We start from the raw sequence: 72,089 nt of genomic DNA on the forward strand, positions 1-72,089 counted from the left end.
TGGCTGTGGGTTTGTCATATATGGCCTTTATTATGTTGAGGAAAGTTCCCTCTATGCCTACTTTCTGCAGGGTTTTTATCATAAATGGGTGCTGAATTTTGTCGAAAGCTTTCTCTGCATCTATTGAGATGATCATATGGTTTTTCTCCTTCAATCTGTTAATATGGTATATCACGTTGATTGATTTGCATATATTGAAGAATCCTTGCATTCCTGGAATAAACCCCACTTGATCATGGTGTATGATCCTTTTAATGTGCTGTTGGATTCTGTTTGCTAGTATTTTGTTGAGGATTTTTGCATCTATGTTCATCAGTGATATTGGCCTGTAGTTTTCTTTCTTTGTGACATCCTTGCCTGGTTTTGGTATCAAGGTGATGGTGGCCTCGTAGAATGAGTTTGTGAGTGTTCCTCCCTCTGCTATATTTAGGAAGAGTTTCAGAAGGATAGGTGTTAGCTCTTCTCTAAATGCTTGATAGAATTCGCCTGTGAAGCCATCTGGTCCTGGGCTTTTGTTTGTTGGAAGATTTTTTATCACAGTTTCAATTTCAGTGCTTGTGATTGGTCTGTTCATATTTTCTATTTCTTCCTGGTTCAGTCTCGGCAGGTTGTGCATTTCTAAGAATTTGTCCATTTCTTCCAGGTTGTCCATTTTATTGGCTTAGAGTTGCTTATAGTAATCTCTCATGATCTTTTGTATTTCTGCAGTGTCAGTTGTTACTTTTCCTTTTTCATTTCTAATTCTATTGATTTGAGTCTTCTCCCTTTTTTTTTTTGATGAGTCTGGCTAATGGTTTGTCAATTTTGTTTATCTTCTCAAAGAACCAGCTTTTAGTTTGGTTGATCTTTGCTATCGTTTCCTTCATTTCTTTTTCATTTATTTCTGATCTGATTTTTATGATTTCTTTCCTTCTGCTAACTTTGGGATGTTTTTGTTCTTCTTTCTCTAATTGCTTTAGGTGCAAGGTTAGGTTGTTTATTCGAGATGTTTCCTGTTTCATAAGGTGGGATTGTATTGCTATAAACTTCCCTCTTAGAACTGCTTTTGCTGCATCCCATAGGTTTTGGGTCGTCGTGTCTCCATTGTCATTTGTTTCTAGTTATTTTTTTTATTTCCTCTTTGATTTCTTCAGTGATCACTTCGTTATTAAGTAGTGTATTGTTTAGCCTCCATGTGTTTGTATTTTTTACAGCTCTTTTCCTGTAATTGATATCTAGTCTCATAGCATTGTGGTCGGAAAAGATACGTGATACAATTTCAATTTTCTTCAATTTACCAAGGCTTGATTTGTGACCCAAGATATGATCTATCCTGGAGAATGTTCCATGAGCACTTGAGAAAAATGTGTATTCTGTTGTTTTTGGATGGAATGTCCTATAAATATCAATTAAGTCCATCTTGTTTAATGTATCATTTAAAGCTTGTGTTTCCTTATTTATTTTCATTTTGGATGATCTGTCCATTGGTGAAAGTGGGGTGTTAAAGTCCCCTACTATGAGTGTGTTACTGTCGATTTCTCCTTTTATGGCTGTTAGTATTTGCCTTATGTATTGAGGTGCTCCTATGTTGGGTGCATAAATATTTACAATTGTTATATCTTCTTCTTGGATGGATCCCTTGATCATTATGTAGTGTCCTTCTTTGTCTCTTCTAGTAGTCTTTATTTTAAAGTCTATTTTGTCTGATATGAGAATTGCTACTCCAGCTTTCTTTTGGTTTCCATTTGCATGGAATATCTTTTTCCATCCCCTTACTTTCAGTCTGTATGTGTCTCTAGGTCTGAAGTGGGTCTCTTGTAGACAGCATATATATGGGTCTTGTTTTTGTATCCATTCAGCCAATCTGTATCTTTTGGTGGGAGCATTTAGTCCATTTACATTTAAGGTAATTATCGATATGTATGTTCCTGTTCCCATTTTCTTAATTGTTTTGGGTTCGTTATTGTAGGTCTTTTCCTTCTGTTGTGTTTCTTGCCTAGAGAAGTTCCTTTAGCATTTGTTGTAAAGCTGGTTTGGTGGTGCTGAACTCTCTCAGCTTTTGCTTGTCTGTAAAGGTTTTAATTTCTCCATCAAATCTTAATGAGATCCTTGCTGGGTAGAGTAATCTTGGTTGCAGGTTTTTCTCCTTCTTCACTTGAATTATGTCCTGCCACTCCCTTCTGGCATGTAGAGTTTCTGCTGAGAGATCAGCTGTTATCCTGATGGGGATTCCCTTGTGTGTTATTTGTTGTTTTTGCCTTGCTGCTTTTAATATGATTTCTTTGTGTTTAATTTTTGACAGTTAATCAATGAATTTGGTAAAGTTGCAGGATACAAAATTAATGCACAGAAATCTCTGGCATTCCTATATACTAATGATGAAAAATCTGAAAGTGAAATCAAGGAAACACTCCCATTTACCATTGCAACAAAAAGAATAAAATATCTAGGAATAAGCCTACCTAAGGAGACAAAAGACCTGTATTTAGAAAATTATAAGACACTGATGAAAGAAATTAAAGATGATACAAATAGATGGAGAGATGTATCATGTTCTTGGATTGGAAGAATCAACATTGTGAAAATGACTCTACTACCCAAAGCAATCTACAGATTCAATGCAATGCCTATCAAACTACCACTGGCATTTTTCACAGAACTAGAACAAAAAAATTCACAATTTGTATGGAAACACAAAAGACCCCGAATAGCCAAAGCAATCTTGAGAACGAAAAATGGAGCTGGAGGAATCAGGCTCCCTGACTTCAGACTATACTACAAAGCTACAGTAATCAAGACAGTGTGGTACTGGCACAAAAACAGAAAGATAGATCAATGGAACAAGATAGAAAGCCCAGAGTTAAACCCACGGACATATGGTCACCTTATCTTTGATAAATGAGGCAGGAATGTACAGTGGAGAAAGGACAGTCTCTTCAATAAGTGGTGCTGGGAAAACTGGATAGGGACATGTAAAAGTATGAGATTAGATCACTCCCTAACACCATACACAAAAATAAGCTCAAAATGGATTAAAGACCTAAATATAAGGGCAGACACTATCAAACTCTTAGAGGAAAACATAGGCAGAACACTCTATGACATAAATCACAGCAAGATCCTTTTTAACCCACCTCCTAGAGAAATGGAAATAAAGACAAAAATAAACACATGGGACCTAATGAAACTTAAAAGCTTTTTCACAGCAAAGGAAACCATAAACAAGACCAAAAGACAACCCTCAGAATGGGAGAAAATATTTGCAAATGAAGCAACTGACAAAGGATTAATCTCCAAAATTTATAAGCAGCTCATGCAGCTCAATAACAAAAAAACAAACAACCCCATCCAAAAATGGGCAGAAGACCTAAATAGACATTTCTCCACAGAAGATATACAGACTGCCAACAAACACATGAAAGGATGCTCAACATCTTTACTCATTAGAGAAATGCATATCAAAACTACAATGAGATATCATCTTACACCAGTCAGAATGGCCATCATCAAAAAATCTAGAAACAATAAATGCTGGAGAGGGTGTGGAGAAAAGGGAACACTCTTGCACTGCTGGTGGGAATGTGAATTGGTACAGCCACTATGGAGAACGGTATGGAGGTTCCTTAAAAAACTACAAATAGAACTACCATATGACCCAGCAATCCCACTACTGGGCATATACCCTGAGAAGACCACAATTCAAAAAGAGACATGTACCAAAATGTTCATTGCAGCTCTATTCACAATAGCCCGGAGCTGGAAACAACCTAAGTGTCCATCATCGGATGAATGGATAAAGAAGATGTGGCACATATATACAATGGAATATTACTCAGCGATATAAAGAAATGAAATTGAGCTATTTGTAATGAGGTGGATAGACCTAGAGTCTGTCATACAGAGTGAAGTAAGTCAGAAAGAGAAAGACAAATACTGTATGCTAACACATATATATGGAATTTAAGGAAAAAATGTCATGAAGAACATAGGGGTAAGACAGGAATAAAGACACAGACCTACTAGAGAATGGACTTGAGGATATGGGGAGGGTGAAGGGTAAGCTGTGACAAAGTGAAAGCGCGGCATGGACATATATACACTACCAAACATAAGGTAGATAGCTAGTGGGAAGCAGCCGCATAGCACAGGGAGATCAGCTCGGTGCTTTGTGACCGCCTGGAGGGGTGGGATAGGGAGGGTGGGAGGGAGATGCAAAAGGGAGGGGATATGGAAACATATGTATATGTATAACTGATTAAATTTGTTATTAAAAAAAACTGATGAATTACTAGAAACAACCATTTCAGAACTCTGGAAATTAACGAAAGGTATACAAGTTGAGAAACATTTATTGAAGAAAAACTACTGTGCCTCGGTAAGAACAATAGGTTCTTTGACATTTTAACTTGGAACTTGTTCCATCCTCACTTTCCCCGACTCAGCAACATGGTATTATAGGCCTTGCTGGTGCCAGAAGGGATTGATATGATTTGGAGTTCCAAGGAAAAGCTCCATGTCCACAGCTCTGTTCAAAACAATAGTGCTTGGTAGCAAACAGTCAAAGGCCAACATGGAAGCTGCCTAAGGCTGTAATAACAATTGAGGCAAGCAAGAGACCAGCCAAACGTTTAAAATGGAGGGAATAAGACAGTTGAAATAAGGATATGAAAACTCTGACTTTTTCCTGCTGATTTGGAACGCTGTGCACATGGGTAGGCCCTACATTTACACACAGGAAACACCAGAGAGGACCCCAGTCTACTGTTCATATCTGACTGACATTTAGACCCTGTGCAAGCAAGAAGTGAAAGCCCAGGCAGACTTGTTAACTCCCTGAATTTTGAATGCATTTCCTAACCCATACATAGATCACCTTTGCACTGAATGGAAGCCTAACCAACTCAAAGTGATAGAGTAGGGTAATTAAATGGTTAATTTGAATATCCCACTGGAGGATTGAAGACAGAGAGAGAATTTTAAGGGAGTCTGCAAGACTGTTGTAAGCTAATGACCATGCAAGAAAAGAATCCAGTAACCTAGCAACAATCTACACTCCTTGAAGGAAGACCAGGCACATTCAAGCACCAGGCACATTCAAGCCACAAGTCCTGATAATTAAAATGCAAGACAGTAGATATGGGTTCTGAATCTTGTTACATGAATTCAGGGAGTTAATGGTTCTTGAAGAGTAGCATTTCTGCATGTGGCCAAGGCAGGAATATAGGTGAAAGGGGAAAAAAAACTAGGTGAAAGGGGACATTATACTGAAACCTGATATGAAGTACCATATTTTAGTATATGTCACCACCCCTCTGCTAATATACATATGTTTAACTAGTACCATGACAGTCCCATTTAGACCATATAGGGCCAAAGGAGGAACTAATGATGTAAGCCTTGATAGCTACCACAAAATGAGGAAGAAGGTGGTCTTCTCCCCTCCCCACTTTTTCTTTGATTATAAAAACATAGCCTGCTTTGTTCTTGGGGCTGCTGTGCTCCCTTGCCTGCCCATTTGTCAAGCATCCTATGCTAATAAGCTCACTCTTTGCCAAACATTTTGCCTCACACTGAATTCTTTCTGCATTGAGAAAAAAGAACCTGAGCTTCAATAAGTCCTGACACCAGGTGAGCAGTTTCAATTAAAAGACAGTGGGTTTGAGTCCTCTCCTCATGGGTTCAAGTCCCTATCTGAGTTTTGGTTGAGTTCAAGTCACATTCAAGAAGGAGTGTGGTTTCAGCAGCATTCAATCTGACTGACTACTAAGCTATGCTGACCCAAGGTAATCCCTAGGAAGCCAGAAATGACAACAACCCCAGGAGGTGGTATCAGAACAATATATTATCTAAAATGTCCAGTTTTCAACAACAAAAATAAGACGTGCAGATAAACTGGAAAGTGTGGCTATACACAGGATAAAAAGGCAGTCAATAGAAACTGTCCCTAAGGAAGCCCAGATATTGGGTACAATTCATAGAGACATCAAATAAGTATTAGAAATATGTTTAAGTGAAACCATATTTAAAGAGTTAAATGAAAGCTTGACAAAAAATTCACACACACACACACGACCAAATAGAGATTCTGGAGTTGAGAAGTAAAATAACTGAAATGAAAATTTTACTAGAGGGGCTCAACAGCACAATTGAGGCTGCAGAAGAAAGGATCAGCTGAATTTGGTGTAGATCAATGTAGATTATTCAGTCTAAAGAACAGAAAGTTAAGGGATGAAAAAAAAATAATGAATGGAGTCTCAGAGACTTGTAGGATACCATTCAGCATATCAACCAACGTGTAATGAAAGTCCCAGAGGAGAAGCAAGAGAAAAATGGGCAGAAAAAATATTTGAAGAAATAATGGTTGAAATTTCTCAATCTGATGAAAAACATTAATCTACACACCCAAGAGTCAATGAAATTCAAATAGGATATAATCAATGTTACAACACTTTGACACATCACTGTCAGACTGCCAAAGGACAAAGAGAGAATCTTGAAAGTATGTGGAGTATCTTTTTTTTTTTTTTTTTTTTTTTTTTGCGGTACGCGGGCCTCTCACTGCTGTGGCCTCTCCCGTTGCGGAGCACAGGCTCCGGACACGCAGGTCCAGCGGCCATGGCTCACAGGCCCAGCCGCTCCACGGCATGTGGGATCCTCCCGGACTGGGGCACGAACCCGTGTCCCCTGCCTTGGCAGGAGGACCCCCAACCACTGTGCTACCAGGGAAGCCCTGTGGAGTATCTTTTGATGTGCTTCTCAGTCATTTGTATATCTTCCTTGGAAAAAATGTCTATTCAGATCCTTCACCCATTTTTTAATTGGGTTATTTGCCTTTTTATTATTGAGTTGTAAGAGTTCTTTACATATTCTATATACAATGCCCTTATCAGATACATGATCTACCAATATCTTCTTCCATTCTGAGATTGCCTTTTCACTTTCTTGATAGTGTCCTTTGAAGCACAAATGCTTTTAGGTTTGATGAAGCCCAATTTATTTTCTTTTATTGCTTATTCTTTTGATATCATGTCTAAGGACATATTGCCAAATCTGAGATCCTGAAGATATACCCCCATGTTTTCTTTTAAGAGTGTTATAGATTTAGCTCTTAGCATTTAGGTCTTTGATACATTTTGTGTTAATTTTTGTATAAGTTATGAGGTAAAGGTCCAATTTTATTCTTTTACATGTGGTAATCTAGTTGTTCCAACATCACTTATTGAAAAAATTACTCTTTCTCTATTGAATGGCCTTGATGCCCTTGTCAAAAATCAGTTGAGTATGGACCTATGAGTTTCTGAATGCTCAGTTCTATTCTACTGTTTTAGATATCTACCTGTATGCCTTTACCCTTCCCCCATCTTCATTACCATTGCTTTGTAGTAAGTTTTCTATGGAGAAATATGGATCCTCCAACTTTTTTTTCAGGCTTGTTTTGGCTATTCAAGGTCCCTTGCAATTCTACATGAATTATAGGATCAGCCTGTCAGTTTCTACAAAGAAGCCAGCTGGGATTTTGATGCGGATTCCATTGCATCATTAGATTAATTTGGGGAGTACTGTCATCTTAACAATACTGTTCATCTTCTGATGAACATGGGATATTTTTCCATTTATTTAGACCCTCTAATTTCTTTCAATGATATTTTGTTATTTTCAGTATACAAGTCTTCCACAAAAACTGTGCAATTTGCACCTAAGAATTTGATTCCTTTCAATGTTATCATAAATTGAATTGTTTTCTTATTTTCATTGTTAGATTATTCATTTAAGGTGCATAGAAATACAATTGATTTTTATTTATTGATCTTGTATCCTATGACCTTGCTGGACTCATTTATTAGTTTTAATAATGCTTTATTGGATTCCTTGAGATTTTCTGTACATAATTTCATGTCATCTGTGAATGGATATAGTTCTACTTCTTCTTGTTCAATACAGATGCCTTTTATAACTTTTCCCTGTCTAAATTGCCCTGACTAGAACATTCAGTACAATGCTGAAGGAAAATGATGTGCACAGACATCCTTGTCTTGTTCCTGACATTAGGTAGAAATCATCCAGTCATTTACCATTCAGGATCATGTTAACCATGAATTTTCATAGGTGCTCTTTATCAGGCTGAGGATGTTTCCCTGTATTCGTAGTTTCCTTCTATTTATTTATTTATTTATTTATTTATTTATGGCTGCATTTGTTCTTCATTGCTGCTCATGGGCTTTCTCTAGTTGTGGCGAGTAAGGGCTACTCTTCGCTGTGGTGTGCAGGCTTCTCATTGCGGTGTCTTCTCTTGTTGTGGAGCATGGGCTCTAGGCACATGATCTTCAGTAGTTGTGGCTCACGGGCTCTAGAACGCAGGCTCAATAGTTATGGTGCATGAGCTTAGTTGCTCCACAGCATGTGGGATCTTCCTGGACCAGGACTGGAACCCATATCTCCTGCATTGGCAGGCAGATTTTTAACCACTGCACCACAACGGAAGCTGTATTCATAGATTCTTGAGTGCTTTTATCACATTGAATTTTGTCAAATGCCTGTGTCTACTGAAATGATTAAGTGGTTTTTATCCTTTATTCTATTGATATGATGCATACCCTTTTCTCCTCAAATAATTTTAAAAACAACTGCATAAAACAATAATTATAGTGCTCACTTCAGCAGCACGTATCCTGAAACGATTATAAAACATTGTTGGGCTCATAATGTTAAAGATATACTTTACATGAAAATAGCACAAAGGGGGGAGTAGGAAGAGAAACATATTTGAACAGTTTCTGTGTAATATTGGAATTAAGTTAACATTAATCTGAAATTGTTTTTTAACTTAAAATGCATATTTTATTCCTCACTTGAAAATATCTGTTTAACACAAAAGAAGAAAGTAAAAGAGGACAGAGGCACAAAAACAGATATGAGATATATCCAAAACAAATAACAGGAACACCCCACCCCCACCTCAGTCAAAGCCTCCGCCAGGCAGCACAGGTCCTGGTGACCTGAGTGCTGCCCCCGACAAAGCCTCCTTTGGCCATGCAGGCCCCAGTGGGCTGTGAGCCATCCCCCTCCAAAGCCTCCTTTGGCCATGCAGGTCCCAGTGGGTTGTGCCGTCCCCTGTGGCCATGCCCATGGGAGCCTGCACCCCAGATGGCTTAAACTAGCACACATGCTCCAGGCCAGCTTCAGGAGCAGAAGCTGGTGAGAGGAACACACGCAGAGGTGGGTCCGACAAAGCAGGTCCAGAGACCTACCTAGAGGTCTTTCAGGGCCTCCTGGGGAGTCAGGGGTTGACTGTAGCTCTCTGTGGGGGCAAGGACAATAATAGCGGAGGCACCAGGGAAATTTTTACATTTTAATTTTTTTTATCTTTTAATTTTATTTTTTAATTTTATTTTTAAAATATATTTATTTCTAATTTTTTGAACATAATCATATAACGCTTTTAATGAAGGCAAATAATATAAGACAACAGGAGCAAGATAATTCAAAGAAACATCTAGGAACAAGCTTCCCAATGTCCTTATTTGCCTGAAGACATGATTCATCATCTCTGAATGAAACTGCTGTTATTTGTGCTGATGTACATGTGCTTGTAGAAACTTGGTTTCAGGAGAGGTCAGGCAGAAGTTTCCTACAGAGTCTAGTCACCTAGTGAAGATAGGATATCTAACTGATTACCTCAAGTGAAAATTATCAATAAACAAATTAGTCATACGTTCCAATCAGGAATTCTTTTTTTTTTTTACAACTTTATTACAACTTTATTGGAGTATAATTGCTTCACAATGGTGCATTAGATTCTGCTTTATAACAAAGTGAATCAGTTATACATATACATATGTTCCCATATCCCTTCCCTCTTGCATCTCCCTCCCTCCCAACCTCCCTATCCCACCCCTCCAGGTGGTCACAAGGCACGGAGCTGATCTCCCTGTGCTATGTGGCTGCTTCCCACTAGCTATCTACCTTACGTTTGGTAGTGTATATATGTCCATGCCACTCTCTTGCTTTGTCCCAGCTTACACTTCCCCCTCCCCATATCCTCAAGTCAGTTCTCAAGTAGGTCTGTGTCTTTATTCCTGTCTTACCCCTAGGTTCTTCATGACATTTTTTTTCTTAAATTCCATATATATGTGTTAGCATACGGTATTTGTCTTTCTCTTTCTGACTTACTTCACTCTGTATGACAGACTCTAGGTCTATCCACCTCATTACAAATAGCTCAATTTCATTTCTTTTTATGGCTGAGTAATATCCCATTGTATATATGTACCACATCTTCTTTATCCATTCATTGGATGATGGACCCTTAGGTTGTTTCCATCTCTGGGCTACTGTAAATAGAGCTGCAATGAACATTTTGGTGCATGACTCTTTTTGAATTATGGTTTTCTCAGGGTATATGCCCAGTAGTGGGATTGCTGGGTCATATGGTAGTTCTACTTGTAGTTTTTTAAGGAACCTCCATACTGTTCTCCATAGTGGCTTTACCAATTCACATTCCCACCAGCAGTGCAAGAGTGTTCCCTCTTCTCCACACCCTCTCCAGCATTTATTGTTTCTAGATGTTTTGATGATGGCCATTCTGACTGGTGTGAGATGATATCTCATTGTACTTTTGACTTGCATTTCTCTAATGATTAATGATGTAGAGCATTCTTTCATGTGTTTGTTGGCAGTCTGTATATCTTCTTTGGATAAATGTCTATTTAGGTCTTCTGCCCATTTTTGGATGGGGTTGTTTGTTTTTTTGTTATTGAGCTGCATGAGCTGCTTATAAATTTTGGAGATTAATCCTTTGTCAGTTGCTTCATTTGCAAATATTTTCTCCCATTCTGAGGGTTGTCTTTTGGTCTTGTTTATGGTTTCCTTTGCTCTGCAAAAGCTTTGAAGTTCCATTAGGTCCCATTTGTTTATTTTTGTTTTTATTTCCATTTCTCTAGGAGGTGGTTCAAAAAGGATCTTGCTGTGATTTATGTCTTAGAGTGTTCTGCCTATGTTTTCCTCTACGAGTTTGATAGTTTCTGGCCTTACATTTAGAACTTTAATCCATTTTGAGCTTACTTTTGTGTATGGTGTTAGAGAGTTAAGTGTCAAGACACTTTTCAAGAGGGACCTCATAAAAATGGAAAAGGATTTCTCATTTGACGTAGGTATTTTTTATGAAATTGCCATGACTATCTTTTGAAATGGATTTTATTACTTGAAAAACTTTATTTTTTTTACCTAGAGTTTGATGAAGAGATGCTAAGTAATACTGAAGAATTTATAGATAGTATTATGCACTTCAACAAATCAAATTGGAAGGTCAATTCTCAGTTATCAATTTTATGCCAACACATGTTCAGTATAGTGGGTCATAATGCTGATTATGAGAGTCTTTTTTCACTAAAGAATAGTAGTGGACAAAAGAATGAAATAAGGGACTTCCCTGGCCGTCCAGTGGTTAAGACTTCCCCTTGCTATTCAGGGGTTGCAAGTTCAATCCTTGGTCGGGGAGCTATGATCCCACATGCCTTGCAGCCAAAAAAAAAAAAACAAAAACAGAAGCAGTATTGTAACAAATTCAATAAAGACTTTAAAAATAGTCCACATTAAAAAAACTTTAAAAAAATGAAAGGTTATGTACAATTTAAATGGAACACAGATTATAACTGCATTAAATGTCTAAGCAAATTCTACAAAACCAGGAACTGTTGAGATCCAAACCATCAGGGAAACATAATTAAAGAGATGTAATTTAGATATGTAGAGTGTGTTTCAGATAAACAATAAATTATTTTGTAGTAGAAGTATGTCCCATGTAATGTTTCTTTTATTTTAATATATGTAGTTGATTCTCGTTATTTGCAGGAATTAGGTTTTATAATGTTGCTGAAAACACTGAATTGGTGACTAGTTACTCATCACTCCTAGGAGAAATAAGGTTGGGTTTCTGTGAGCCTCTGGTTCACAATACTTTCATCAGCCAATCAGCCCATAATTTTTGAAATGTGGTTTTCTGTTGACAAATACCTCATCTAGGCCTTCCCTGGTGGCGTAGTGGTTGAGAGTCCGCCTGCCGATGCTGGGGACACGGGTTCATGCCCCGGTCCAGGAGGATCCCACATGCTGTGGAGCGGCTGGGCCCGTGAGCCGTGGCCGCTGTGTCTGCGCGTCCGGAGCCTGTGCTCTGCAACGGGAGCGGCCACAACAGTGAGAGGCCGGCGTACCGCAAACACAAACAAACAAACAAACAAACCTTATCTAATAAACCTTGTTGATTCATTAACATTCACCTCATGACCAAAAGCACTATTACTCATGTCTGAATGAAGCTTATCTAACATTCATATTTTCTCCATAAGGTGCATGATAACTTTCTTGCTTTTAGAAACACTACATAGCACTTCAGCACCACACTTAGGGGCCATTTTAAACAGGGAAGTCACCAATAAAAATCACAAATATGTACTATTAAATAGACTGTGAAAAAGGCACTTCTTTTCAGTATGAGAACTGGAAAAGAAGGCAGAGCATTGCCTTGCTTGACTTCAGCTGGGAATGTACACATTGAGAAATTTTTTGCTGCTCTGCTCATGCCCATGAATAAGCATGAAGGCACTATGAGTATTGATTTGGGGGGTTACAAATAAATTTTAATGAGTAGCTGAATCCATCAATGATGAGGATTGGTTATATATAAGTATTAATTGGTATGACCTATTTCCACAATACATTTAGAAGAAAAGTTACAACATGAAACTTAACTAAAACTTTAGAAGCATTCCCTTTACAAACAGGAATAAGGCAAGGATGTCCCTTATTGTTGCTTCTAAGAGAGAGAAGGTGGTGAAACAGAATAAAGAACATAGCCCTTTGGGTCCAGGAAAAAACCCTCACTGGTGGTGAACTGGGATGAGGTTCAGATGGAGGTGAAACATCAGCTTATGCAATAGCTGGAGGCACTTGAATAGTATGGGGACAATTGCAGTTGTAAGAGTTATTGAGTTGTCTGCCTTTGGTCAGTTGTTTTAAAAGCTCTGAAAACGGAAACTGAGAAGATCAGGTCAGCCAGCTGTCAACTTAAGGCACACTATTGACTCAGCTGTCTCCTGTAGCCACAGGGAAGACTGTGTTGAAAATTAGACCCAGGGCAACAAAGCTACAAAGTAAACTGAGTGCATAGCCTAAATGGTCTCCTAGGCTAAAGTTCAGAACTCTGAGAAGCACGTCTCTAGTGTATTTAATATATTGTCTTTCCAATCCACTCTCTAACATTTATTTAAATATATACGTATCCTCGAAAACATGTGGTGTAGTTGCAGTTTTTAAATATCTGCCTAAATGATATTGTTTTATAAATCACATTTTCTTCTTCATTCAGCATTAACTTTTTAGGTCTATTTATATTGCTATATGTCAATTTAGCATAAATTTAGCAAAATTGTTCATTGCTTTTAACTAATGTGTAGTATATATCCATTTTACTTATATCCATTCCCCTAGTTGAGTCCTAAGGAGATGAAAGCCAGTAAGAAATTATCTGTGATAAGAAATGATTGGGACCTTCAGAATTGTGAATTCTGATACAAAATTTCAGTTCTTTTTGTTTCTGTGCTGTACCCACCCTCTGGTATTCTCAAAATTTTAAGCCTATTCCTCATAAAAGGTACCTAGTCTTTGGAGAATCAAGGAGAAGACTGTGTCAATACTTGGTACAAAATGTTATGAAGCAAGGACAGCAACTGCAGATGAGATGGTATAAGGGAACTGAGGGGTAGAGCCAGGAATGGGAATTTAGAGTGAGAGGTGACAGGAAGCCACCAGAGAAGTTAACACCTCTATAGAAATCATCAGAATACTCTGAAGGATACTGTACTTCCTACAATTACATGAAATAGGAGCTTGATATTTATACATTAAAATAAAAGGTAACCCCAGAAGATTTGGAGACAAATATATATTACATGTTTTCATATGCTTATGTAGGATTCTACAATATTCATAGGAAATTTAGAACTTAGGAATTTACTTAGGCAAATATATTTTCCCTTCAGTGGTTTCACTGGATGGCTGGTAGTTGAGACTATTGGTAGCAGGTGTTGAGAAACTAATTTATTAACCTAGTTCCAAAGCCCTTTCATTAGAGGTAGGGAAAATTGACAAGGAGATTGGAAAGATCAGCTTATCCTATTCCCAAAAGAACCTCTGAATTAAATCACTCCTGGCACCCCTCCATTCCCCACCTTTGATACACTGCAAAGTGCACTGTGTATCAGGGAATGTTTCTGGCACTGTTTGATGATTAGATCCTGCTTCATGGTGTGCTGTGTGACTCTCCTCACAACCAGTCTCAGGAAATATTGGAGAAACCTGGGATGTTATCCATCTTAGGCAGCATGGGATGCATGGGAGACCCTTTGTGACTTGCTGTTGAACAGTGAATAAGGCACCTTGGGACCTTTGATGACCTTGGTGTGCTGGAGATAAACTGAGTCATTGTTTCATCATGAGGAGCCCTTGATGATATATCACCTTGAAAAGTGCTTTTTTTAAGACGAACTCCTTTGATCTTGCTGAAAGATGAACTCAGCCTGGTTTCCCTAATGACTAAGTAAAGTAAGTTGCTTTGTACTTTGCTGTATGAGTTGAAGCAGCCAGTAGAACGGGTTAACCACAAGAGCTTTGGAGCAAGTAAGTCCTGAGATTGAATCTCGGTTCTGGTACTTGATAACTTGACTGCAAGCAAGTAACCAATGATCACTTTACAGTGTTGTTTAGATTATTAAATGAGATCATGTATACAAAGTAGTTAGCACATCATGAGTATTTAATTGATAGCTAAAAACACAAAAAATCTAATTAAATACAGATTGGTAATTATCAGTAATAGCAACTTAGAAATTATAAACCCATAAAGGTTTATACCTTTGTAAAGATTTCTCCATATAGCTGACAGTCTTTTGTTAAACGTAATTTACACAACAATTTAGACTTTTACTCTGGAACTCTGCTTTCAGAGATGACTGTTTCCTATATCTGAAGTTAAACTTGTAGAATGTCTGTGCTAGAATATATGATAAGAATATTCCTCTGGTTGCTCTTCAAAGCTAAGATTTTCTTTATATATGGTTTAACTTAAGGATTTCTTAGACATACTTGTTCTTGTGTTAAGACAAAGTTACCAGATTAGACAGTTTTTAGGGTGTTAGTAGTAGATTCTGAGAAATTAGACAGACTTTTTATTAAATCCTCTGATACAAGGTATTCATTTTCCAGGTAACTGACTTAATAGAAAGGGTTAAGGTGCCAGGTAAGATTATTAAGCCAACTGGCCCAGGGATTCTGGGAGTAAATTTCAACCTTTGATTTTAATCCAACTTAACCCAACTGAGCAAAACAACCAAAAGCAGCTTCCATAAACAACCTACAAATATGTACTGGGTTGTACCACTGAGATACCAAAGATAGTATAAATCAGGTCCTTGTCTCCAGTCAAAGCACATAAGCCACAGAGAGTAAATAGGAGCACCATACATGTCGACCTCCTCCTGATCATGACACACTTTCAAATATTAGACCTTAATATTTAAGTGGCAGACAAACTTGAATATTCAAAATGACACTAAAATAAGATAGCAGCAACTACAAAGCAGACTCCACTACTGGGTAACGTTGTTTTGTGATGTCTATAAATCCCTCTGTAGGGGGCCTTTCCACTTGGCTGTCTTTTAACTTTATATTGTTGTTTGAGCAAAACTGTGCACTGTCCTGACCACATTCTCTTTTAGCCTCACAAGACAAAGATCCTTCATGTGCCAGGAAAAAAGGGGAACTTTTCTTTGCTGCCAGCTTAATTTATGCCTCTATATGCCTCAAGCTGAGTCCCACTTTACCTCGCAAGATGGCCCAGTCTACTCAGATAAACATTCCAACTGATAGATGTCCCTGAAATAGTAGGTGTAATCAACTGTAGAACCAATACATTTCACACTATGGGCAAAATTGGTCATCATATTTTGGTGGTTCCAGGCACACCAGTGTGCCTTGGCCAACTGATTAAGGACCTCATCTCTAACCAGAGTAGTCAAGAGCAGGGAGATGGGTGGGAACTCATGTAGTCAGAGATAGCATCTTAGAGACAGACCTCAAAGGATGGGTAAGATTTACAATTGTAGATGCATAAATGGTGGCTATTCCAGGTGAGGAGAATAACGTCTGTTTCATTTACAGCATAAAGGATTTTCACTTCCAATTTTCCAATTATCTTTTCAACTTCACTTCTTCACTTCTTAACATGGGGTACAATCTCCATAACAATTCAATTTATCCAAAGTAGGTGGCACAAGTTTTCTACAATATTAGATCATGAAATGACAGGGCCCTCCTTTCACCTAACAAGGTACAAGGTACAAACCCACATGCTATTGGATTTATGCCTGCAAGAGTCCAACCGTGCCCTCCCAAATCTGATTTCTGACTTTCTCTTTTATCCATTGAATGTTTGTCAGAACACAAAATCCCCTTGACACTTTTCAGGACCAACCCTACCTGACTCCTTCCCAGCATTTGTCACTGTCAGCCTTTCCCTCATTTAAACCCTTCTCTCGCTTACTCTGACACCAAACTCTTGGTTCTCCTCTCCTTCTGATCATTCCTTCTCAGGCTCTTTTCCTCTGTCCCTTAAGTGCTCCCCAGGGCTCAGATTTTGGCCTTCTTCTCTCTTCTCACTCTACACGCTCACAAAGGGAAACTGTCTGGGGATCCTTAGAACTGTGAAATACCTTATTTGAGGTAAGCAAGCCCCTTAACGGGGCTCACTAGCTCTCAGACATTACTCTGCATTGGTTAAATAAAACTGACTCACAGGAATAAATAATGGGGAAAAGTTTGTTAGGGAAACTTCCAGCTACCGAATCTGCCCAGGAGGCAGGGACCACAACAGGAAAAATTTTGTAAGGAGTCTCAACTGAAACTTATTTTTTTGTTTTTATCAGGAACACAGGCCTTAAAAAGATAAGCACCTCTGAGCTTGTTTCCTAAGACATCTTATTTATCAGAATCCATTTTTAGACAGGACGTTCCAAGCGGGCTGGACTACACAATCGCGTTCACTGAGCTAACCCCAGCACCAGCCTGGGCCTAGCACCGAGCCGGTTAGGGGTTTGTCTATTGCACGGTGGCTCTGCCTGACAGTTCAGCCGTGCTGCGGCCCACTGGGGCGGGAGAGCAGGGAACGGAGCTAAGGTTGGCTCTGCTGAGAGGTGCTGCATTCAGAATAACTCCTCGAGTAGCAGCAGACACCTGCCACAGGCTTAAGTCGTCTCCTCCTGACTTCACCCAGGTTCTCCCGCAACGAAAACAATCTAAGGAGTCGCCTCAGCCACAGCACATCTCGGGGCCGGGACTGCTCTGCCCACGCAGCAGCGCGGTGGAGGGCCGGGTGCAGCCCTGACGTCAAGCTTGACCCCGCCCCTTAGGGGTGGGGCGTGAGCGCGGGAGCTCTGTTACATAGGCGCCTTCGTCCTATATAAGTGGCGCTAGAGGCCGACGGTGGGGTTTTGGGGAGATGGTTTTGCCGCCATTTTGTAGGGTGTTTGTTGCAGCGACAGGGAGAGAAGACGGCGGTTTGGTGACAGTTTACCAAAGGGCCTTTTGCTTTTGAGGAGGTAAGGTTTCGGATAGGGTGTTCTGGGCTGGGCGGTTTCCCAGTCTTTTAGGTCTCGAAAGCTAGGTGTCAGAAAAACGACGGGATTCGGGGCCTCGGCGACCGGGGTTTCTTCGGGGCACAGCTCTGCTCGTGGCATTTGAAACCTAAAGTTGCCCCGGTGTCATGGTAGATTTAAAATCCAAGGGCGGAAAGGCCTCGGCTCTGCCATTGACTCGTCTCAGAGAGGCCAGGCCACTCATATCACGGCTCCTTAGGCCCGTGACCCGTCCCGCCGATCAGAGTGAGACCCTGCAAGAGCCTCTTGGGGCAAGTGTTGTCCTAGATCAAGCCTTACTCTGGGTCCCTGGCCTCGGCCGTTTGTAGCATTCTGGGATTTTCCGAGGTCAGACTTCTGCCTCTGAGTGCGCCAAAGGCCCTGGCCAGGTGCCCTGGTGGAGAGGCAGGGGGTGGGGACTGGGCGTCTGAGGAACTGCTACTTTGCAAGTCCAGGTGGTGGAATTTAGCTCGTGCTTGTGAGAGGTAAATACGGAGAGGCTCATCCTTTGTGCAAACTGTTTTTTTCCTAAAGTGGAGCATAGTATTGTTGCATCAGATGTGCATTTCTGATACTTTTGGATCACCCTGTCCTTGATTACTTAAGTAACCATGAAATGCTTATACTATTCTTAGGAAACAGCGCTCCAAACTGACCACGTCAACCACCTGGTCTTATTTTATAGGTATCTTTGTATGATTGTGCTCCATACATACACCCACAGGCTTCTTGTTATCCATTACATACAGTACTCTTGGAGCCATCTAATCATAACTTTAACCTATATAGATATTTTTATATAGATAACGTCAAATTGTTGGGTAATATAGGGTGTTAAAGGGCAGTAGAGAATCAGGTTTCTAAGATGGATATAAACATCTGATGTTTATTGTATCTGATGTTTTTATTGAAGGACGTCCAATGATTCTAACATGTAGGATTCTTTGTTACTAAGAAATAGTGTGATAATTCTAGATAGTTTTTCTTTTTTTTGTATGCGAAGGAACCTAATCTGTATAACCTGGATCTGGGATTCTTCTCTTGGCCCCCTGAGAAAATATCTCTGAACAGTAGTGGTGGTGGTGGGGGGACAGCTTCCTAACAGCTGAATTAAATTTAAAGTAATGAACTTGGCTAGAGAAATAAAAACCTTTGGCTCTCCCAAGATGCTTATTTTAATACTTGCATATTGATAACTGTGGTTATTTAAGAATTCTGCCTTGGTGAGCTAGTTATGGCCTACTGATAGTAGAAGGAAAAAAACAAAACTGAAGCAGGCACACGTGTTTTGCAAGAAATGCATTATAATAATCATAGTAATAAACCTCAGTCATCAGATGTTGTAATTTTGCTTGCTATGATTTAAGAATGCTTAACTAAACATTTTTAAAGAGTTCCTATGTGGTTAAAATATAATTTGGGTAATTGAAGGGTTAGAAGAATTCCACTAGAAATATAATTTTTTGATGGCTTTTCTGATGGTCTTTTGGCTCAGGTTAATTTGTAATGTCATTTATTTCAGTTTCCCATATTCAAATGACTATGTAAATTAGAATGCTCACTTATCAATTTCCAGTGAGAACCCTGACTAGAGTTTTAGGATTTTTGTTGGACCTAAGAATCAACAAGAGAAGTGAGTTAAAAGATCTAAATATTTGGTGGCTTCGGTCCCTGATGGCATGATACCTACATTTTCTTAGGGAATACCTCCCAGGAGATGCCTCATTTTAAAGTCTTTTAATTCATTTGAAATCTTTTAAATTTTTTACTTGAATTTGTTTGCTTGTTACTGAGTCATTTGGGCTAACTGAAGGAGGTTAACTAAGTTGGTTTTGCTCCATTTTACCTGTTTTCAGCTCCTTGCTGAGTTGTGAACCTCACCCTCTTCAACAGTTTGGACATCACTGTTAAAAACTTGACTGCTTTGTGAAAGAATTAAGATTTGAAGAGGCAGAATGGGATGACATTGTTAGAACACAGATCCTGATCCTGAATGGAACCTGTGAGGATGTAGTTGGAGCCAAGGAATTGTCACAATTATCTGATTTCAGTGTGACCATATTCATCCTTATAGGTTCATTTCTTTAGTCACCCCAGATCTACAACAAATATGTTTAATTTTAAGAATGGTTGCAGGATGATCTGAAAATAAACAGTCATCTCCTATATTCTATCCCTAAGTGTTTCTCTGACTTCAGTTATTTGTGTCACAGTATTTCAACAAAGCTGCATGACACTTGTGATATTTGTTTTAAATTAGTTCACATTTAAAGTTAACATCAATAACTTAATAATTTGACTATATCAATAACTTAAGAGATTAGTAATAATTTACCATAGAAAGAAGGTAATGATAAAAATAAAACCAAAAAAGTTATTAATTTCTAGCTAGATATTGTTGTCTACTGAAGGCTGTAAGCCTGAATCCTGACTCTTTTTTTAAAAATGGCAGTTAGCAAGTGTTAGTTGAAGATATGCACCAAGCTGAGAATTTATCCAGAAGAATGGAAAGAAAATGCATTAAGGTCTCACAGTGTTATCATTTAGTTCTAGGTGTGTATGCCACTTAGAATCATCTGACATACCAGTGGGATAGTGCCTCCATGCCTTGGGAACCATTACCTATGAAGATTTTAGAACCTGTATGACCCCATGTGCTGGTTTTTTTCTATTTAATTAATATTAATGTGAAATATTTTATTTACTAAATATAACCGTCTGTAAATTCCACAACTCACTTTTCATTTCCATTAACAGATGAGGCATTCCAGAAGAACTCACTGCCCTGACTGGGATAACAGAGAAAGCTGGGGACATGAAAGCTACAGTGGAAGTCACAAACGGAAAAGGAGATCCCACAGTAGTACACAAGAGAACAGACATTTTAAACCACATCACCAGCTTAAAGAATCTTATTAGTAAATTACGCTTGAACTAGTACCATTTTAACACTAATAGTTGTAATGACTTGTCATTAGCTTATATAGCTTTCATCTGTCAGATTGTTTTATAAATCAGTCAACAAATACTCATTCAGAAAATATTTACTGAGTGCCTCTTATATGCTAGACACTGCTGTGAATAGAACAGAGTTCCTACTCTCACATATCTGTGTACATTTGGGAGCTGTAGGAAACAGTTGCTGGAGTCCCAGCTGCCAGTAATATAGTTGTGGGAAATGAGACACACGAAAGTTAAGTAAGTGATTAAAGGACCAGTGAGTGCCTTTAACTTGTATGTAGTAGGGAGAGCTGTACATTGGGGCACTTATTTAGGGTTCCACAAATGAGAGCTAATGAAGGGTCGGGAGGAGTTCATCCAGATGGAAAAATAGCATGTGGTGTGTGAGAATGTTAAAGTGTGTTGGGGATTAGTTGCTTATACTGTATTCTACAGGTTATATTTGTAGATAAGGCCAGTGGATATGTTTGGGATTTTTAGAAGCTTGGCTGTTGTAAGAAGGACCTCATTAAAAATTTCCAATGGCATGTGTCCTGTTCTGTTGTATTCTTACCAGTGTAAAATTTGGAGGTACTACGTTTATATAGAATTGAAGGAATTTTTCAAGTTCCTAAATGATTAAACAAAGCCTAGGTGAATAGAGTTTCTTTCATTCTGTCCTCCGTTAATTTCCCTTTCTCATTTGTTTTTGGTGGTTCTATGTTTTCTCCTTGTTTTGTGCAGATGTTCCACTGGGACTGTTTGCCAGATTGCTTTCTAAATTAGCCAACTGGCGTTATTTAAAAAACAATATGCAATTTTTTTCCTTCTCCATGGCAAAACAGACTTGTTCTGTAGAACAGTGAGCTTGTTGTTAATCAGTGCAGACTAATCATTCTTCACACACTATCATATGGAGGGAAGAGGGAGAATCTATGCCAGGATTTCAATGACCTGAGCTAATTAATGTATTATACAAGAATATCTGTACCCTATATTATGATAACTACAAAATACTCTGTAAGCCTTAACATATAGTACTAACCATTCATGGATTTATTATGCATTGTATGTGTCGCAAGGAAGTGATATGAATGATGAACAGTTATTCATATTCACAATTAACCACATAAAGATGATACTGAGTCAGTGCAATAACCAATAGGCCAATAGTTTCTTCTTTGATATTGGCACCAGAGATGTCTGGTGGTAATTGCTCTCCATAATCTGGAGTAATCTAATAGTCTTTTTCAAGATTCAAATCTTCATAAGAGTTTTTCTTTTGTAAAATTATTGGAAAAAAAATGAAAAATACAGAAGCATATAAAGAAGGTACTCTTGGTAGGATGCTAGTCCCTCATTTGGATGTAAAGTTATTTCTTCTGAAAAATATCTTTGTATACAAATCTTTGCCTCTGAATATTTCCTGAAAATAGGTTCTAAGAAGGGACAGTTTCAAGTGAAAGGGTGTGACCTCTTATAAGGCTCTTGCTACATATTCACATATTTTTCCACATATTTTTCTAGAAAGTTTGTACCAAGTTACACTCCCTACGACATGCTGTCACTAGTCCTGTGTATTTTGAAATGCCAAGAATAGTGTTTTCTTTTCATTTGAATGTTTAAATTTCTGCTGAATTTGTCCTCTGTCATGTGCTTATTGAACACTTGAATATTTTTTTAATTGAAGTCTAGTTGATTGTGAACATTATTTTTGTATTCTTAGCCTATTTTTTCTATTAAAGCATATTTTTCTTATGATTTATCAGCGCTTTTATTGTATATCAATTATCTTACCTTTTTTCCTATATATTTCAGAGTGTCTTTTCTTTCTGATTTGTAAGTAGCCTGTGAATTGCTCCCTTCCTACAAGCTTAATCAATTAATTCTACACAGGAAGACTGATGTGGCTGTGAACACTGTGAACACATTTTATATCCTTAAATGTCTTGTTGTAACATAGAGTATCAAGCCTTAAACCAGTGATTCTCAAACTTTAGTGTGAATAGAATCACTTTGGAGGTATGTTTAAAATGCATATTACCAGATTATTCAGTGAATCTGACCTGGGGTCCAGGGATCTTCATTTTTAAAAAATCAGTATTTCGATATTGTTAATAAACAGACCACCCTTTGAGAAACACTGTTTTAAGCCCTTTAGCCTGGCATGCAAGATTTTGGATGATCTGTTCCCAGCTTATTTATTTGCCTATGTTCCCCTATGTGAAAATTGCTCTTGCTGAAATTGTCTATTTACTATTTCCTAAGTAACATGTAGACAAACTCATCTCTAAACCCTTCTGGCTAAAAGTACTCTATAAATGTAAGATGGTCATATGCCATTTTTCTTTCCTGGCACCACTTCTACTTCCTACTTTATCCAAATCCTGATGTCCCTATAAGATGCAACTCTTCCCTTCTTTTTCACGAAATCTTCCCTGACCATTTTAAGCATTATGAGTTTTTTCTCCTAAGCACTCATATCCAGGCTTTCGGCATTTCCTGCATGGTTTTGTTTTATTTTTGTGTGAGTAATCTCAAATTGAACAGTTATTTGTTGGCAGGGATTTTGCCTCATATATTTTTTATCTTCCACAGGACCTGTGTGGAAATAGAAACGAATGCCCATAGCCTCATTAGTCTTGGCTGTTTTAAAGAACTACAGTGAAATATTCACTGGACATTCAGTGACTATTTTTAGAAATTCAATCAGTCTGTTCATCCTGTTCACTCTGTCCATATAGCCTTTATAATTCTGTAGACTTTGTTTATATAATCTCTAAGGCTCGGTTGTTGTAGGCTGAAGAGGTCCTCATCTTTTTAGTTTATCCTCATAGTATTACTTCACTCCATGTTTGTTATTCTATAGATTATTTATGGATTATCAGCAGCTCTAATTTCATGCACTAGTCCAGCTAAGGATTATTAGTGTTAGAGTTTTCCGATACATTTTAGACTTTTATGGGAAGGATGCCTTACAGAATTAAACAGATGCCCTTTAGAGTATGGTAATTTCTAGTTTGACGTATTGTAGATCTCTCCCTTAACGGTTCCAAGCAACTCATCAGATCCCTGACTTAGACCCAGATTTAGACCCTAATATCCTGAGTTGGTTCTCCAATGGCTAGAACTTAAGGCTGACACTGGGGAAAGGGGGTTTCTGCATCTCCCCAGCCTGGATTTGATGCCAGCCCTGTTGAGTAGCAGTTTAAGAGATGCTTCTCCTTTATTTTTGCATAAACCAGCCTCCTGAGAAAAAAGAATGACAACATATTCTGGAAAAAGAACGAGGTTAGTGAGGGCAGTCTAGTTAACATCTGTCACTCCATTGCTTGTCAGGATTATTTTAGCTGGTGTGTCTGACTGGGCAGGTGTCCCCTCTCTCCCTCAGTGCTCCATGTGCATCCCTCTTGAATCTTCACACTGTTGAAAAGGATACTCATCCCAGGTAGAGAGGGGGACAGGAAACTGGGTCAGTTGACTCTGTCTTTTTCTTTCCATCAAATCAAGGCTACTTAACTGGAATCCATTGACTTCCTGAGGTCCATGATCTCTGAAATTCCTTGCCAAGTTTTGTTTACGCATTTGTGCATTTCTTAGGGGAGAGGGTCCATACCTCTCAATTAGATTTTCAAAGGGATCTGTAGATTCAGCAGTTAAGCACTATGGGGCTTACCTGGTGGCACAGTGGTTGACAGTCCGCCTGCTGATGCAGGGGATGCAGGTTTGTGTCCCGGTCCGGGAGGATCCCACATGCCATGGAGCGGCTAGGCCCATGAGCGATGGCTGCTGGGCATGTGCATCCGGAGCCTGTGCTCCACAATGGGAGAGGCCACAACAGTGAGAGGCCTGCGTACCGCAAAAAAAATAAATAAATAAATAAAAGAAGTTAAGCACTATGGCACCAGATGATGCTGTTTTCCCTGAATTCTTGTCTATTTCACAAGCAGGAGTGACAGGAAATTCAAAATGCAAAGGGAAGTAGGGGGTTGGGAAATCCTAAGCAAGCAATTACTAGAACCTTTTCTCATTTGAGGGGGATATATTTTAGATATTTTTGGCACATGAAGCAGCCTTCAAAAACTGTGTTGTCTATTTCTCAGAAAGATACAGGAAGCTCGAAATAGAGGAGAGGAGATGGAATAGGTGGTGTGTATAATAATACTGGCACATACAGTAGGATTTAGTATGTGCTCTACAACCATGGCAAATCGTTTTCCTTCTAGGGATCTCAGTGTAGTCATCTGTAAAATGAAAGGCCTGAAATATATTTAAGATTCCTTTTAGCTCTAATACACCTTTTGTGAAAGAACTCTGTGTGCCAGAGATACCTAACTTACATTAAGAAGTAAAGGAATCCTGTTTTGCCTGCCTCATATTGTGTGTGGCTCTGCAAAAAGGAAGAGAGCTTAGTTACAGATGCATATATCATAAGATTGATGAATTTCAGAAGAGCAGTTTTGTGAATTTTTGGTCTTAACTTTCAGCAGAAGGTAAAGGGACACTTAATCAAGTAAACACTGAATATGTTGAATGATTTGACCCAAGGTTTGTTCCTTCATAGCAGTATATATTAATAGAGATATATGTACCCATTTGCTTGTTGGTTAAAGTAAAATTATTTAAGTTTTGTGAGTTAAGTATAAATTCTAATTCATCAATTTGTATTTTTTTCTTTTATTGAGTTAGCTGTTGAAACCAGGAATTCTTGAGAGAATGTTTTATTTTAACCACGTTAAAATGTGGTTAAACGTTAAAATGTTCTAGAATGAAGAGAGTAATTTTAAATCCTGTAATGTGTTTACAGTCATTATTTAGAAGCAAGGTTCTTGAATGAGAGATATTATCGGGACCAGAGATACATTGATGAATACAGAAATGACTACTGCAAAAGATATGTTCTTAATATTGATGAATACAGAAATGACTACTGCAAAAGATATGTTCCTAACATTGATGAACACAGAAATGACTACTGCAAAAGATATGTTCCTAACATTGATGAATACAGAAATGACTACTGCAAAAGATATGTTCCTAACATTGATGAATACAGAAATGACTACTGCAAAAGATATGTTCCTAACATTGATGAATACAGAAATGACTACTGCAAAAGATATGTTCCTAGACGTTATCACAGAGACGTTGAAAGCAGTTATCGAATCCACTGCAGTAAATCTTCTGTCCGAAGCTGGAGAAGCAGTCCTAAAAAGAAGCGTAATAGACAATGTTCAAGTAATCAGTCACGTTCGGTATGATTGATTTTGTTTTTATTTTGGGTGGATACTTATTTGTGTGTAAAAGCTCTTACTGAGCCAATACGTTTGAAAAAGTTTATAATACTATATGAATATAATTGTGTTTATATTACTTGAATCCTTAAAGGAAACTTCCAAATTCTTACAACTAATCTGCATTTATTAGTTAGTCCTCATTTGCCCACATTTACTCATTTTTTGCAGACGAGATCATGAGGTTCTTGATTTTAATGTTAAAAATATTTTTATCTTTTATAACATAATCATATGAAAAGATGAAGCACCCATCTTTTCTTTCATCTTAAACATTTTTTACTTTAAAAGAAACCCCTTTCCCAGTACTTGGAGACAAATGTAGAAAGTTGCACTGGTGGATACTTACCCTGTGTATAGCACAATCTGCAATTAGTTCCATTGGAGCTCTGAAAGTGGGTGCTGAAGGGGAAATTATTGTCCAGAAAGCCTGCCTTTTTTTTACACTCATGAATCTTCACTTGTTTGCAGTAAACTATGAATTATTATTTTCCTCCCCAAGTTTTCTTCAGTAGAACTATCATTGATTAGATCAAACATTGACATTAGCCTTTATTTTCCCCTTTTATTTTAATAAGTATGTTTAAAAATATTGCTCAGTATCAATATGAACTAATCTTGACATTTTAAAACATTTTCCTGCCAAACTAGACATTTCAACTCACAGCATAGGCTATTTTATAACGAGATTAATAGATCATGACATTGCATTCTTTAAATTTCAGACTTCAATTAAGTCAGTATTTTAGAGACAATTGTGTTGTTTTTTCTATTGCCACTTTAAGTAACTTATCTGAAAATCTTGCCATGTTTTTCTTCTGTAACATAAACTGTGTCCTGTGAATTTCTGGGGACTGAATTTGAAATTGCTCCTGCCAACTGTTCGTGGCCTGGTTCTTATCTGAATGCCTGGATATCTCCCCGCTGAATGAATTGCATATTCTGCCCTGAATTCACTCTGCTATATTGATTGGCTGGACGATCTTGGTGCTGCCCACTTGCCGTTCCAGAAGAGCCACCGAAGGAAAAGATCCAGGAGTATAGAGGATGATGAGGAGGGTCATCTGATCTGTCAAAGTGGAGACGTTCTAAGAGCAAGATGTATAGAATATTTTTCAACACTTTTTAAACTTTGCAGACAGAATAATCTTTTTAAGAATAGTTTGTCAGCGGGGGGCTAAAGAACTCTTCATTGCTTTTTTGTTTTGTTTTTTGTGGGTTTGTTTGTTGTTCTTTTGTATTTCTTCTTTTCTATAGAGTTTAAATATTTCCACTCTAAAGTTCCAAAAAAATCAGTGGAATTTGAGATTAGAGCAAGAAAGATAGCTCTATCTAAATTATTTTTGTAGCAGCTGAAAATAAAATAATTTGAGTGCTGGAACCTTAATTATGCTTTAATAGAGAGCATTTGAAAAAATTCCACACTTAAGCATTCATTATTTGAATAACTGATAATTTGTACTCATGTACTTACACTTCTTTCTCCCCCCTCACTTTAGATGAAATCGTGAACACTTTGGGAGAAGGGGCCTTTGGCAGAGTTGTAGAGTGCATTGATCATGGCATGTAAGTTTGTTGTTTTTCTTTTTTGAACATTCTGATATTTTTGGTGGAGAAGGATCCATAATTTAGATGAAATGGAATTTAAGTGGTAGCTATGTGTTTTCCTGGGAGGTATAAGTATTCAAAAGTTCTTGAACTGTGTATGATTTATTTACCATAAGTATGGATTTTGACCAGGAATGCTGAAAATGTTTATCAGATGGAGTTCATTGAAATTAATGTCAGTGTTCAAGTGAAGACTTTCCCAGAACTTAGGTCCTTAGCTTTCTATAAGAGATTTGGAGTGCTTTACCCTACTTTTGAATTGCAGAGACAATAAATTAGCATGTCTAATCTTCTTGGTTCAAAAGCTTTTATTTCCAAAGGGTAATATTTGCACGTTAGGGTTAGCTTCTTAAACTATAAATAAATTATATTACTTGAAGCCTACAGAATAAAGTCCAGATTCTTTAATGAGTTATACTAAACTTTTTGTTATTTGACCCTCTCTGCTTCATTTTCATGTTTTCCTCTAGGATCTCTATTCTGCGGTTGCAAGTTTTTTTGTAAGTGAACGTCTTAAAACAGTTTAGTGGAAACTGCACATTTCTAAATTGACATCTCAACTTTGCATCATAAAATAGTTGAGGATGTAATTTCCAGCTTATTGTAAATGCTGATTTTTTTAAAAAACATATCTCTCTTTCTAAATATGTTTGGGGGAATCTAAATACAACAGCTTGATACCTCCTGTCATCCATGAACAAACTTTTCTTGAATACTTAGAAATGCTTTATCTTAACTTTTTATCTGAACTTAACTTTTACTTCACTTTTCATAAAGAATATTATCCTAAATGTCTTTTATTATCACCCTTTCCTCTCTATGACAAAAATGTGAACATAAAGTAAAATTTTAAGATACTTTGAAATACTTTGACTTAGGAAAGTTGCTAAGAATTCCCATATATTCTTCACCCAGATTCCACAAATGTTAACATTTTACAGTGTTTAATCATTCTCTATATTTACATGTTATATGTATTTTCAAGTTTTGCCAGCTTATCTACAACCTGGTTCACATTTCACTAGTTGTCCCATTTAGGTCTTTTAAAAATTTCTTGAGGTTCCAAGACTTGAGTATTTGAGATATTCCAATGAATAGTATTCAATTGATCAAGTACAAATCTGTTACAAATTTTGATACTTATTAGACCTAAAACATACAATGTAATTGAAAATATATCTTTTATTGAGATGGTTGGGGCCTTTAAAAAATGAGTTCCTGTGTGCATAGATAAATCTTACTGTTTTAACATTAAGTTTCCATTTTTCTTTTTTTTTTAACTGACAAGTAATATGAAAGCTTATAAGTTTAAGGTGTATAAAGTTGGTTTGAAACATTTATATACTGCAATATGATTACTATAGTAGCATTAGCTAACACCATTATCCATTTTTCATTTTTATAGCTATTAGCACTGTTCATTTTTATAGCATATTAGCAGTTAGAAAACTTGTCCGTATGATGAAATAGATGAGAGTAGAAGAAGTTTTGTCACAGCAGTTTTATAGTAATTCTTTTAAGTCTTGAGATATATGCTATACATCATAGGGAGATAAATCATTAAAAATTTATTTTGATGATTATATATCAGCCCACAACTTCATTGGGACCTTGTCAAAAGAAATGAGTTCGGAATAGGTTGGCTATCCAGCCACTAGAAAAATTTTTGCCTCAAAGAATTTTTTTTCTTTTTTATAAACAGCCTGGTGCACAAACCTTGCCATATTAATTTCACGTGCATGGGGTTCTCTTTTGTAATGTGGGAAGGCCATAGTGAAAAATGCAGGGTTGACTGCTGGCTTGTATTCAAGAAGATCAGGTTTAGAAGAGAGGACAGAAGGAAGCTGAAGATTTGGAAATCCTTTTCCTCAAAATCATTTACAGCTTTTTTTTTTTTGGCCATGACACGTGGCTTGCGGGATCTCAGCTCCCCGACCAGGGATTGAACCTGGGCCCACGGCAGTGAAAGCTCATGTCATACACCACTGGACCACCAGGGAATTCCCTCTGCACTTTTTAGGAAGTACTACAGATGCCCCGGTCTAAAACACGCTGCCATACATTGTTGCTATTTATACCTATTCGCATCAGTGAATGCACTAAACATTTTTTTGGCTTGATGACTTATTGATGGTGTCTCCTTTGCCAGAATTATCTAACAAACTGATAGTTGTCTTTCTTCTCTGAGGAAGTCTGAGCTCCCCTAACTCTGATGGTTATGCTCTTTCTTCTCTCTATTCCTTATACCAGGCACTTCTAACCTTATGATAAGTTGTTCAAGTGTCTGTCTTTTCCATTAGTCTGTGAGGTACATGGGACAAGCTCTTTTTAACAGTGATTCCAATGCAACATCTGGCACAGTCTCTCTAGCCTGGTGAATGAGTAAATGTTTTCAGCAGTAGTATGTTCAAGGTTTATATTTTTATCCTTTTTTTAAAAAAACTACTTATAAAATCTAGGTAAATTTAAACTTTTGGAAACAAACATTAATGTTCATAAGTATTAAGAGAAATCATCACTCTGTATAATGTATATTTTGTCATAATGTTTTGAAAAAATGTTTATAGATCTGCTATAATATACCCTGAAAGATTATTTAGGAAAATAGCATAGAGTGATTGGTACTTAACAAGATGATGCTTTAGAGCAGGGGTCCCCAACCCCTGGGCCGTGGACTGGTAGGAACTGGGCCTAACAGCAGGAGGTGAGCAGTGGGCGAGCGAGTGAAACTTCATCTGCTGCTCCCCATAGCTTGCATTACCACCTGAACCATCACACCCTCCCCCCAACCATGGAAAAATTGTCTTCCATGAAAACGGTCCCTGGTGCCCAAAAGGTTGGTGACAGCTGCTTTAGAGGATATATGTCTTCAACGCCCTTCTGTACATTTACCATTTTCATTTTGTTTTAAAGGGGTGGCATACATGTAGCAGTGAAAATCATAAAAAATATGGGACAATATCATGAAGCAGCTCATTCAGAAATCGAAGTATTAGAGCATTTAAATAGTACTGATCCCAATAATGTCTTGTAAGTAATAAACTTGGAACTGTGATCCATTATGTTACATGAAATAATCAGATTTCTGTGAACTGAATTATTTGTATTCTGATCTGTTTCAGCCGATGTGTCCGGATGCTAGAATGGTTTGATCATCATGGTCATATTTGTATTGTGTTCGAACTCCTGGGACTTAGTACCTATGATTTCATTAAAGAAAATAGCTTTCTGCCATTTCAAATTGACCATATCAGGCAAATGGCATATCAGATCTGTCAGTCAATAAATTGTAAGTATACTTGTTAAATTTTTAAATACCAGTAAATTAAAGGTTTTATTGGACAAGCAACATATCAAACCATTGTCACTAAAAATGCACGTTGCAAGTAAAGATGAAACCACTTTTGATCCCTACCTCTACTACTAATTCTCCTTTCCCCCGGTACAGACTAAATTTGTAAGTGAAACTAATAATGTCTTTTTGTTCTTTTGTAGTTTTGCATCATAATAAATTAACCCATACAGATCTGAAGCCTGAAAATATTTTATTTGTGGAGTCTGACTATGTAGTCAAGTATAATTCAAAAATGGTAAGTTACACTTGTTTTAATTTTGGTAGTTGTCTTTAAAATTAATTTAGCTTGGTGATCCTTGGATGAGGAATTTTACCTTTGAGGCTTATTATATCCTGACGTTTAACCCAAAAAGGGTAATCTTTTGCCTTTCTCATGGGGTTATTTTGAAAATCAAAAAGAGAATTCATGTGCAAGCCTTTTGGATAGTGCTATAAAATATTTCATATCTTTATTGATCTTTGTGATTACTTAACTGTATCTCTAGAAACGTGATGAACGCACACTGAAAAACACAGATATCAAAATTGTTGACTTAGGAAGTGCAACATACGATGATGAACATCATAGCACTTTGGTATCTACACGGCATTACAGAGCTCCAGAGGTCATTTTGGGTTAGTAGATACCAGACTTCCTGATATTTTAATTGAAAAAGAGATATTTTGTTCTCTATAGCTTTTATTGGGGGGCAGGTAGTTGGGGGATAGCTGTAATTTTCTTAGCAGTGTACAGAAAATGTTTTCTGTTTTCATAAAAGCTGTCTGGACATTGCTATAAATATTTTTCCTGAGTGGGAAAAATGTGATATCATCTGTAAAGATATTCCAGGTGGTGGTTCTTTTTGAACAAGTCAGTCTTACAAGATCATAAGAGAACAAGCTGTATTGGCTAAGTCCATGACAGCAGTGTGATTTTGAAGTGATGTGGGGACCTCTTTTCGTCTCATCACAAAGCATGGTGCTGGGGAAAATGCTAAAGATTTGGCTGGCAGACGTCTAGATGTAGGGTGGATGGAGGTTAAGAGGAGAAGAAAGAGGGGCTAGTCTAAGAGGAGAGCTTTGATCATCTTTGACATGGGAAAGCATGGAAATTAAAATTAGTTAAGGTGCAGGGTTTTTCAATATTAATAAAAGGGAACTCAGTGAGGGAGAGCGCGTCTTATGCCTCAAAATTGAAAAGTTCGAGACCGAGTCATGTTGATAGAGCAAGGAAGTCAGAGGTGGATTTGGGGGCTTGGAGACAGTGGGAAAAATTCAGATCAGGTGATATTGGGAGATAGTTAAATGGTATAAGCATATTACTTCACCAAAAGTAAGTTTCAACCGAGGTTGGATAGTAAAACATCTTTGTGGAATCAGTCTTTTCCACTTTTTACCTTTTGTCTAAGAGGACTTGGTAGTTGAGAATATGAGTGTGAGAGCAAACTAATGATGTTTACCTAGAGTAAAGAATTAGTAAAAGGGACAGGAAATTAAGAATAGTATGTAGTGCTGGCTAGTAGAACTTTCCATGATGATAGAAATGTTGTATATCTGCACTATCCAACATGGTAGCCATTAGTAGCCACACGTAGACTACTGTGTACTTTCAGTATAGCCAGTGTGACTGAGGAACTGAATTTTAAATTAATTAAACTTTTCGATTTAAATAACCACATGTGGCTAGTGGCTACCACATAGGATAGCACAGGTTTGGAGCTCATCTTTGAGAGTGATGTTACTAGGATTTCTGCTTAGTATGGTCTGAAAGAAGCTGCTGTGTTGCAGTAGTTTAGAAAATGTATTCATGGTTGAGGACTGAAGGCTGCAATGAAGGTAAAAGAATAGAGTGTGGGAAGAGATTGTGGACAGAGAGGTGTTTTCAGAGCTTAAAAAGAGATAACTTGCTGTGTTTTATCAATTTTAAGAAGAAGATTTTTCTCCACATTTTAACATGTGAGGAAACATAAGACAAAACGGCATTTTTCTTGGTTATTGGTTCATAAAACAGTGGTGTATCTTACAGTTAATGGCCTCCTCCTAGATTGTGTAAGATACAGTGATTCCTAGTAATAATACAGTCCCATGTGTGACCAGGCTGGGGATAGTTGATATAAATCTGAAATTGGGGTTATTGGTGTTTAGGAAAAGAAATGAACAGATGGGAAGATTAGAAGGGTTCTTTGTGTGTTTGTGAAGTGTTACTCCTGAGGATGAAGGCAGAATTAGGTTGAAGAGGAAGATGTTGTCAGGTGCCACCACTGAGGAGGGCAGTTGGTCTCATGACTTGGGTGTTGGTAGTAAACAGAAGTTGGTAAAAGTGAATGATGTGAAATTCCAAAGAGTATGAGAGCTGAGCCATAAGAGAATGAGGTAGTTTACAGTCACTTGGGAGAAAGCTGGACTGGGAGACAGGAGTGGCTGGAAAAGAAAACTTTCATCTTAGATCCAAGCTCTATCATTTGCAGATTTTGTATGTGTTACTGTAAGTAGAAACCATGCTCCATTATCCTTTTGTTCAAGTGATAAGTACGATGAGGGTTAACAAAAATGGCTAAATCATAGTCAAGTTCCTTGAATATATTGTTTCTTCCTTTGTCTTTAAATTCAGTAATGTTACTGAAAGTAATTGAAATGTCTTTTAAAGTACGTTTTATTTGTACATTATTTTTTTATTAAAAACTTAATCTTTAAAAGGTTAAAACATCTGTATGGTTTACTCTTTTCCTTTCTAATTAGATAGAGACTTAAGGCTAGGTGTTTTTTTCTTTTCTGAATAATGTTACTATTGAGAATTCTGAAGGAGAAAGTATATATGATCATGTATAGACAACCTGAAAGTACATATATAGATACCTCTCTATGTGAACTTTAAATATCTGTATAATTCTGCTTATGGGTGACACTGCTTATAATATCCATTATAATTCTTACATAATTTATGTGACACTACTATTTCTTTTAATGGAAGAAATAAACTCAGATATCAAGCTGATGGTAATTGATAAGGGGTTAGTAATTACACTCTGAGGATAATTATTGACCTATGTTTGCACTAATAAAATGTAAAATTTCATAGAACAACCATTAAGTGGTTATAACAGTGCTCCTCATTGCACAAGCAATTCAGAGACTATGGAATATTTGCTAACCCCTCTTACTTTCCATAAAATGCCTCCTCCCCCAGGTTAAAATACTGTAAGTTGATACAAGGATATGGAGGACTCTGAAAGCATACTGAATAATGTTTGGTATAAAACTAAAAATGTAAACCCTGAATTTACTATCATATTCTCCTAAATGGGCTATATAAAGAGAGCACCCACATAGGAAAAGATATTGTGTATTGGCAATTAAAAATGGTTGCATAATAAAATGTTTGGTTTTGTTTTTAAATAGCTTTAGGTTGGTCTCAGCCATGTGATGTTTGGAGCATAGGTTGCATTCTTATTGAATATTACCTTGGTTTCACAGTCTTTCAGGTATGTATTTAGTAAATGTTACTTACTGATTCATAATGAGCTTTAATGTTAAAGGCATGTTAAAGTTTTTGTTTCCATATTGGAAAGTTGCCATAGTGTCATTATTCTTAAGATGTAAACTTCCATGTGCAAAATAGTCATCCTTCTCTAAAACCATAGTTGAATGAAATACTCTCAGTGAATGGTCATAATTCATTCTGCATGTGGAGCTTTTAAACACATGGTCCATATTGACTTCATATGATCCATTTTATTGTGATGCTCCTTCATAAATTTACATTAGTGTTACTATGGTCAGTTTTAATTCAGCTCTGGTTATGTTGCACTTTTATTAAAAGAATTCAGAAACAGTAAGATGTATTAAGCATGTATGACACCCTAGGCACATTTCTAAGCACTGTGTGTATAAAAATGAAAAGACAGCATCTCTCTCCTCAAGGAAGACATACACAGAATAGACATGGGATAACGTACAGTACAATGTGATACTTGCTATAATGGAACAATGTAGAAGGGAACCCAGAAAAGGTGAACAGTTAAGTTTCCTTAGAGAAGGCATCACTGAGGAGTAGGGAGTTTAATCCAAGCTATAAGGAAGAGTAAGAGTTTGTCAGAAAACTAGAGTGTGTGATGGCCATATCAGGAAGAAATGGTATTCATAAATGCAAGAGGCATAAAGGAAGCTACTCTAGTTGAGGAAGGATGAATAGTGCTGCCGGAGTGTCTTGGATAAATAGGAAAATGGTGTGAGTAGGCAAGTACTGATTCATAGTGGATTTGTTTGCCATAGAAAGGTATTTGTTTTATCCTAGGAGTCAGTGGTTTCCAAATGTAGACCGGTCTAAAATGAAAATGATTTTGTAGGGTTGCCGTTCTGGCTTTCATTTAGAAATTATCTCTCCTCTTTTTTTTTTTGGTATTAAAATGTTCTTTCTATGAAATGATAATAGTTATTGGCTTACTTGGCAGAACAAAAAGGAGAAAATGTTATTTAGGTCTCTACTTGTTTTCCTCATAATTTTGCTTATGTCAGAAAACTAAAAGTCCTGAAAGCTTCAAGTGGTGTAACCATTGGAGAACTTTAAGAGGGTTGTGATTTGATCAAGGTGTGTTGTTGGATGGGGTGAGGGTGGTTAGGAAGTTCCTGGCTAATACTGTCAAGGTTGCTTTGAGGTTATGGCAATGCAGGATGAGGAGGGAGGAAGCTGTGATGAATTATAAGTCACTTAGGTGGCTGTTGCAGAATATATGTGTTCACTGCTATGGGGCACCTCACCAAACTTCTGTCTACTCCGTAGAGATCTGTTAAAAGTACTCTGAGTTTGTAGACGAGTTTGATATCTAGAACATAGCTGTCGGACATTTCTAGGGGGTGGTGTCTGGTTTTGTGGTAGTAAGCTATAGGGTCAAGGAAAAAGTTGAGCACAGTGCATGCTTTCTTCATTCTGACACATATAAAATCCTTCAGATGGTTTTATGATTGTTAATCATTCTGAGATCTTAAGCGTCGATTATTAACTTTGGTGTGAGATGTTGTTTATATTTTAATTCCACCCTCCAAAATAGTCTTCAACTAAGGAACTTTTTGAAGATAATGGAGCTTGTATTATTTATTCCTGTCATGAATTAAGAACATTTTGAAAGCAGTGTGCTAGGCACAGTAGTTAATGGATTTAAAAAGCATTGCACATAGACTCTGCTCTTCAGAGCAAGGATTGGCAAACTATATCCTATCTGATGCCTGCTTTAAAAAATGAAAAAGAATATGTGGTGGAGACCATCTGTGACCATCCAAGCCTAAAATATTTACTATCTGGTCCTTTACAGAAGAAGTTTGCCAGCCTCCACTTAGGAGTGTACCATTTAGTTTAACAATTTATTCTACTTTAGCCAAAGCTCTGTTACTGTGTAATTTAAGAATATGAGTTTTGACTTGGGTTCATAGCTCAGGTTTCCTCATTGATGAGCTATATGAGCTTGAGCTAGTATCTTAACCTCTTTGAAATTTATGTTCCCACATTCCTAGCACAAGGTTGTTGTAAGAATTATTGGGACTGTATTTTTATTGTCTAGGATTAGTGTTACAAAGTTGCTATCCATTGGGTAATGGAGGTTAGTTAAGCAACCGATAAAATGAGTAGCCAGGTTTTTGGTAATCTTCCCAGTCATCCCTCAGTTAAACAGTGCAAGTAATACAAATAAGGAAAAACTGTTCTGTTTTACATTAAACAACTTATTCGAACATTGTAAATCAACTGTACTTCAGTAAAATATACTTAAAAAGTTGTTCCTCAATCAGCTATACAGACCTTACAAATTCATTTCAGAAATCAGACAATCAGTGTAGCTCATTCAGTTTTATTCCATCTTTGAAGTAGAGTGTAGTATAAATTGTATAGCTGTCTAATCTAGTCCTTTTATGGAAACACTATTTGCTTGGTTTTTTCTTAACATTTATTTATTTACTTTTTTTTTGGTTGCATTGGGTCTTCATTCCAGCACGTGGGCTTCTCTCTCATTGTGGTACGTGGGTTTCCTCTCACCAGTTGTGGTGTGCAGTTTCCAGAGTGTGTGGGCTCTGTAGTTTGTAGCTCACAGGCTCTCTTTCTGTGGTGGGCAGGCTTAGTTGCCCCGCAGCGTGTGGGATATTAGTTCCCTGACCAGGGAGCGAACCCACGTCCCCCGCATTGGAAGGTGTATTCTCTGCCACTGGACCACCAGGGAAGTCCTGGAAACACTGTTTTCTTGTGTTTTCCTTTTATGTGCATGTAGGGAAATGGAAAGTGCTAAGTTTCTTTTTCCTATTTTTTTAGACTCATCATAGTAAAAAACACCTGGCAATGATGGAACGTATATTAGGACCCATACCAACACACATGATTCAGAAAACAAGGTATGCTTTTTAAGATTAAAGTCCTTATTGGGTACATGCAGTGGCCTATACTCAAACTATAGAAAAGCCATCTTTGTTGTTATTGCTTATTCCAAAGACTGTAGATTTTGAATTTTTTTTTCATGAAGTCAAGTTTTTGAAAAATAATGCAATATTTACTTTGTGATCCAGTAAATAAAGTGGTGTTTTTATACTCAAGTTAACCTCTGCATAAATGTTTTCCTAGGTTGATTTAAAAATAATACATAGAGTAGTAAAAAGAGCTTGATTTTGGAGTCCTATCTAAATTTGAACTCCAGACTGTTGCAAACCACATGTACGTCTTTGGACAAGAATACTATAAGTGGTTTCAAAACATAGCTTCACTGCAGAAGTCATCCAGGGAATTGTTAACGATTTCTAGCCCCATTCCAGATCTAGTGAAATCAGAATTTACAGGAATGGATCTAGGATCCTCTGTTTTTGACGCTGGCATTGTTTCACATATGGTACAACTTAGGTGGGATACTAAAACTTCAGAGGGTACAAGATTAGGAAAAATACCATATAAGGTATCCAATATAATTATTGCTGAGATATTTAGTAATTGTATGTTTATGTATATATATAGAGATGTCTATGGTTCCATCTTTTCCCCCAATCCCCTGGTGGGGGCAGGGTAAGAATGTGGGTTTTGGGTTTTTTTTTTCTTGAAATTTAATCCAGACTTCTCTTTCCTATAGGAAACAGAAGTATTTTCTTCATAATCAGCTAGATTGGGAGGAACATAGTTCTGCTGGTAGATATGTTACGAGACACTGCAAACCATTAAAGGTAAAACAAAAAACCAAAAAAATCTGTTTTAACTATTTTTTATTGTCTTTCTTAAACAAAGTCATTTTTCCCCTCAGGAATTTATGCTGTGTCATGATGAAGAACATGAGAAACTGTTTGACCTGATTCAAAGAATGTTAGAATATGATCCAGTGAAAAGAATTACCTTGGATGAAGCATTGCAGCATCCTTTCTTTGACTTATTAAAAAAGAAATAAAATGGAAATCAGTGGTCTTACTATAGTTCTCTAGAAGAGATTATTTAAGACTGTGTCAGTCAACTCTAAACATTCTAATATTTTTATAAACCTTAAATTATTTTGTACAGTTAAGTGTAAATGCTGTATGTTTTGTATCAATTGCATAATTATCTTGTTAAGCAAATATGGTCTTGATAATGAATGAAATATAAAAGCTAAAATTAATTTTCCTTTTTTGAGATTAATTACCATTTTTAAAGACCTTTGGAATATCCTTTGTGTCCAGTGATTGATCTTGCCTTTTTGTACATGGAGGTTGACTCTTGGAAGTGATTTTTGTGTTTTGTTTTTTGGTTTTTTTGAGTAAAAGGAAATCTTGACTACTTCATTCTTAAATGAATATTGTTTATTTACCTCAAACTTTCCTTAACTTTAAAAGATTTTTCTGTAATTGTTGAACAGGTAATAAGTATTATTAACTTTAAGTAGGCAGGTATTAGAAACCAAAACCCATAGGAACTGTTTGCTGTTGGAATTTCATTAAATTGTAAGTATTGTGTTCTGTTTCATTGGTTGATGTCAGTGGTGGTAAGTAGCATTCATGGAAAGACATCCAACTTGTGCATCGTAATAGATTAATAAAACCACATACACACTTCGTTTAAGATTAAAGTCTAACTGGAAAGTTAGCTTGGAAAGTCCTGTTTTCCAATGGTTATTTATGTAGTTAGTCACAAACGTAGAAATAGGAATTCTGATGACTGAGGTTTTTGTTTTTAATGCCAAATCTTCAGGAGTCTAGAAATTGTCCAATATCTGTCTCCTTACCATATGAAGTATAAATACTTAAACCTCAGCCTATGAGACTTTATGGCTATTATTAAACAATTTGTATTTATGTTACTGTTTACTGGAAAACAAAAAAAAAGATGATTTGTTCAGAGAACACTTGGGAAGAAAACTGCAGAAATTTCCAGACCCTGATTGGTTAACATAATGAACTTTTTGTTTGTCTGTAGGTATTTTTTTCTGTTTACCTGTTTACACATGAAAAACTAAATGGTAGGGGCTTCCCTAGTGGCACAGTGGTTGAGAGTCCACCTGCCGATGCAGGGGACACGGGTTCGTGCCCCGGTCCAGGAAGATCCCACATGCTGCGGAGCGGCTAGTCCTGTGAGCCATGACCTCTGAGCCTGTGTGTCTGAAGCCTGTGCTCCACAACGGGAGAGGCCACAACAGTGAGAGACCCATGTACCACAAAAAAACAAAAAACAAACAAACAATGGTAAATGATAATTTAGTAAAAAAAACACCAAAACTATTGATCAGTCTGCCAGGTAAAAATTTTTTTGTTGTAGAATTCATGATTGCTTATCCAGATAAAGTTTTTTGTTAAAAGTATTCCCATTTCTGAAGTGCATTACCAAAGATTTGAGTTTCATCTGCATTCTGAACATAAAATGCATGTAACTTATTGGTATGACAAATGGTGATACCAAGTGGGTTTCTCTACATGATCCGCTGGTAGCATTTGCACATATAGTAAAGCTATGTTCCTGACATTGACTAGGAATTTAAGAAAGCTGAAATAAGTTTTGCCATAGAATCACTGCCTAAATTATTCTTAGGCCTCTGATGCAGTCCACATATAGTTCAACTATGTTATATGTTATAAGGTTTTTTTTAAAGGAGCATTTGATGTAAAGAAAAGGTTTTTCCTTAACACAGCAATCTCGTTATAGAGATTAAGAAGTCAGCCATCCTTTATTTTCCTCTCCATTTCCATACTGCTAGTGCCACTGTACTACCGAAGCCTCCTGACCTTTCCCTACAAGTGCTCCAGGTTCCCAAATTAATGTTTACTTTCTCCCCCATCAGAAACTCATTCCTTTGGAGTAGCTGATCTCAAGATATAGGAGGAAAGAAAAATATCCACACTCTTTCTTACTAAGAAGTTAATGATTGCTAACCCCTTTCCCTGCTGAAAAGTATTTACATTCTTCACTAAGGGTATTTGCTAGTTCCCAGGCCTAATTCATGGAAGTTTAGGAATTAAAGTGAAACTTCAGTGAATTAGGTAGGATAGAAGAAAAGTTTAGTGGTGAGGATGGTACCTCTGGTATCATATGAGTGTCTCCTGCTAACCTTCCTTCCCATCTTCTGTGAACTCTCAGGTTCCTACTCTTATTTGCCTTTTTCCTTGTACTTCTGGACTCAATTTCTGAAAGCACCAGGTTTTTATTTGACAGTGTTGGGAGCTACAGCACTAACAAGAAAGGTTTAGAATGGCCAGTGTATAAATATGGATCATTTGTAACTGGGTATTTTCCCTCATGATTTGATGTCTCATAGTTTACTATTTCTAGAAATTCCATTGACGTCAAACCTAGTTTTAAAAGTGCAGCTAAATAGGTTATTTCCAGTGTTTTCTGCTACTGCTTATTTGCTCAGATGTTCTCATCCATGCATTCATCAAAATTTTTGGAGTAGACGAATAAAATTGACTTACGCAGTTGACAGTAGAAAAATACCCAGTGGAGTTTTGTAGTATGTACAAATGAAAACTATTCCTCTGAATAATCTTGAAGGGCTTGATGCTAGAGAAATTAGAAATGACTCAGCCACGACTCCTAATAATTGCGGCTGAATTGTGACTTAAACTCAGGTATCCTAGATTCTAGCATTGTGCCTTCTTGTGATAATACACCTTACTGAGTTAAAAACTTCAGTTTGATTCTTGTTCATGGTTCTGTGAAATGGGATGAAATGAATGTAATGGCTAATAGTTTAATTACTTGGATTCCATTTTTCTCACGTTTTTCTTTAGTAGTTGATACATAGCTTCAACCATCAAAATGGTTAAAATGGTATGATAATTTGAAAATATACTCTGTTTTAAGTAGATAGGCAGATAACCTATATTTAAACTTACCTTGACATCCTGGAATGAAGAAACACTTTGTCAGTTAGTGGCCTGGCTTTTTAACTCATTTCCAGTTTGAAATTTCTGATTCCCACAAAATTTGGTGCAAGTAAGGTATTTTAAATTTAAACATCCAGGGACTTCCAGGGTGGTACAGTGGTTAAGAATCCACCTGCCAATGCAGATGACGCAGGTTTGAGCCCCAGTCCGCGAAGATCCCACATGGCGGAAGCACCTAAGTTAGTGTGCCACAACTGCTGAGCCTGAGCTCTAGAGCCCGAGAGCCACAACTACTGAGCCTATGTGCTGCAAGTACTGAAGACCGCATGCCCATGTGCTGCAAGTCCTGAAGACTGCATGCCTAGAGCCTGTGCTCCTCAAGAGAAGCCACCGCAATGAGAATCCTGCGCACCGCAACGAAGAGTAGCCCCCACTCACCGCAACTAGAGAAAGCCCACACGCAGCAATGAAGACCCAACACAGCCAAAAATAAATAAGTTTTAAAAAATTTGTAAATGTGAACATCTAGTACTTTGTTTAACAAGCTGCATTTTCAGGGAATTCCCTAGTGGTCCAGTGATTATGACTCTGCTTCCACTGCAGGGGGCACTTGTTCAATCACTGGTCAGGGAACTAAGATCCCACATGCCAAGCAGCCAACAACAAAAAAAGGCAACCTTTCCAAATAGAACAGAAGAATTCATGAGTCATTAACAGTATTAATAGCATCAGTAATTGTTGGCTTAGTAGATTGCACGTTTGCAAATAAATAGGTAGAAACAATTTTAATTCTTAAAAGAGTTGATCCAATTAGTTGGTTAATTGGTTTTATTTTTTCCATATTTTCATAGAGGGAAGGTAAAGTTTTAAGGCGGGTTGGCTTTACAACTCCTTGGCCAGTCTAGCCTTTGCGGCCAGTTTTATGTTAGTGATTTTTAAAAATAAAATGCAAAAGTTGAATAATGAACCTCTAAATATATATAGCCCAGCTTAAAAAATCAAAAGCATTTTGCAAATTTTGTTTCATCAGTTCCCCAACTTATTTTCCTGTTGCATTTAAGTACAAATGTCATTTACCATTTCATCCATATTTCTGTACTGTATATCTTTCACCATGAGTTTCTAATGCGAGTATCACACCTAACAAAATAATTCCTTATCTGGTAGGGTCTATAAAGTTTCATGATTGTCTAAAGAGTTATTTTAAGTTAGTTTGAATCAGTACCGAGTCAGGGTCCACACATAGCTAATTTGTCTCAGATCTCTTAATCACTATGTGCCTTTTTCTCCTCTTTTTATTTCTTTGCTAATTGAAACTTGGTCATTTGTCTTTAGAGAATTTCCCATATTCAATATTTCATTGCAGTGGTGTCCTTTCCTCTAGTCCCCACTTATCCTGTAAACTGATAGTGAAGTTTTTTAATAGTATTCCTTCTGATAAATACAGAAGGGATGTTAGAAATACACTGTGTTGCTACTCTTTATGAAATACTATATTTGGGCACCAATCATCAGTGGATGCTAAAACCATGAGGGGAAAACTGATGGAGAACTTTAAAATGAAGGGATCAGGCTGAACCTCAGGTTGGCAACCAGATAGATGTGTTGATATGCGTCTGAGGTGATGCAATAGGAAATACACAGCACCTGTGGGGTATCACTGCCTTTAAAACAAAAAAAATTGAACTTGGATCTAGTCAAGCCTGTAGATTGAAATTGAAATACAAAGAAGCATCCCGATCCTTTTTGTTCATTTCTTACCTGTCTGTAAATTCTTTGCGGTAGCAGGTCAATGAATTAAAAGAGCTCAGACTTCTTACTAGCATGGTTTCAACTTTAGTCCTAGGTCTTCTCTGTGTTTGGAGGAGTAAGTTACTTTAAAGTAACCGTACTTCCTTACTTGGAATTACTGAGGGATAATATCTGTTATCTAATAGCCAATGCAGGGGACACAGTTTCAATCCCTGGTCTGGGAAAATCCCACATGCCACGGAGCAACTAAGCCCGTGCGCCACAACTACTGAGCCCACGCACTGCAACTACTGAAGCCCATGCACCTAGAGGCCGTGCTCTGCAACAAGAGAAGCCACAACAGTGAGAAGCCCGTGCACCACAACTAGAGAAAGCCCGCACTCAGCAACAAAGACCCAACACAGCCAAAAATTTAATTTTTTTTTAATCTAGCAGATTACCTGGCTTTTAGTTGACCCACTAGTAAATAGCAGTTATGTACTTTGTTTTCTATAAATGCTTTAACCCCTCGTAAATAGCAGTTACTTTGCTTTCTATAAATGCTTTAACCCAGGTGACTTCATGTTTTTTAAATTTTCCCAGTAATGTTGGTTGTTCCTCTTTAGGGCACCAGGAATTACAAAACTATCAAGAATTCTACTTTTTTTTTCTCTTTTTTTTTGCGGTACGCGGGCCTCTCACTGTTGTGGCCTCTCCCGTTGCAGAGCACAGGCTCCAGACGAACAGGCTCAGTGGCCATGGCTCACGGGCCTAGCCGCTCCGCGGCATGTGGGATCTTCCTGGACTGGGGCACAAACCCACGTCCCCTGCATCGACAGGTGGACTCTCAACCACTGCACCACCAGGGAAGCCCAAGAATTCTACTTTTGACTCTCTATCATAGCAGTTTTTATTGTGACATTTCACTGAAACTGGAAGGGGGAATAGAATTTTCAAAGAATTTTCAAAGAATTTTTCTTTTTTTAACCAATCAAGAATGGTCAACTATTCAGATATATTTTCTTATATTCACTCCTTTCCTGGTTTTAGTTTGTTTTTAAATGTTGCAAGTCTGGGGAGAAGTTATATATAATTAAAAGACTTTAGCATAGATTTAATTGTAAAGGGACAATTTGTTGTCCCTTTGGGATATTTAATCCTAAATCCTAAATATCCCAAAGGAGCAGACACCTCATAGGTCCAGTTCTTTAGATACTATCAACAGCAGTTACATGTAATGAGATTAAAGATTAATTGTAGATTTGGAGGAGTTCCCATGCACCCCTTCCTCCCAGTGACTTAAAATGTTTCCCATTACAAATATAAATGAAAATTAAGGTTTTTTAACTTAAAAAAAACAGTGCTCCTTTTTTTATCATGAGGTTTGAATTTTATTTTTATTGAAGTATTAGTTTCAAGTATACAGCAAAGTGATTCAGTAATATATATACATATATATGTGTGTATATATATATATATTCCTTTTCAGATTCTTTTCCATTATAGGTTACTACAAGATATTGAATATAGTTCGCAGTGCTATACAGTAGGTCTTTGTCATTTATTTTGTATATAGTAGTGTGTATCTGTGAATCCCAAACTCCTAATTTATCCCTACCCCACTTCCCCTTTGGTAACCATTTATTTTCTATGTCTGTGAGTCTCTTTCTGTTTTGTACATAAGTTCATTTGTATCATCTTTTTAGATTCCACATATAAGTGATATCAAGATATTTCTCTTTGACTTATTCACTGAGTATGATAACCTCTAGGTCCATCCATGTTGCTGCAAATGCCATTTTTCATTCCTTTTTCATGGCTGAGTAATATTCTAGTGTGTGTGTGTGTGTGTGTGTGTGTGTGTGTCTGTGTGTATCCACTCATCTGTCGATGGACACTTTGGTTGCTTCCATGTATTGGCTATTGTAAATAGTGATGCTATGAACATTGGGGTGCATGTATCCTTTCAAATTAGAATTCATTTTCATCTTTTCTGGGTATATGCCCAGGAGTGGGATTGCTGGATCATATGGTAGTTCTAGTTTAGTTTTTTGAGAAACCTCCATGCTGATTTCCATAGTGGTTGCACCAAATTATGTTCCCACCAACAGTGTAGGAGGGTTCCCTTTTCTCCACACCCTCTCCAGCATTTATTTTTTGTAAACTTTTTGATGATGGCAATTCTGACTGGTGGAGGTGATACCTCAGTAGTTTTGATTTGCGTTTCTCTAATAATTAGCAATGCTGAGCATCTTTGTGTGTGTCTGTTGGCCATCTGGATGTCTTCTTTGGAGAAATGTCTATGTAGGTCCATTTTTTGATTGGGTAGTTGGGTTTTTTGTTATTGAGTTGTACGAGCTGTTTGTATATTTTGAAAATTAAGCCCTTGTTGGTCACATCATTTGCAAATATTTTCTCCTAGTCCATAGGTTGTAGTTTTGTTTTGTTTATGGTTTCCTTTGCTGTGCAAAAGCTTATAAGTTTGATTAGGTCCCATTTGTTTATTTTTGCTTTTATTTCTTTTGCCTTGGGAGGCTGTCCTAAGAAAACATTGCTATGATTTATGTCAGAGAATGTTTTGCCTATGTTCTCTTGTAGGAGTTTTATGGTGTCATGTCTTATATTTAAGTCTTTAAGCTATTTTGAGTTTATTTTTTTTGTATAGTGTGAGGGAGTGTTCTAACTTCATTGATTTACATGCAGCTGACTGTCCAGCTTTCCCAACACCACTTGCTGAAGAGACTGCCTTTTCTCCATTGTATATTCTTGCCTCCTTTGTCGAAGATTAATTGACCATAAGTGGGTGGGTTTATTTCTGGGCTCTGTATTCTGTTCCATCGATCCATGTCTTTTTTTGTGCCCATACCACACTGTTTGGATTACTGTAGCTTTTGTAGTATTGTCTGAATTCTGGGAGGGTTATGCCTCCAGCTTTGTTCTTTTTCCTCAGGATTGCTTTGGCAAATCTGGGTCTTTTGTGATTCTGTATAAATTGTAGGATTATTTATTCTAATTCTGTGAAAACTGTCATGGGTAATTTGATAGGGCTCGCATTAAATCTGTAGATTGGTTTGGGTAGTATGGACATTTGAACAATGTTAATTCTTCCACTTTGAGAACATGGGATATCTTTCCATTTCTTTGAGTCATCTTCAGTTTCTTTTATCAATGTTTCACAGTTCTCAGCAAATACGTTTTTCACCTCCTTGGTCAGGTTTATTCCTAGGTTTTTTGTTTTTTGTTTTTGATGTGATTATAAAATGAATTGGTTTTTTACTTACTCTTTCTGATATGTCATTATTACTGTAAAGAAGTGCAACAGGTTTCTGTATGTTAATCTTATATCCTGCTACCTTGCTGAATTCATTTATCAGTTCTAATAGCATTTGTGTGGAGTCTTTATGGTTTTCTATAGAGAGTATCATTGTCATCTGCATATAATGACAGTTTTCCCTCTTCCCTTCCAATTTAGATACCTTTTAAAAAAAAAACCCAGTGCTTTTCAACACTGCTGGATTTACTCTTAACTAAAGGCAACATGAGTAGGTACAGTTTTGAGAATGATTGATAATAACAGGCCTAAATGATTAGAATATGTCATTAATAGAGGAGTTTAATTTTTAAAGATCTTGCTATTAATTTTTAATATTTTTTCCCATTATTTTTAGGAACATTTAAGTTATGTTGTGTGTCCTCACAATAATTGCACACGTGAGAACAATATGACTTGTGTGACAATGCTTGCCTGCAGAGTCAGATTGAATTTAGACCCTGGGATTCCCTGTATAGGTAGACAAATTAGGTATTCTCTGTAGTCTCATCTATGAGTTGAAATACTAATACCTAACTTCCCAAGAGTGGTTGTGAGGATTAAATAAGGTAATTTATATAAAGTAGCTGTTATTTTCACCATTTCTTGATTTATACCCTATATTCTTGATTTATACAGTATTCTATAGTCTATAAATGATTTTCTTATCCTTTTGGTTTTAGTCCTATTGGAGCTATATGAAATGACCACAAATAGATACTATTTCCATTTTTATGTTACCATGGTACATCTTTTTTCCATCCATTTATTTATTTATTTATCTATGAAGTGTTTTATGTAGGAAGTATATATTCGGGTCTTGCATTTTTATCTAATCTGACAATCTTTTTTTAAAAAACATCTTTATTGGAGTATAATTGCTTTACAATGGTGTGTTAGTTTCTGCTGTATAACAAAGTGAATCAGTTATACATATACATACATCCCCATATCTCTTCCCTCTTGCGTCTCCCTCCCTCCCAACCTCCCTATCCCACCCCTCTAGGTGGTCACAAAGCACTGATCTGATCTCCCTGTGCTATGTGGCTGCTTCCCACTAGCTATCTATTTTACATTTTGTAGTGTATATATGTCCATGCCACTCTCTCACTCTGTCCCAGCTTACCCTTCCCCCTCCCCATATCCTCAAGTCCATTCTTAAGTAGGTCTGCATCTTTATTCCCATCTTGCCAATAGGTTCTTCATGATCATTTTTTATGTTTTTTTAGATTCCATATATATGTGTTAGCATATGGTATTTGTTTTATCCTTCTGACTTACTTCACTCTGTATGACAGACTCTAGGTCCATCCACCTCACTACAAATAACTCAATTTCGTTTCTTTTTATGGCTAAGTAATATTCCATTGTATATATGTGCCACAATCTTTGGCTTTAGTTGTGTTTAGACCATTTATATTTAATGGGATTTTTGATATTTTGGGGTTTAGATTACCATCTTCCTATTTTTTTATTTTTCCCATTTCTTCACATTTTCCTTTTGCTGCTTTATTTATTTTTTTTTTTTACTTTTATTTATTTATTTATTTTTGCAGTATGCGGGCCTCTCACTGTTGTGGCCTCTCCCATTGCAGAGCACAGGCTCCGGACGCGCAGGCTCAGCAGCCATGGCTCACGGGCCCAGCCGCTCCGCGGCATGTGGGATCTTCCCAGACCAGGGTACGAACCTGTGTCCCCTGCATCGGCAGGCGGACTCTCAACCACTGCGCCACCAGGGAAGCCCCTCTGCTTTATTTTGAACTGAGTATTTTTCATAATTCTACTTTATTAGCTGGTTTATTAGCTAAACCGTGTGTATGTGTTTGTGTGTGTGCGTGTGTGTGTGTGTGTTTAGCATGTGCTTTAGAGTTTGTAGTATACATCCTTATCACAGTATGCTTGTAATTGATATCATACTATGTCACATACAGTAAAAGAATCTTGTAACAGTAAACTACCATTTTCCCCTCCTGGGCTTTATACCATTTTGCCATACATTTTACTTAGCCATATGTTAAAACCCTGCAATACATTGTTATTTTTGCCTTAAGCCATCTAATATCTTTTAAAGAGATAATACATGTTCTTTTTTTTTCTTTTTTTTCAAGCTTTTTCCTTCTGTTTCATTTTAGATAGTTTCTACTGCTATATTTTCCTTTTTTAAAAAATATATTTATTTATTTATTTGGCTGTGTTGGATCTCCATTGCTGTGCATGGGCTTTCTTTATTTGCCATGAGCGGGGGTTACTCTTCGTTGCAGTGTGCGGGCTTCTCATTGCGGTGGCTTCTCTTGTTACAGAGCATGGGCTCTAGGTGCACGGGCTTCAGTAGTTGTGGCTCATGGGCTCTAGAGCGCAGGCTCAGGAGTTGTGATGCACGGGTTTAGTTGCTCCATGTCATGTGGGATCTTCCCGGACTAGGGCTTGAACCTGTGTCCCCTGCATTGGCAGGTGGATTCTTAGTCACTAAGCCACCAGGGAAGTCCCATCTACTGCAACTTTGTTAACCTCCTGCCGTGTCTAACCTACCTTTAATCCCATAGAGTTTAATTTTCATCTCAACATTGTCATTTTAGCCTCTAGATTAGACTTTTAACAAAAATCTTGTGTCTCTACTTAACATGTTCAGTCTCTCCTCTTAGTTCCTTGAACATATAGAATACAGGTATAACCTTTAATATCCTTATCTGCTAATGCTATCATCTCTTTCATTTCTGAGGTGGTTTTGATTGATTGCTGTCTCTCCTATCATGGGTCATATTTTCTTGCTGTTTTGTGTGCCTGGTAATTTTGGCTTTTTGTTTTACCTTGTTGGTTATTGGGTATTTTTATATTCACTTGAGCTTTATTATGGAACATGATTAAATTACTTGAATCATTTTGATCTTTTCAGGTTTCGGGTTTAAGCTTTATTAGGCAGGACGAGAGCAACATTTAGTCTAGGGCTAGTTTATGCCCACTACTGATGCAAAATCTTTTGAGTACTCTACCCAATGCCCTCTGAATTATAAGGTTTTCCATGCTGGCTGGTGGGAAGAAGAGCTCTCCCTGGCCTGTGGGCTGTGGGGATTGCTTCCTCTCTAATTAGAGTCTCATCCTTTTGAGTGGTTCTGTTCTGGCCCCAGTAGTTTCCTCACAAATGTGATGACCTCAGGCGGAGAGTTCTCTTTCTGTGTGCAGCTCTGCTCTCCAGTCCTCTACCCTGCAAATTCTAACTGCCTCAGCTTCTTTGGACTTGCAGCTCCTTCACCTTAGGGTGGCTCTGCCTGGGTCCCCCTTCCTGCACTGTGGCCTGAAAACATCTCTCCATAGAGTAAGGTGGGACAATCCTTGGGCTCACTTCATTTTTCCACCATCTCCCAAGGGTCACTGTCCCTCATTGCCTGATGTCCAGTATCTTGAAAACTGCCGTTTCATATAGTTTGTTTAGTTTTCTAGTTTCAGATAGAGTAAGTCTAGTCCCTGTTGGTATATCCATTTTGCAAACTAGAAAACTGGGGGTCTGAAATAGTAAGTAGCTGTGAGCTATTAGTGGAACCAGAACTGGAATCTAGGCATTATACATCAATACCTGATGCTTTTTCCACAATATCATACTGCCTTTTCTAAGTAACAATTTCCTCATATAATTGAAACTTATCCTTTTAAGACTTAAATCTTAATTTCAACCATTTTGTTGGAAATTTTAAAAAAAAATGTTTAAGTACCCCTGCTTTCTTAAACAGAGCATTTTGAATATATCTGAACCTCTTCATTATCAACATTATTTATAATCTTATACAGTGGTTATCAACCCTATCTGACCCAAGTAATCCCTTTTGAATAAAATATTTTATAATGCCCTTTTATTCTGAAGAGTCTGAGCCCTTGACAATCATCAGGCTGGGTTGCTGCACTTGCTATTTACAGTTAGGAAGGGCAAAGGAGTGCCAGAAGGTGCCTGGCATATTCCTCCCTGTCCCCACTGTGTAAAACTTGGCTCCTCTCCCTACTGTTGGGGGTCAGTTACTCCTGCCAAAATGGTGACTCTTAGACTTCAGGTCCCTGGACACAGAGTTCAAAGTGCCCTGGGGGGCAGCCATAGCTTGTAGTTGAAAGGATCCTTGTTGTGTGCCCATGCAAGTGTAACACTCTTGAGAAGTAGGACCTCCAATCCTGCAGGGCCCAACTTTGTGAGGACAGCAAGCACAAAATCCCCCAGTGAGTCACGGGACGTGATGGTGAGTGAAGCTACTCTTGCTTCTACCCGTTGGTTCCTGGACCCATGCATTATTGGAAAAAAAGTGTCATGTAGAGGTCCCTCTTTTTTTTTTGTGGTTCGCGGGCCTCTCACTGCTTTGGCCTCTCCCACTGTGGAGCACAGGCTCCGGACGCGCAGGCTCAGTGGCTATGGCTCAGGGGCCCAGCCGCTCTGCGGCATGTGGGATCTTTCCAGAGCGGGGCACGAACCTGTGTCCCCTGGATCGGCAGGCAGTCTCTCAACCACTGCACCACGAGGGAAGCCCGGGGTCCCTCATTTAATGCGTATTCCACATCCTGAAAGATGGCACTGCAGTCTTTTAGCATATTGTCTCTGAATACTCTGAGTTGGTGCTTCACTTGTGCCTTCAAAAGGCAGTTCCAGTGTTCTGTGAGGCTGGCTGCTTCTGGCTGGTGCAGGATGTAATACAACCAGTGGATTCCATGGTCATGGGCTCACTGCCCCTCTTCCTCTGCTGTAAAGTGGGTTCCCTGGTCAGATGCTCTGTTATATAGGACTCCACACCTGTGGAATGGGGAATCTGTATGGATAGTGGTGCTGCCTGAGGCTCTGCAAACAGGGAAGACAATCTCATACCTAGTATAGCTATCCACCCCTGTGAGGGACAAATTGCTGGCCCTTCTGGGATGAAGGGAGTCCAAAGTAGTTGATTTGCCACCAAGTAGCCAGTTGGTCTCCCTGAGGACTAGTGCCTATCGCTCACAGGTTGGTTAGCCATTTCAGAGGCAGCAGTAGCTAGATTGACCTTGGTAATCTATATGCATCTTAGGGAAGGCAGTGGACTCCTGCCCACCCCCCAGATCTGCTCTCCACCACTCTGACTCAGCTCTCTGCCCTTAGGAGGCTGACCTCTTTGCATTGCATCATCTGGGCTCCCTTGCCCTGTAGGTTTGGTCAGTGGGAGCCCCAGCAGATCAGAGAGTAAGAGGAGAGAGAGATTATCCCCCAGCTCCTTACCTTCCAAGCCATGGTTTTGCAGAGGTGGTATCCCTTGACCAAAGGCCACAGCTCCTGTTGAGCTGACCTTTGTTGAGCTCCGAGCATTCACAGGGTTCCCACACACTTCCTTCTTCTCCCCCCTGTAGCTAGAGATGGTAATGGCCTCCCACTGTTTATACTCCAGAGTGCTTCTTCAACATCCCCTGTTGGCTTCCCTTTATCTGCCCCACCATGTAGACAGTCTCTACAATCAGACTGTCTTCAGTCTGAGGATGCCATCTGTTCCTTCCAGGACCCCAGGTTACAAAATAGAGTATTTTCTGCCTGTCTTTTAAATTAAGCTGTAGACAGTAAACATATTTTCGCCTTTCCTTAATTCACTTGACAAATATTTGCCAGATCCTGTACTGCTCTTTGAGAAAACAGGGGTGAACAAGACAAATGGATAACTTTGTCTTGTTAATAAAAAGGTAACTTCAAACAGTCTTAAATGATCTTCCTGAGTAATCCTTCTGAGGACTGCGAGTGAAGCCTCCTTAGATTGGACAGTCTGGGTAGGTCTTTTGGAGACAGTGAGGTTTAAGGACCTGAGGACCTTGACCTAAAGGAGGAACTTGCTCAAAGATCGAGAGCAGGATATTCCAGATAGTGAGGCTGTAGGCAAGGGCAGAGGTCAAAGGGACCAGTGAGCTTGGCTTGTTTAATACACAGAAGCTTCTGGAATATGGTGAACAATACATGCAGGTGATGGGCAATTTGCCTATGTGTTTGTAGCAAGAATGATGTGCCCACTTGTAACATGGTGTTGGCCTCTTTTCAAAGAAGACAATCCAGTTTGCTGAGCAAGTACTTTTCAGACAATTTATTGGTCATACGCTAGATCTTAGCAAGATCTATCTCTGTATAACTACTTAACTGTGACCCCAAGTTACCTAAGGTCACAGCTACAAAGTTGCAGAGGTGAGATGCCAGCCATTTGTTTTATTCCAATCTTGGAGGTAACTTTCCCCTCCAAATTCAGGAGTTAAGGAGGAATATGTCAGCTGAATGTCCTCAACAGCGTTAAGTGATAAGTAATCTATCCAAAGACGCTAATAAATCCAAAGATACCCAGAGAGTGGGAAGATATAACAGGTCTTGTTTTCAAAAACGGCTGTGGATTTGCCCAAATTACAAAGGTCCAAGCAAGTCTGTTGTTTTTATTTGATTATTACTGGAGTTAGTGGGAGAGTTATGTGGGACCCATTTTAGGATACAATATGCCTGGTAGGAATCTGAGCCAGCAGAGAATGTGCTTGACTTCCAGCCTTGCCCCCCTTTCTTGAAAAAGACAGTTCCGGCCATTTGATTCTCATTCAGGCTTTCCCTACTTTACCCCTGGGGTGTGCATTTGCATCAGAATCGCAGTATAGGTTAAATGTGGTGCATACTAGATGATTATTTTTGGCCAAGTGGTGTTTCCACTACAGAATTAAGCCATCAGCTCATCAAAAGTTGGAGTTCTTTTCCCCTATCTTTTGCATTTGTTAAAGCCTAAATTTTCTCAAATGAAAGACTTCTCTAGGTCAGGAACAAGGTCTTACAATTTGTTTCCAGCACCGCATGTCTGGCACATAAAAAATGGTGAGAGTATTAAATATTCTAAGAGGCATCCTTCCACTGGGCTCAATCCCGACCCTGACTGTGTCTGTAAATATGAATGCACAAGAGGTCGCTTTACACCACCAAGCGGCGCTAGGGCACCATCTAGAAAGGATTCACTAAGTTTTCCACAGGGTTTGAAGTATCGTACTTCAAAACTTCTGACACTTCAAAGTGTCAGGTTAATTCACAAGTCGAGGGGAATTTTCCCAACAAATGAATGATGTCGCAGCCAGGGGTAGGCTGCAGAAGGCGCTCTGAGTCTCTGGGTGCACCACAGACCTTTGGGATCACAGCTGGAACTCGGGCTGTGGAGTCGCAGAGGTGCATGCGCGGGAGTGGGTGCAGCCCGACGTCCAGGTGAGGGCGGAGGTGCGTGCTGCGCGCGGGGTCAGCCAGGTACGCGCTGTGGGTCTCCGAGGAGCCAGCTCCGTTTCCAACCCCGCCCCCTCGCCGCACAGTGCCGGCCTGGCCGCTCCTCCCCTGGGTGGGTCCCGGCTCCTCTTCTGGCAGGGTCTATTTGCATAGAGGAAACTGCCCAAAGAGGCCGCTGTGGAGGAGCTGGCGGCAGGGAAGGGGGCGTGCGCCGAAGTCCGCTGCTACCCAGAGGCCAAGCCCCGTGCCGGGCCGACCTCATGCCTCAGGCTCTCCAGCACGCTCAGACAGCGTCCCCGGCTCTGTGCACCGTCCTCTCTGAGAGTCCACCCGCGATGAGCACACCGTGAGTCCAGGCCAGGGCGCTGGCGGCAACGCGCAGAAGGGCTGCCAGATGGGCAGCGGCGGTGCGCGGCTCCCCGCGACAGCAGCCGGGACCTGGGCGGTGAGCGCGCTTTGCCTGCTGCTCTCCACCGGCTCGGCGGTCGCCTGCCTGCTGCTGGGTGTCCAGGCTGCCGCGCCGCAGGGCCGGGTGGCGACACTCGAGGAAGAGCGGGAGCTGCTGTGGCGCGCGGGGTCGCCGGACACCCAGGTCGCCTGGGCCGAGCCACAACTGGAGCACCTGCTGCGCAAGGTAAGTCGACGAGCCCGGGGCTGGGAGTGTCCGTGGGCTGGGAGCTGTCGCGGTGAGGAGCGGTCGTCCGCCAGCCGTGAGCGCCCAAGTCCGTCTGAACAGCCTGCGCGGGGTTGGGGGTGGGGTGGGGTGGGGAGGGAGGCTGGGATGCTAGCGGCCGAGGGGTCCTGCTGTTCCCGCTCCAGCCTCAGGGTCGGCCTGCGTGAAAAACGACCTAGAAGGGCTGTTTCGTGGACGAGCAGAGGGAGGAAGAGGAAAGACTGCGGGCTTTGAAATAACTGATTTGGGGGCGAGTCTCCACGGGTGTGTGAGCTCGGACCGGTGGCTTCCCGCCTGCATTAAGGGCCTGCCTTCCTACCTGTGCCGGGATAATGAAGAAGCTCTTGTGGGAAGTGTGTGGTGACTTCTGTCACTGGTAGCAGCTACTGTTCCCAACGCTTATATACCTGCAGAGGTGTGGGGCCCCCAGCAGACCGGAGGTTTCCTGGTGGCAGGAAACCTCAGTCAGAACCTGGACGGGGCCCTTGGAGGGACATGGTCAATCCAACCTGCCCTGTCCACCCTACGGCCCCTCAGGAAAGTGTTTCAGAACAGCTCCATCTTGGAGATGCTGTGCTGTGCCTGGGGTTGCTTGGGCTCAGTGCTCACCCAGGGCAACCCAGACCTGAGGGGGTGCCAACATCAGCTTGGCAGGGTGAGGGGAATAAAAAACAGTCCGGGCCAAAAAATACAGACTCTGGATTCGGTCGAAGCCACCTAGGCGATGCCACCTGGGCATTGTGGACCCAGCAGATGCTGAGTTTCCTTGCTGGAAGCATCATATGAGACTCTCTGACACTTCTGTTAAGGTTGCTGCTATGTGTCTTCAAAGCAGGAGCCACATTTGGGACTTCAAATCTCTCACCCATCATGCTGATCAAAACCTCCAGCACGGCACCTCCCCATAGAACAGTGGTGGTAGACTGGCCAGAGTGCCCCTGTTTGTGCTGGCCTCCCTTGCCTGAGCCATCCTCTTCTTCCTAGGAAAGGCAGCTACCCCAAGGTCGCAAGCATACTCCCCAAAGGTGTATCCTCAACTGTAGTATGAATAGCACCACAGTGTTTCAAGGTAGAGGAGACGATGGGCAGGGCTGTTACTACCATTTCCCCTGAACTGTGCCCAGCTGTGATCTTTATTAATGTAGCTGTGTATCCATTTTTGAGTTAATTTGGATTCTTTAAGGTGAATGGGAGAAGACTGTACCATGCCTTTGTGTTCACCATACCTATTTCTTAGTCACTTTAATTTAAGCCAGTATTACATCTCTTCTAACTTGGTTTTGGGCAAAATTGCTGCTTCATGAAATGATTTCCTATGTTCCTCTTGAAAGTGCCTGCAGACTTTAGAAATCTCTCTGCAGCCCTGCTGGCAACTCCTGGTGATGTTTTCATAATTGCAGCCCATTACCTTTTTGCAGATCCTTAGAGACAAGGATGTTGAATTGATTTATGGAGGGCCAGTAAATTTTCTCCCTGTTAGTGCTATAACTGTGGCTGTTCTTTCGAATGGGGGTCCCCCTTTTACTTAATAAAAAATAAACTGCAAGCTTTGATTGAGTATATCAGAAATCGCAGTAAAACCTTTTAGAAGGAACTTGCAAATTGTGTCCATTCTAATAGGGAGGGCAGTCCTGGGAAAGCAGCCACTGATGAGATTTTCAAGTCCTGAACTGTGCAGATCATAGGAGGCTTCATCCTGCTTTCAAGGAGTTACTGGGCAGAGTATTCCCCCTCTCTCTCCCTCTCTGTTTCTCTCTCACCCTCTCTGTTTCTCTCTCTCTCTCTCTCTTGCTCCATACCACCCTCCCCCCGCCCCCCCCCACTTTCCTCTTCATTAGTGAGGGGAAGGGAAAATTTGAAATACTGGGATTTCCACTTGAAATTCGCTATACCATTCTGCAGGCTATACCATTAGCATAGGACACATCTTAACACTTCGTGCTACTAGCTAACCAAATTTGGTGTTGAGGAGTCTCTACTTGGAGCATCTGAGATGCCACACTATGAATGCAGTTGGGGTTCAGCTTCTGGCTGTTTGAGTGTCCCTCTGAAAAGGCATCTCTTTCCCAGGGCACCAGTCTGTTCCTGCTCCTAGCCATTCTTCTTACAAATGTCACTGGATGCGAAATGTACATGGCCTGGCCAGGGACCCTGAGAGTCCCTGGCTGAGATGAGGGGACACATGGCAGGTGCATAGTGGGAGTCGGTAATTGGGTTTAAATAGATGTGAAGATAATTTAGAAAAACTCCTCGGTATGAAGGACAAATAAATAATGAACTGAAAATCTCTTAAAGAAAGAACCTTTGTACTTGAACATGTTTTTCAGTTCTAATTTGTTCTCAGTGAAGCATCCTTTCAGCCTGTGCTGAAGTAGTTGTGTATGTGAGGATGCCTGCAGCTTGTCCTTTACCAACAAGCTTGTTTTCAGAGAATAGAAATCCTTACCAACCATACACAACTTTAATGTTAGAAAAAAATAAGGAAACAATAAGCCAACAGAAGCCACTGTTAATATGGGACCCACTGTCTTTGTTCCCTTGGGAACAGAACTGTGAAATAACTTCTTTGGGACTGGCTGATGTGCCTGATAATGTAGATATAGAAGCTACAAAAAAGGGATATTCATGATAACTCATCATTATTAAAGACCCTTCCCATGGTACAAAATAAAGAAATGGTTTTCAGAAAATAAAGCAAGATTATTGAGCAAGAGTCATTAACAATAGTATCTTCAGTATGACCCCAAAATATAAATGCAAAACAAGCATATGATATTATGCTTTTAATGTGCTTTAAAGAGCTTGCCTCGGTAATCAACCCCCCCATTAGTTATACCTATAGTTACAGTATTATAAAGCTTAAATTTTAGAGTATATAAAATAGCTGCTATACTACAGCAAAAATTTTAATGCAAGAATTAAAGAAATATTTTGTTGTATTCAGAGTAAACTATTTTCAGCTTACGAGTGATTTATTGTTGGCTGTTGGTCTTCCATTCTCCAGACCAATCAGTTTGAAAACAAGAAAAACCCAGAGACTCAGGGTAAAATTCAAGCCCTTTCCTTCCCTACCATCAACTATATATATTGGTTAAGTTACCATAAAACCCAGAATCAAATGTAGCTTTTTTTGGCCTCTGTGGCAGCTTTTCACTTATCAGGACTGCTCTAAGGTGTATGCTTTAATAAAAATGCCAATTTTTGAATCCCATGGCACAATTGGAGATGGAGTATAAATCATAGCTACATTTGTTTCCTTGACATTTCCTAGCTGCCAAAACAAAGAAGTTTATAGTTACTTCCTGGCATGCTCACTTTATCTCTCCACTCTTTTTTTTTCTTGTTTTTTTTTGCAGAAGTTTAGGAGAACTTTATAATAATAGCAGCACATTTAGAATGAGCCAACTGTTGGGACATTCCTTTCACAGATATATTTTGGAATTGTTGAATTGGACTTTTACACATTAACTTTGAAGATTTGCAACATCGCTCCTGAAGTTCGGGGATCTGAAAGCTGAATGAATTTACACCAGCAGGCAGAGAGGGGTAGATGATAAATGGGGTTTCAGTCCCACTATTTACTAGTCCTGGCATCTAACCTCTTCAACTTCCTGAGCTCCTGCTTCCTCTTCCCTAATACGATGGTCGCAACTACCTGTGTACTGATGAGCAAATAAGATAATGTAGAGGAAAGTGGTGGTCAGTAAGTCTTTGATGGTCAGTACCAAAATCCCCAAGTGTGATTCCTTAAACAGTACAGTCATTGAATTATCTTGCATAACCTGAGAATCCTGGAAGTCAGCCTGCAGATCCTGGGTTAGTTCAATGACTGGGCCATGACTGGGTGCCAGGTCATTCTCTGCCATTCTCTCTCTTTTTTTTTTTTTTTGGTTTGGTTTTGTTTACCCTGTCACTTTATTTTTATTTCTTTTTGGTTTTTTTTCCTCTCAACTTTACATATAATTTCTTTTTTCTTAACATCTTTATTGGAGTATAATTGCTTTACAATGGTGTGCTAGTTTCTGCTTTATAACAAAGTGAATCAGTTATACATATACATATGTTCCCATATCTCCTCCCTCTTGCATCTCCCTCCCTATCCCACCCATCCAGGTGGTCACAAAGCACCGAGCTGATCTCTCTGTGCCATGCAGCTGCTTCCCACTAGCTATCTATTTTACACTTGGTAGTGCATATATGTCCATGCCACTCTCTCATTTTGTTACAGCTTACCCTTCCCCCTCCCCATATCCTCAAGTCCATTCTCTAGTAGGTCTGTGTCTTTATTCCCGTCTTACCCCTAGGTATTTCATGACATGTTTTTTTCTTATATTCCATTATATATGTGTTAGCATATGGTATTTGTCTTTCTCTTTCTGACTTACTTCACTCTGTATGACAGACTCTAGGTCCATCCACCTCACAACAAATAACTCAATTTCACTTCTTTTTATGGCTGAGTAATATTCCATTGTATATATGTGCCACATCTTCTTTATCCATTCATCCGATGATGGACACTTAGGTTGCTTCCATCTCCGGGCTATTGTAAATAGAGCTTCAGTGAACATTTTGGTACATGACTCTTTTTGAATTATGGTTTTCTCAGGGTATATGCCCAGTAGTGGGATTGCTGGGTCATATGGTAGTTCTATTTGTAGTTTTTAAAGGAAACTCCATACTGTTCTCCATAGTGGCTGTACCAAATTACATTCCCACCAGCTGTGCAAGAGTGTTCCCTTTTCTCCACACCCTCTCCAGCATTTATTGTTTCTAGATGTTTTGATGATGGCCATTCTGACTGGTGTGAGATGATATCTCATTGTAGTTTTGATTTGCATTTCTCTAATGATTAATGATGTTGAGCATTCTTTCATGTGTTTGTTGGCAGTCTGTATATCTTCTTTGGAGAAATGTCTATTTAGGTCTTCTGCCCATTTTTGGATTGTGCTGCATGAGCTGCTGGTAAATTTTGGAGATTAGTCCCTTGTCAGTTGCTTCATTTGCAAATATTTTCTCCCATTCTGAGGGTTGTGTGTTGGTCTTGTTTATGGTTTCCTTTGCTGTGCAAAAGCTTTGAAGTTTCATTAGGTCCCATTTGTTTATTTTTGTTTTTATTTCCATTTCTCTAGGAGGTGGGTCCAAAAGGATCTTGCTGTGATTTATGTCATAGAGTGTTCTGCCTATGTTTTCCTCTAAGAGTTTGATAGTTTCTGGCCTTACATTTAGGTCTTTAATCCATTTTGAGCTTATTTTTGTGTATGGTGTTAGGCAGTGATCTAATCTCATACTTTGACATGTACCTGTCCAGTTTTCCCAGCACCAATTATTGAAGAGGCTGTCCTTTCTCCACTGTACATTCCTGCCTCCTTTATCAAAGATAAGGTGACCATATGTGCGTGGGGTTATCTCTGGGCTTTCTATCCTGTTTCATTGATCTAGTTTTCTGTTTCTGTGCCAGTACCATACTGTCTTAGGTACTGTAGCTTTGTAGTATAGTCTGAAGTCAGGGAGCCTTATTCCTCCAGTTCCTTTTTCTTTCTCAAGATTGCTTTGGCTATTCGGGGTCTTTTGTTTTTCCATACAAATTGTGAAATTTTTTGTTCCAGTTCTGTGAAAAATGCCAGTGGTAGTGTGATAAGGATTGCATTAAATCTGTAGATTGCTTTGGGTAGAAGAGTCATTTTCACAATGTTGATTCTTCCAATCCAACAACATGGTATATCTCTCTATCTATTTGTATCATCTTTAATTTCTTTCATCAGTGTCTTATAATTTTCTGCATACAGGTCTTTTGTCTCCTTAGGTAGGTTTATTCCTAGATATTTTATTCTTTTTGTTGCAATGGTAAATGTGAGTGTTTTTTTGATTTCACTTCCAGATTTTTCATCATTAGTGTACAGGAATGCCAGAGATTTCTGTGCATTACTTTTGTATCCTGCTACTTTACCAAATTGATTGATTAGCTCTAGTAGTTTTCTGGTAGCATCTTTAGGATTCTCTATGTATAGTATCATGTCATCTGCAAACAGTGACAGCTTTACTTCTTCTTTTCCAATTTGGATTCCTTTTATTTCCTTTTCTTCTCTGATTGCTGTGGCTAAAACTTCCAAAACTAGGTTGAATAAGAGTGGTGAGTGTGGGCAACCTCGTCTTGTTCTTGATCTTAGTGGAAATGCTTTCAGTTTTTCACCATTGAGGACCATGTTGGCTGTGGATTTGTCATATATGCCCTTTATTATATTGAGGAAAGTTCCCTCTATGCCTACTTTCTGCAGGGTTTTTATCATAAATAGGTGTTGAGTTTTGTCGAATGTTTTCTCTGCATCTATTGAGATGATCATATGGTTTTTCTCCTTCAATTTGTAAATAGGGTTTATCATGTTGATTGATTTGCATATATTGAAGAATCCTTGCATTCCTGGAATAAACCCCACTTGATCATGGTGTATGATCCTTTTAATGTGCTGTTGGATTCTGTTTGCTAGTATTTTGTTGAGGATTTTTGCATCTGTGTTCATCAGTGATATTGGCCTATAGTTTTCTTTCTTTGTGACATCCTTGTCTTGTTTTGGTATCAGGGTGATTGTGGCCTCATAGAATGATTTTGGGAGTGTTCCTCCCTCTTCTATATTTTGAAAGAGTTTGAGAAGGATCATTGTTAGCTCTTCTCTAAATGTTTGATAGAATTCGCCTGTGAAGCCATCTGGTCCTTGGGTTCTGTTTGTTGGAAGATTTTAATGACAGTTTGAATTTCTGTGCTTGTGATTCGTCTGTTCATATTTTCTATTTCTTCCCGATTCAGTCTTGGCAGGTTGTGCATTTCTAAGAACTTGTTATTTCTTCCAGGTTGTCCATTTCATTAGCATCGAGTTGCTTGTAGTAATCTCTCATGATCTTTTGTATTTCTGAACTGTCAGTCCTTACTTCTCCTTTTCATTTCTAATTCTATTGATTTGAGTCCTCTCCCTTTTTTTCTTGATGAGTCTGGCTAATGCTTTATCAATTTTGTTTATCTTCTCAAAGAACCAGCTTTTAGTTTTATTGATCTTTGCTCTCATTTCCTTCATTTCTTTTTCATTTATTTCTGATCTGATTTTTATGATTTCTTTCCTTCTGCTAACTTTGGGGTTTTTTGTTCTTCTTTCTCTAATTGCTTTAGGTGCAAGTTTCGGTTGTTTATTTGAGATATTTCCTGTTTCTTAAGGTAGGATTGTGTTGCTATACACTTCCCTCTTAGAACTCCTTTTGCTGCATCCCATAGGTTTTGGGTCGTCGTGTCTCCATTGTCAGTTGTTTCAAGGTATTTTTTGATTTCCTCTTTGACTTCTTCAGTGATCACTTCGTTATTAAGTAGTGTATTGTTTTGCCTCCATGTGTTTGTAGTTTTTTTATTTTTTATTTTTTGCGGTATGGGGGCCTCTCACTGTTGTGGCCTCTCCCATTGCGGAGCACAGGCTCCGGACGCAAAGGCTCAGCGGCCATGGCTCACGGGCGCAGCCGCTCCGCGGCATGTGGGATTTTCCCAGACCGGGCAAGGAACCCGTATCCCCTGCATCGGCAGGCGGACTCTCAAGCACTGCACCACCAGGGAAGCCCAGTGTGTGTTTGTATTTTTTACAGAGCTTTTCCTGTAATTGATATCTAGTCTTATAGCATTGTGGTCAAAAAGATACTTGATACAATTTCAATTTTCTTAAATTTACCAAGGCTTGATTTGTGACCCAAGATATGATCTATCCTGGAGAATGTTCCATGAGCACTTGAGAAAAAATGTATATTCTGTTGTTTTTGGATGGAATGTCCTATAAATATCAATTAAGTCCATCTTGTTTAATGTATCATTTAAAGCTTGTGTTTTTTTTATTTAGTTTCATTTTGGATGATCTGTCCATTGGTGAAAGTGTGGTGTTAAAGTCCCCTACTATGAATGTGTTACTGTTCACTTCCCCTTTTACGGCTGTTAGTATTTGCCTTATGTATTGAGGTGCTTCTATGTTGGGTGCATAAATATTTACAATTCTTATATCTTCTTCTTGGATTGATCCCTTGATCATTATGTAGTGTCCTTCTTCGTCTCTTCTAATAGTCTTTATTTTAAAGTCTATTTTGTCTGATATGAGAATTGCTACTCCAGCTTTCTTTTGGTTTCCATTTGCATGGAATATCTTTTTTCCATTCTCTCACTTTCAGTCTGTATGTGTCTCTGGGTCTGAAGTGGGTCTCTTGTAGACAGCATATATATGGGTCTTGTTTTTGTATCCATTCAGCCAGTCTGTGTCTTTTGGTGGGAGCATTTAATTCATTTACATTTAAGGTAATTATCGATATGTATGTTCCTATTCCCATTTTCTTAATTGTTTTGGGTTTGTTATTATAGGTCTTTTCCTTGCTTGTGTTTCTTGCCTAGAGAAGATCCTTTAGCATTTGTTGTGAAGCTGGTTTGGTGGTGCTGAACTCTCTGAGCTTTTGCTTGTCTGTAAAGGTTTTAATTTCTCCATCAAATCTGAATGAGATCCTTGCTGGGTAGAGTAATCTTGGTTGCACTTTTTTCTCCTTCATCACTTTAAATATGTCCTGCCACTCCCTTCTGGCTTGCAGAGTTTCTGCTGAAAGATCAGCTGTTAACTTAATGGGGAGTCCCTTGTGTGTTATTTGTTTTTCCCTTGCTGCTTTTAATATGTTTTCTTTGTATGTAATTTTTGACAGTTTGATTAATATATGTCTTGGCATGTTTCTCCTTGGATTTATCCTGTATGGGACTCTCTGTGCTTCCTGGACTTGATTAACTATTTCCTTCCCCATATTAGGGAAGTTTTCAACTATAATCTCTTCAAATATTTTCTCAGTCCCTTTCTTTTTCTCTTCTTCTTCTGGAACCCCTAAAATTTGGATGTTGGTGCCTTTAATGTTGTCCCAGAGGTCTTTGACACTGTCCTCAGTTCTTTTCCTTGTTTTTTCTTTATTCTGCTCTGAAGTAGTTATTTCCACTATTTTATCTTCCAGCTCACTTATCCGTTCTTCTGCCTCAGTTATTCTGCTATTGATCACATCTAGAGTATTTTTCATTTCATTTATTGTATTTTTAATCGATGCTTGATTCATCTTTAGTTCTTGTAGGTCCTTGTTAAATGCTTCTTGCATTTTCTCTATTCTGTTACCAAGATTTGGGATCTTATATACTATCATTATTCTGAATTCTTTTTCAGGTAGGCTGCCTATTTCCTCTTCATTTGTTAGGTCTGGTGGGTTTTTATCTTGCTCCTTCATCTGCTGTGGTTTTTCTGTCTTCTCATTTTGCTTATCTTACTGTGTTTGGGGTCTCCTTTTTGCAGGCTGCAGGTTCGTATTTCCCGTTGGTTTTGGTTTCTGTCCCCAGTGGCTAAAGTTGGTTCAGCAGGTTGTGTAAGCTTCCTGGTGGAGGGCACTAGTGCCTGTGTTCTGGTGGATGAAGCTGGATCTTGTCTTTGTGGTGTTCAGGTCCAGTCTGGTGGTGTGTTTTGGGGTGTCTGTGGACTTATTATGATTTTAGGCAGCCTGTCTGCTAATTGGGGGTTTGTGCTCCTGTCTTTCTAGTTGTTTGGCATAGGGTGTCCAGCACTGTAGTTTGCTGGTCGTTGAGTGAAGCTGGGTGCTGGTGTTGAGATGGAGATCTCTGCGAGATTTTCGCCATTTGATATTATGTGGAGCTGGGAGGTCTGTTGTGGACCAGTGTTGTAAAGTTGGCTCTACCACCTCAGAGGCACAGCACTGTCTCCTGGATGCAGCACCAAGAGCCTTTCATCCACATTGCTCAGAATAAAAGGGAGAAAAAGTAGAATGAAAGAAAGAAAGAAAGAAAGGAAGGATGGAAGAAAGGAAGAAAGAAAGAAAGAATAGAGGAAGGAAGAAAGAAAGAAAGAAAGATGATAAAATAAAATAAGATAAAATAAAAGAGTTATTAAAATAAAAATAATTATTAAGAAAAAGAAAAATTTTAAGTAAAACAAAAGGACGGATAGAACCCTAGGACAAATGGTGAAAGCAAAGCTATACAGACAAAATCTCACACAGAAGCATACACTTACACACTCACATAAAGAGGAAAATGGGAAAAAATAATAAATCTTGCTCTCAAAGTCCACCTCCTCAATTTGGGATGATTCGTTGTCTATTCATGTATTCCACAGATGAAGGGTACATCAAGTTGATTGTGGAGTTTTAATCCACTTCTCCTGAGGCTGCTGGGAGAGATTTCCCTTTGTCTTCTTTGTTCTCACAGCTCCCAGGGCTCAGCTTTGGATTTGGCCCCGCCTCTGTGTGTAGGTAGCCAGAGGGCGTCTGTTCTTCGATCAGACAGGATGGGGTTAAAGGAGCAGCTGCTTGCAGGGCTCTGGCTCACTCAGGCCGGGGGAGGGAGGGGTGTGGATGCAGAGCGAGCCTGCAGTGGCAGAAGCCAGCGGGATGCTGCACCAGCATGAGGCACGCCGTGCGTTCTCCCGGGTAAGTTGTCCCTGGATCCCGGGACCCAGGCAGTGGCAGGCTGCCTAGGCTCCCAGGAGTGGAGGTGTGGATAGTGCCCTGTGCTCGCTCACAGGCTTCTTGGTGGCGGCAGCAGCAGCCTTAGCATCTCATGCCCATCTCTGTGGTCCATGCTGTTAGCTGTGACACACGCCCGTCTCTGGAGCTCCTTTAAGCAGCACTTTTCATCCCATCTCCTCGTGCACCAGGAAACAAATAGGGAAGAAAAAGTCTCTTGCCTCTTCGGCAGGTCCAGACTTTTCCCCGGACTCCCTCCCGGCTTGCCGTGGTGCACTAATCCGCTGCAGGAGGTGTTCACGCCCCCAACCCCAGTCCTCTCCCTGTGCTCCGACCAAAGCCAGAGCCTCAGCTCCCAGCCCCGCCCACCTCGGCGGGTGAGCAGACAAGCCTCTTGGGCTGGTGAGTGCCGGTCGGCACCCATCTTCTGTGCGGGAATCTCTCCGCTTTGCCCTCCGCACCCCTGTTGCTGTGCTCTCCTCCACGGCCCCGAAGCTTCCCCCCTCCGCCACATGCAGTCTCCACCCATGAAGGGGATTCCTAGTGTGTGGAAACTTTTCCTCCTTCACAGCTCCCTCCCACTGGTGCGGGTCCCGTCCCTATTCTTTTGTCTCTGTTTATTCTTTTTTCTTTTGCCTACCCAGGTACGTGGGGGAGTTTCTTGCCTTTTGGGAGGTCTGAGGTCTTCTGCCAGCGTTCAGTAGGTGTTCTGTAGGAGTTGTTCCACGTGTAGATGTATTTCTGGTGTATCCTTAGCCCTGGAGCAGCCTGGGGGCGCTCGGCGATCAAGGGGAAATGACTCTGGGTCTCAGGCCGGCCGAAGGGCGCCACACACGGATCTAGGTCCTCCTGACGCCTCGACACAGACACAATGCTGCCATTCACTTGGTCTTTCCTCATGGTCACAAGATGACTGCTGCAGCTCCATGCACATGTCTTCACACAAGAATAGCCAAGGTAGAAGGGAAGAGGGCAGGAAAAAGCTATCTTCTCGAGAGGCTTTCTTTTTTATTTGAGTTAGGGAACTTTCCTTTATAGCCACCAGCCAGAACCAGGGCCAGTGATCACCATCATCCTGTCAAGGGTGATGGAGTTGCCACAGGAGACTTTGGCCAAGCTTGGTGAATCCTCTGAGTCTGCGCATGTTGCCAGTGGAACGAAATTGTAGCTTTGTGAGGAAGGGAGCTTAGGAATGGCTATTGGGGAGCAACCAACAGTGTCAGATAGGTGCCCTAGAACGTTACCCTAGAGGAGGACAGGGCGGGGGTGGAGGGAGGGGCAAGTCATCCAAACTGCTGCAGTTTTCATGACCATGCCCCCTTCACTGCTCCACACTTTGGGAACACTCTCCAGCTGCAAAATTTCTGTTTCTCTCAGGGTCCTGCTCTCCCACCTTGCATCTAGCCATAGTAGTCAAAGGCAAGGTTGATGCATTTGGGTTTCTCTCTGGCTCAGTCCCATGCTTTGTAGTTTGTGGTCTTTAACCCTTAAGTGCATGCTGTTCTGATTCCAAAGTGACTGACTGGAGGGGCCTCCTCACTGGTGATGGCACTGTAGGGTCTTGCTTTCCAGCTCTTTCCACATCGTGGCATACACAAATACGAGGGCACCTGCATATCACCCTTCAGTAACTGGAAGAGGCTGCTCGGGCTGGAGGGAACTGGCCCAGCCACTCCGAGGACCAAGCAGATCAGTGGACCTGAAAACGTGTGTGGTGCCCTATACCCATAAGTTGTGCCTAGGCAGCTCTGCTCCCCCTCCTCACCCCAATCCAAGCCATAGGCCCCCTTGAATTTTTCAACAGCCATATCTCACTGTGGCCTCCAAATCCCCTTCCAGAGGTCATGGAAGAATCATGCTCCCCAGAGCAGGGTGTCTCTTTTACCTTCATTGAGCATCATCTCATTAGATTCCGCCTTTCTAGTTGCCTTTGGATCCTTAAACTTTCAAATAACAATGTGACAGGACCCCAGCTCAGACTGGCTTAATTAAAAAGGGAATTTAACTGAAATGTCCAGGGAAATGTCTGCTCAGGCACAGCTAGAGGTGCCTTGATTTTGTGTTTCCTTGTGTTGGCTCCATATTTGTCAAGGATGCCCTCACTCTTTCCCATGAAGTGGCAGGGCAACTGTCAGCAGCTCCAGGTGCATATCCTCAGCATTAGAGTTTTTCTTTCCCAATAGTCCCACTGATTCACTCCAATGGTCAATATGGATTACCTGCACCAGTCACTGAGATGAGCCAGGCAGCATCTCTGATCTGTATGTGTGGGGGGTTGTGTGCAACTGGGCACATCTGTGTGTACCCCACTGGAGCTGAAAGGACCAGGAGTGGAGGATGGTCCCCAAAGGACAATTTGGAGTGTTGTTATGAGGAGGGGAAGAAGACAGGGGGCTGGTAAAACCAAGTAGATGACCACCCAAGGAATAACAAGAGAGAGGCTTGGGCAACAAGCTGGAGCCACATTCTGGAGAAATTCTTCCTCAATGGCTTGAAATCCAGCTAAAGGATTTTTGATCTAATGGGCTAGGCAGTAGGTTGGTAGGTGAATTGTGGAAGACAGACGTTATTGTCATTGTTTTACAAGGAGAGAAATGTCACTCAGAGGGAGGCCATGACCTGTTCCAGGCACACAGGCCAGGCCTGAGCTCCCTCAGGTCAGCAGGAGGCCTTGGAAGGAGGAGTGATAAGGTTGTGTGTGTTCTCTACACCATTTATATGAGTTTCCTATCCAGCCGAGGGCAGTCAGGGCCGCCTGCTGCTGGGGCCCACTTAGCTTGGCCCACTTTCTTTTCTTTTCTTTTTTAAGTCTTTATTGAATTGGTTACAATATTGCTTCTACTTTATGTTTTGGTTTTTTGGCTGTGGGGCATGTGGTATCTTAGTTCCCCCACCAGGGATAGAACCCATACCCCCTGCATTGGAAGGCGAAGTGTTAACCACTGGACCACCAGGGAAGTCCACCTTCAGCCCATTTTCATCTCCTTCCCAGGGAGTGTTCTCCCCATAGGAGTGCACTCATGAGAAAAGAGGCTCCTCTCCAGACTGGTGGAGGATTCTGCTGGGGTGCCCTGAGTCCCAGTGACCAGGAGCAGTGAGGCCAGGAGGTTGCCCAGCTTTGCCTGGTGCTGTGTGTCATGGTGGCCTTGAGGGGTCTGAGTTTGAAGAGGAAGCACTCTGGACAAGGAATCAGAAGGCCACTGTCTTTAGTCTGTTCAAGCTGCTGTTACAAACTACCACAGACTGGGTGGCTTAAACAACAGATATTTATTTCTCACAGTTGTGGAGGCTAGGAAGTCCAAGACCAAGGCGCCATCAGATTTGGTGTCTGGTGGAGACATGCTTCCTGGTTCATAGGCGGTCTTCTCCCTGTGTCCTCTCATGGCAGGCAGAAGGGTTGAGGGAGCTCTCTGGGGTCTCTTTTATAAGAACACTAATCCCATTTATGAGGGCTCTACTCTCATGTCCTAATCACCTCTCAAAGCCCACATCACCTAATCCCATTACAGGGGGGCGGGGGCTGAATGATTCAGTCTTTAGCAGCCACCACCACCTGCTGGCTGTGTGGCCCAGGCTGGTCCAGAGCCTCAGTTCTCTATGCATGAGGCAGGGCTGAGAGCACTGCTCAGCCTGTGGGGAGAGGCCATGGTGATCCAGGAAGAGAAGAGAGGGCAGGTCAGAGTAGCTTGTACAGCCCAGGGTGTGCTCTGAGCACTAGATCCTGCCGTTCTTCAGTGTCAGGGTCCCAAAGGCCTTTGGTGTAATCCTACACCTTCAGGGAACCCAATCCTTCACCACAGATTTCTACACATTTCCCCCTTTTCCCTTAATTATTCTGACCCCTGACCCCCACTAGGCATTGTTAGGTGTTGGTGGGAGACAGAGTTCTTTCAAACCCATTTCTCTTTGCTCACCAGCTGCCCAGCTCCCACTGCTCCTGGGCTGTGGCCACCTCCTTTTGGATGTTAGACCCAATGTTGGGAAATAGCACACCTGCTTGGCAACCCTTCCCCTTCCTCCCTTTTAAACATTTAAATAACCAAGATGTATGTCGATTTAAAATGATTAATATTATTGATAATCCCACCACCCTAAAGCAAGGACATTTAACGTTTTGCATGATCCCTTCCAATTCTTATATGGATGGACAGATTTATGTGTACCTAAGTGCACACACTATTTACACCTTGCTTCTCTATATTCCAACCTTTTATCAAAAACATTTTTCCAGGTGCTGCACAGTCTTTATGGTCATGTTTCATGACCACATAGGATTCCATCCGTGGAATCTGCATCCCTCTATCAACATGGCATCTATGCCTCTCCACATCTCCGTTGGCACAGTACAGCTGATGGTTTTATGGGGAAAGTTTCTTACTTCTGTTATTTTTTATGATGTAGAGTACCTGCCTAAAAAGGATCATTTTTAGGGCTTTGTTTTTTATCTTGATTTTGGACCATCCAAGTTTGTCCATGACATACATGTTCATCCTCCTGTGGAATTCCAAAACTCTTGCACCACTGTGAAATCATGCTTCAAGTTTTATGATGGGAAAAGTGGATGCAATCTGTCTTTTGGTTGAACTTTCATTTCAGTTGGGTCTCTTGCTGTTTTTGAAAGCAAAAGCAAAAAGCAAAAACAAATGATAAAGAAGTCTTAAAATATGATTTGGAAGAACTCTGAAAATTTCATCTCAGAATTAGGCTCATTTGTTGGTTTGGTGCAGAACCCTCCGTGAGTAGTGTTTTGCAGTACTGGGCACTGCACTTGGTCTGCTCTGCAACTTCTAATTCCTTGAGCAAATGTAACTCTGTTCGGTAAACTTCTCTGTAGGCTACACACGACCTCCAGCTCCTCCCCAATCGATTTTCTCCATGTATAGGATCAGGATTAATCTTTAATTATTGACACAGACGCTTAGAAAATATCCCTTCATCATGTCTGGAAACATATTTCAGCACTAAGCACCAACCACTGGGAGAAAACATAAGGTTGCAGATACAGTTTTTTAAAAAAATATTATGTCTCCCCTACCAGATTTTACTTTATGTATTATTATTATTTTTTGCACTGCATGGCATTTGGGATCTTAATTTCCTGACCAGGAATTGAATCCGGGTGCTCGGCAGTGAAAGTGTGGAGTCCTAACCACTGGACCACGAGGGAATTCACTGCAGATATAGTTTTAAAGAAAGGCATGTCACTGTACTCCTGGAGACTACAGGGGAAACAGTTGAGGGCCTCCCAAGTGCCCGCCCTGGACAGAAGGGTCACGTATTCTTCCTTGTGGTGTTTCTTAACAGCCCCATCCCAACCCCTGAGAGATAGGCTTCACCCTCCCAGAAGTGACAGTGACCAGCCCCAGGTGGCAGCGTGCACCCGAGCCTGGGTGACCTGACTCCTAGCTCTGAGCCCTTTCTGCAGCCTCACAGCAGCCCCCCATGGAAACAATACTTTAGCTTGGAGCAGTGGCAGCTTTTTCTGCCAGTGTGGATATCCACCACAGGTGTCCGATGTGGAGGGTGATGGGGAAGACTTTAGCTTTAAGTAGAACTGGGTTCACATCCCAGCTCTGTCGTTTCTCAGCTGTGTAGCTTCAGGTAAATGGCTGTTTTTCCAAACCTCAGTTTGCTCATCCGTTAAATGGGGATTATAGTACTTGCATTATAAGGTTTCTGTGGGGATTAAACAAGTTGATATGTGCGAAGAGCTCAGTGGATCAAACACATCCTGAAAATCGTTCTTCTTGTTGGAATTCTTCTTTGACTGAATCCAGAAGGAATGTCTCTGTTTGCTAATTGGACAGGAGGTCCTGTGGTTACAAGGATGATCTTAAGATCTTTTTACCACTGGGGTTCTGCCATCCTGTTAAGGCCATACAGAAGCAAAAAAGGTATTAGCATATGTCCAGTCTCTGAGTCAATGATGGAGAAATGTGACTTGGTTGTTGAAGAAAGCCAAAGACTGCATTAGCTACATAGCCACGTTTTTTCAGTCTCTCATTTGAGCAGAATGAGATTTTCCACTTAGATAAAAAATTGCAGTTTTGACCAAAATAAAAATCTAATTATTCACAAAAATTATTATATGGGTTTTCAAACAGCCAATAAATTTGCTTTAATTAATGTTAGTCTGTTTTTGTGGTTATACAATATGGCACAAATACTCCCAAATGCTCATGATTAAGCTAATGAATCGGAGGCCTCACACACATCTGCTTCGATTCATATTGGTAAATGAGAAAACCTTTATTTTTCTGATGTAGCCACAAAACCTTGGGTGGGGAAAGTGCCTTCCAATGGGTAATATGAACTTTTAAAACAGAATGTCCTTCCAACTTTATGTTGTGAAACAAATCATAAAGTAGTTAGAAAGAATTCTGGTGTTTTCAGAAGACAATTTAAATAAAATCTACTTAACTTGGGCCTCCAAGGAGATCATCACACAAAAACCAAGGTCTGTCCATTTATTTAACTGTGCCTTTTTGTGTGATGTTTGGGCTGTTATCACCTACAGCATCTTGTTTTCAGACCCATCTTGTGGTTCAGACGAACAAAGGACAAGTTCACATGGCAATGGGATTGGAGTATGTGTGTGTGAGGGTGAACCAGTGTGAGGGCTGGGAGAGCACAAGGGTGTGCATGTGTGTGGGTGTTTATGCGTGTGAGAGCAAGTATGCACACATGTGAGCATGCTGCCTGTATGTGAGTGAGTATATACATGTGAGAGCACATATGTGTCTAAGTGTGTATATGAATATAAGTGTGTGCATGTGTGGGGGTGTGTATGAGCGTCTGCATGCACACATACACACTTATGTGCACACAGGAGCTGGGAAGGAAGCGGGAAGGGTGAAACCAGCCTGACCTCTTTCCTCCCCACAGAAGTTGTCCCACCTTGAAGACGCCCTGACTGGGCCTGGCACAGCTCTTGCTGTTGCTCCAGAGCTGGGAGAACTGGGTTTGAGCCTGGAGCTGCCTCTAAACTGGCCACCATGTCCTGGGATAAATCAGTTGGCTTTCCAAGCCTCAACTTCCTCCTCTGGAAAAAGGGGGATGGTGTCTGCTTCACTGTTTTTCTGTGAGGATGGAACAGTAAGGCCCCTTCCCAGGACTGCCCCGGAGAGTGAGGGGCCGGGAGTTCCCTCCTTAACAACTCCCCACTTGGCTAATCCTAGCTTCAAGGCTGCCGGGACTGCTAACATCAGTGCCAGGTCCTTCCTGGGGACAGTTCCTCCTCCTCCTTCCAGCTCCTGTGATGAAGCTCACACCTTAGGCGTGGCCTTGAATGAGTTGAGCTGGAAGAAGCACCATTGGATAACTCAGCCCAGCTGGTCCTGGTTCTGCTGATGATCTCTTCCTGGGCTGTTGTTCAGTTAGCGCTGCCTCTCTGAGTCCAAGCCATAGGCAGGTATGGCCACTATGCATTTTTCTCACTCATCTCGCTAAATATTCTCAGCGGTGTCTCCCTCTCCTCACCCCATCAACCCT

General features: G+C 39.8%; 1 pseudogene across 1 annotated transcript; it reads left to right on the forward strand.

Moving 5' to 3' along the window:
* The first annotated feature begins 20,388 nt into the window (after nt 1-20,388).
* On the forward strand, nt 20,389-38,255 carry LOC308616207 (dual specificity protein kinase CLK4-like; annotated as a pseudogene). The gene is made up of 14 exons: nt 20,389-20,581; nt 23,943-24,051; nt 25,411-25,497; nt 25,723-25,858; nt 26,908-26,998; nt 27,397-27,463; nt 30,419-30,535; nt 30,628-30,794; nt 31,001-31,095; nt 31,346-31,475; nt 34,239-34,321; nt 37,135-37,214; nt 37,937-38,027; nt 38,105-38,255. The product of its transcript is annotated as a dual specificity protein kinase CLK4-like (transcript).
* The last annotated feature ends 33,834 nt before the right edge of the window (nt 38,256-72,089 follow it).

This window comes from Mesoplodon bidens (genome assembly GCF_964165515.1).
Source record: "Mesoplodon bidens genome assembly, chromosome: 4".
Taxonomy (NCBI): domain Eukaryota; kingdom Metazoa; phylum Chordata; class Mammalia; order Artiodactyla; family Ziphiidae; genus Mesoplodon; species Mesoplodon bidens.